Raw genomic sequence first — 72089 nt, 5'->3', positions numbered from 1 at the left:
AATCATAAACAATATCAAGGTTTGCGGTGGTTTACAAAAGTTACTAGTCCTAGATAATGCAATCATAAACCCAATTGTGTGAAAACCCTAACAATCATAGTCCTGTCATTGATAGTCATAGATCAATTTGTATTTGTCCTATACAAAAGCATAATAACATCACACAATTGAATTGAAATAAGTAACATAATAATAAGGAAATCATTTGTTCAAATTCATAACATACGATCAAATCAGGACCACCCCCCTAACATAGGGGGTTTAGCCTCTCATAGTGTTCAAAGAAATCATAATAGGAGAATTAAACATTACAAAGAACTAGGAGATTGTGATCTTCAATGGTCGAAACCCTTGAATCTCGCCGTCTTCGAATCCTCCACAGTATCTATCTTCTCAATGCAGTGTTTTTCTTCGTACGTCAAAAGGTGTCTTCTCCTTTCTCTCCCAAGCCTTCTCATAGTTTCAGATGGATTTTCCCAAAGCAAAAAGTCCAAACTACCCTTGATGAACAAAATAGATTCACAAGGCAAAAATTGAAGTTTTTAAGCCGCGCCAAACAACACAGGCCGTGTGTGTACACACGGGTGCTCCTGTGTGCTTTCCAACATGATTATTTTCATATTAAGTTATAGGGGCATCAACACGGGCCGTGTTCCTACACACGGGTGCCCGTGTTAACTCTCTATTTTTTTTCTCTCCAAGCTTGCTTTGCCTGACCAACAACACAGGCAGTGTTATGGCACACGGGTGCCCGTGTTGAACTGCTGTATTTTCATATTTTTGCCTTTCTGAGTATCCCCAACTCCACTATTAGTGCTTTTAAACCTGCGCAACAGCCTGTAACAATAACACTACCAAAACGAAGCGTAAAAGAGACCTTTTTGACATAAACATGTAATAAAATGAAATGTGATACCAAACTAACAAAACATGATAAATGACTCTGAAACAACTATAAACAAACACAAATCTTACCAAAGTGATGAAAAATACGTCGGATTAATGGTGGGAATTCAATGGAAATGGTGACCGATCACAACCCCAAACTTGTCTCATTGCTTGTCCTCAAGTGATGTATTGAGTCCAAACAAAGGTCACCCACGAATTCATTTCCCACAATGCAACCTTGTCCTTCACAATTTATGTTCTTCCTTTCCAATCAAGTTTCCGGTATCTCCGACTCAGACAATTCGCCACATTTCCACATCAGAAGCCTCGTCACCTGCAAGCTTTTTCACACACTCACAACATCTCTCATGGTTAGGGTGTGTACACTCACAGCACAGTATCCAATACCAAACTCTTAAATTTGAATACATTCTAATTTCACGACAACAACAGATTCCACACACTTTACGAGGTCTTTTAGGTTGTAACGGGGCTTGGGTACGGTGGGATAAACACAAAAATGGATAACAAAAGGTTTTGAACTCGGCATTCATGTTGTGTGATTTTTCTTTCTCTTTTTTTCTCGTGCATTACTTATACTCTGGGGGTTAATTTCAATCTTTTGACTCTTTTTTCTACTCAATTCTTTGCGAGCATTTTATAGGTGTTAGAGTCTTAAGTCTCGGCAAGTGCATTTTTCTCTTTTGTTTCTTTTTTTTTTCTTTTTGGACATACACAAATCTTTTCTTTTTGTATGATCTCTTATTATGCACTTGCCCTATCTTTCAAGATTACCACCCCAAACTTAGCTTTATGCACATCTTGCAACTCACAACAATCATGCCGAGTGATGGAAGAAATGAATGATTAGTGGTTAACATGGGGTTTATGATGAATAAAATGGCTAAGGCTCAACGGGGTTCACGAAGGGAAAACATACAACTAGGGATGGCAAGAAAGGCTCAGGGCTAAATAAACAACTTGCCTCAGTGTGTGTTGTCATGCTATGAAGTGTCACAAGAACATACAAAAAATCAGAGTGGTAGAGTCATACCTGGCTGAACTCTCATGCTGATGTTTAGTGTTTGGCTTTGTATTCTCACCATGTTGGTTAGCCTTGCAAGCTTTGAAGCCTTCTAGTGTCATGTGGTTTCTTTTCTGCTTCGGTTCTACCATACCGCTCTCTTGGTCCAGTGTCACCAAATTGTGTCTGACTTTTAGTTTCTCATGGTTGCATCAACTTTCGGGGTACCTTAACAGAACAAGTATGGGGAGTGTCTTTCATCCACTACAATCGATCCCGGATTCATCCACAATTTCTCATCACTCTGTACACACAGGTAAACAATAAAAACAAAATACTACGACAACAGAAGCAAAAGCGAAAGCCAAAAATGATGGAGGAAAACATGAACAAAATGAAAACGAAATAAAACATGAAAGGAAAACCCCCCACACCTGAACTAAACATTGACCTCAATGTTTAAATCCAGATACAAAGGGGACTCAGAGCGACTACTGTTGTTTTACTGCCCTTGTGTGGTTTCCTTCCATTTTGAGGTGTTTGTGACTTTGCCCTTCTAATTCTCCTCCTTCCCTACAACAAAATTTTAGCACACACAAAGAAAAAGAAAAACGACATAAAATAGAAATCAAATGCGTGGGTTGCCTCCCACGAAGTGCTTCGTTTAACGTCGCATGGCTCGACGGTTCATTTCCCTTATCATGGGGGATATTTCAGGGTCAAAACCTTGTTGCACCTCTTGTCTACAACTCGGACGTTGTCTCTTTTATCAGTGTGGACTCCTTTGTGCCACGATTCCTTTTTAACATTCCTTTCGGTGTTAGGAATCTTTCCGTTTAGGGTGGCTACTGGCAGTGGTGAGACTTTTGAAATTCTGGTACAGTCAGAGTTCAGATGTTCTACACGAAGTCATGACATCCGATCCAACATTGTTACTAATACAGCAAGACAATTATAACAATTAAAATCTAGTACTGATATGCACTCAGTCACAGATGTTTAGACATCTGATAATATACCAACATGAAAATAAGAACATCCAATTTTGTCCATCTAGTGCACACACACAGTAGAAATCAACCATAGCCCTTATGATTATTGATCCGGTCCAGTTCTAAGCAGGATGTCTCAACATTGTTTTGAACATCATATGTCACAACAATACAGATGGATAAATTGTAACAGACTAACCAGTCTATCAGTGACAGCAGTCAATAATGAATGTCATAACATTCTGTTTTGCAATTAGACTGTAGGCTATGTGTCAAGTCTGCTCTTCCCATCATAAACAGTCTAGAAACAGACTGAATTATAACAGATAAATTACAGAGTGCAGAAGGTAAAAACACCAGTAATTGTTAACCCAGTTCGGTACAACTTTACCTACTCTGGGGGCATACCAAGCCAGGAAGAAGATCCACTATTAGCAGTATTAATTCAGAGTTAAACTCCCCCGTTTACAACTCCTCACTTAATCCCTACCCAATGCAATCTATACCTAGGAAGTCCTAGATAGAAACCTCCAGTTTCCATTCCTATCACTACAATTACCATGTAATGTCAAAACATCTTGAACATGCTTCAAAGCTTTGTTCATGAACATAATCACTCTTGCCTACAGGCTTTGAGTTACAACTAATCTCATGCTTTCAAGCACTGAGAAGTACTTGGTAACCTTCCTACAGGTTGGGAGGTTTACCTCACAAATACCCCTAATTTCTACATTGTTTGAGGCTTACAAAACCTAGGTTACAAACTCCTATTTATAACCTAACCACCCAACTAGATATGGGCCTTCAAAAATCGCAGCAAATCTTCTTTTTTGCTGTTACAGAGCTGGCAGAAATCTTCTGCTCCAATCAAGGTCTTCAATCAATCTTTTATTTCCTAAAAGATCTCCCTATTTGGAAACTGTATAGTTATCAAATATCTTCACCAAATCTTCTGATTGAATCTTCAAGATCTTCACATAGGAGTTAGGATATTCACCAGATCTCCTAATTAATCACAAACCAAACCAGAATTAACTGATTCAGTTTGATACACATGCGAGATGTCACAGTCCCGATGTCGTGACATCTTACATGACATGTTGGTCCAGATGTTGAATTTCTTCAACCCAACATATTAAAACAACAGAGGTGATTACATATTATTTGTTTTACAAAATTAAAGCCAATCTTAAGGTACTAACAATCTCCCCCTTTGGCATATTTTAGCTAAAACAAATAACCCAATATGGGTCTGCACTTCCTCTTTGTCCTTGACAGCCCCAATGCCACCACCACTGTTGGTGTACATGAGGAAGAAGATGTACAAGGATCAGCTCCACTACAACCCTTCCCCTCAGCAGTAGGACTTCCTGAAGAATATGTAATGCTGAGTACATAGCTAATGTAACTCAGATCACAAGACACAACTGTCTTCTTAACTCAGATCACAAGACACAACTGATGAACCCAGTTTGTGATTTTTGTGTCTGAATCCATCTTCTCCTTGCTACCAGATGTTGCTTGCTTCTGGTGCATCTTCAGGATAATGTTTCTCTCCCCCTTTTTAGCTAAACATTTATATAAAACACCTTCACAAAACCAGATCCAGGAGCAGTAAGCCCAAATCTTTACAAACCCCATGGTTTAGAGGGAATGAAATGTTGCTCTTGTGAGAAGAGGAGTGCTGAAGCATCATTTAAATAGGCCAGACCATGCTTAGGAATTAACGGTAGGAGTAAATGCTTGGTCAAGATTCATTAATATTTGCTGAGAATCAGTCAGAGAATCACCACCAATATCCCAGACAATCTTTGATTACCTTTTACAGCTCTTGACTGTTTCCTGAAACAGCGGTTCCAAGACTATTCCATAAATGCAGTCAGACACGTTACAAGTTATGTCTTAACATTTGATACTGCTTTTGTCTGCATTTTTCATGTATTCTCCTTATCACCATTTCCTAAAACCACTTTTTCACCTCCAGTGGTAGCTTGACATCTGGCACCACACATCCACATGTCCTTATACAACTTCCAGCAAGTATAAAGGATATCTTCTGTTAAGACATCACATCTGACATCTTGTGAACACTCTGTCCTTTTTGTTCACAAGGTAAACTATCAGCAGTTAAACCACTTAACAATAGTTTAAACAGCAGAAGCAAAACAACAATTAACAGCTATGGCTACTAGTAATACACATGTGCACAAGGGTACTTCTCCTCCCCCTAAATCTGTGCAACAAACAACAGAATTACTAGTTATGGATGCAACTAGTAAGACACACAAATCTGCTCAATGCACAAGGGTGCTTCTTCTCCCCCTAAATCTGTGCATACATTAATTAACAGCTACTGTAGCTCCAACACTTGTACCAGCCAGAATTTCATACTGACATCTGCTTCCATATTCCCTTATGACTGTGGGTTTCAAAAGGAAATAACAATATTGTCCAAGGCAATGTCATGACATCCGGTCAGACATTCTTCTGCTTACTCAGCCTTGACTACTACCACAACATCTCACTAACTAGCAGGGTTCCATACCTTGTTAACTGAGAAAACATAGACCACAAGCTTAATGATTACTTGCAGTGCAAAGACAGAACTCCCCCTGTCATGAACAACCAATTCTCCTCTCGAAACATGGAGATCACATATGAACATATCCAACACTCCAAGGTTGGACCTTTACAGACTTCCTGATTCAAGAGAACTCAAACCACTTGATGAATGAAAAACATAAGACGCATCTTCATGTCTTCAAGAGCACACCCTCTGTTCAACCCTCTTGGCTGAACACATCCACACTCTGTGTCAATCCCTCTTCTAACCAGAACAAAAACCCAATTCCCAACAACACCATGTGAAAATTTTCAAAAATCACCGAGTCATTTGCTTGAACCCAGACAAAAATTGGGACATATACATTCTCATCCCATTACAAGAGATAATCTTCCATAGATAGCTCAAAACTCCTTCCACACGCTCCAGGAGATGAAAAGGAAACACCTCCTTATGTCTTCAACTTACTACTTTTATGCTCAAAGTAATTTGTCTCAGACCTTCCTCAAGAAAAATCAGCTGCCATAAGTTGATTGTCTTGAACCTTCGAACTCACTTCTGAGATATACCAAATGCCACTGGTTGATTTCCTCCTTCATGAATCCTCATATGAAAAAGTCAAATGCCATTCTTTGACCTCTCCACGTTTATCAGACTTCTCCCAAAGATATTCTGACCTTCCAAGTGAGACTATACCTTCAAGCTTCTTGAAGTATCCAATCTACAACCCAGTAGACCCTTCTATCTCAAGTTGATGTGCCACTTCACCAACTAAGATTCTGATGTTGAACCAAATGTCATAACCTTGTGTTTTGACATCTAGCTGTTGAATTCAACTCCTTCTTCTGCCACTTGAAAGAACTTCCTCCCTTCACAGAACAAGAGTTCAATGTTCTCATAGACTTGATTGTGGAACCAAGTTTGAGTAAACAACCTCCATCCTGCATGTTTGCAGTTAAGTCATCCAAGCTCACACCTTGATGAACCCCTGCTTCTTCTCCAAAGACCTCAGACACTCTTATGCATGAGTCTTCAGAAGGACCAGTTAGAAACTGTCCCTTCAGCTATACCAAGGATTCCACTTCCTAAGGAAAAGATGTTTCCATGATGTCAAGAATGCTGCCACTTATTCTTAACTCCACAGTGTGCATAAGCCAATGCACTTCCATACCTAGATCAGAAGTAAACTGATCCAAGTAACCACCATCAGGATTATGATGTTTTCTTCTTCTTGTACACGTCAAGGCTGAACATGTTTCTTGCTGTAAGACCCCAATTTTGTCCCTAAGATCCCTCATGGTATCATATCATATCATTGCATTGCCTCAAGGATCATTGGACACTTTGCTTACTTGCTTGTGGGTGGGATCCCCTTTTGAGAGTGGTTCTTGATCACCAAGCATTCCTTGCATTTATATGTCATTGCTTTTCTTTTAATCACTAACCAAAAGTACAAAAATATGTCATCTAACCTTTGTCTTGCAGATGAAGCAATAACAGGTCAAAGCAGTTAAAGGCATTCATTGAGCAATAGATGGTGGTCATCCTTGAGATTTGGATCCCACAATCATTCACAAGAGTTCATATGATTTATGATGACATTTTGAAGTAAAATCCCAAGTGGTAGAGGCTTGAATTTCATCAGAACATTCTCAAGTTATCTGAAGACCTAAAAAGTCAACTGCAAAGTCAACTGTGGATTTGGAGGTGGGAAGTGATTGGAAATACTTCATTCATGTTCAAACAAGTCTCATTTGACATTTCAAACACTCACATTGAAGACTTTGAGGTCCAGTCAAAAAATTCCCAAAATAGAAAGTGACCTATAATTTGAATTTTCCAAAAATGGAAAGATTTTGGACCAAGTTCAACTCAAGATTACATCATCAAAAAATGAAATTTTGTTGAACGTGAAAGTTGTAGATCTTTCTCTCCCATTTCCAAAATGTCCAAGATCATGAATTTCTAATGTGTGGTTGAGGAGATATGATCAAATCATGGCAAAGTGTGTTTGAAAATTCAAATGGGCATAACTTTTGAACCAAGGCTCCAATTTTGGTGGTTCTTTTGGCATTTTGTTCCTCATAACATGTAGTTTCCAAAACATCCATTACATGGCTTGAATTTCCCTTGCATGATCATGTGCTCGTTCATGAAGATTTTTGAAGGAAATTTCATAAAACCATTTTGGATGATTATATGCATAAAATACCAATCCATAAATGTGCATGGGCCTTGTTTAAGAGGTTTTGGGTCAGAGTTGAGCACTGTTCACGCATGCATGAAGTGCATGAGGTGAAAATACCATTTTGTACATACACCTCGTAAGTTGCTAATCTCAATTGCATTTGGCTTAAACAAGTTTTCAGCATCATTAGCAGGACCTATATATTGTTAATCATAACTGCATTCATTATTAACATCCATTTTCAGATCTAGATTCAAAAATCATCCAAATTTTTCTCTCAAAAATATTTTGCAATTCTTCACAAAAAAGCCATTTCTACTGATTGATTCATGATCATGAAGCATTTTTGAGCGGAATTGGACGTGAATTCGAAGCAGTTGGTGCCATATTGAACCATACACGAAGCTTGAAGCATCAATGGAGATTTCAAAATTAACTGGATTCGTGCTTGTTTGAGCTTCATTTTTTCCATCAATCCTCTCCATAAGCATTGCAGAAGAGTTTGGAACCATTACCAGCCTTGGAAAGCACGATTTCAACTTGCTGTACTTCAAGAGGTCATAACTCGAATCTTGTAATTTTGAAATCCATTGCTATATTGTTGTAGATCTTGTTGTTCTGATGAATCTGGTGAAAGAATCATGAAATTTGGTGCACTATTGACTGAGTTAGGATAGATTCAAGTTTCATGCATAAAATTTCCATTGCTCGATTCTCCTTGATCTTGTTGATTCATGCTTAACTCTTGTTTGATCTATCATCTACATGAAAAATGCAACATAATGATGTATGAGTTTTGAATTTCTGGAGAAATTTTCTGGAAACGCATGAAGCTTCGTTACTGTTCATCTTCTTCCTCATGAAGAAGATGAAGATTATGAGTTTTCCAGAACTGGCTATGAATTTGCTACAGTTTTGCTACGAAATTTCAAATTAGCTACGAATCTGAGCGCCTTAGGGTTTTCTTCAGTGAAACACTATCGTTTTGATTGGGCGCGCGTTTCAAATGTGGCAAAGGTTCGATACTGAGCGAGCGAGTTTTTTTCAAATTGCCATGCTATTTTTCACTTTCCCTCCCATTTTGCAATGCTATGTCCATTTTGACTTCAATTATTTTCATGAACTTAGAAAAATCACAATAAATTGAAAACTTATCCAATTTGATCCCAATTTTTTTGCAAAATGCTCGTTATTCTGTCTAGTTATTTATGAGCATGAATTTACAAGTTGTGCCTGGCTGGAAAAATATTTTGTTCTAGGATGATTGGATACATATGCATGTGTGACCTTGCCTTGCTTATCTCTTTGTGAAATGCTTGTTTCTTATCCAATGAACCTGAAATTTTGCATGCTAATCCTAGACAAATTGCTTGACATTTTGGTTTTGGTTTGGTATTTTTCCTATGCTCCATTGAGGTTTTATGCTTGTGCTAGCTTGGTGTGACAATTTGTGTCACACCTTTGATTGTCCAACTTGTGCAACTTGATTTCCATGCCAAATGATCTCTGATTCTTCTGATTTTTTGTATGTGGATCATGTTAGATGTCTTGAATGTGCATGATTTTTTCCAAATTTATTTGAATCATTTCTGTTTTGATTTGAATTTTTCATTCATGATGATCACATATGAGCTTTGAAATTGCCTTGAACTTCTTTTGATCATGAAATGCATTTGGTGATTGATTTTGATGTGAGGCTTTTTAGGATATGTCAACATGTGTTTGAAGTTACTTTGTGTTGAATTTCAGCCCCTGTTTTGAATTTTTTCTCCATCTTTGACCCTAGGCTTTGACCTAGTGGTTTGTTGCTTACATGTGAGTTTTGATTTCAGGTTAAAACATCCAAGTTCCATAGTTGATGATGCTTCATCATGTTGAATATTGATGTTTGCTTTTGATCACTAACATTGTGTGTTTTGTAGGTTGATGCTAACTCATTTGTGTTGGCGTTGTGGCTTACACATCTTGTACATTGGGATTGTCTGTTGCTTATTGACTGTTGTCTGTTTGTCTGAGCATTGTACTGATTTGTTAGTTGTTTCCACAGGTACCTAAGTTGCTTTAAGTTCATTTGAACTTTGCTTTGCTTGGTTGCTTAACCACTTAGGTATGATCCCTAATCTTCATGTAGTCTGGAAGACCTACTGTTATTGGTAGGCCCTTGTCTGAAGTCCTCCTTAAGAGGCAATGCTTGTGATTGTTTAATTTTGGGCCAAGCAGGTAAAGTCCTCTTAAGAGGCAATTAGCAGATAAAAGAGATGTGTAATCCATCTCCTGCTACTCAGTGTGTCATTCACTTTGCTCACACCATGTGTTGATGCATTGTGAATAAGAACCCAAGATCTTATAGAGTCAATCATTTGTGGAGAAGAGTTCCTACTTTCTGAACTCCCACACCTTCCATTGATCAAAGCTCTCCCTGACCAGGGATAAGAGCTATGAGGCACACCCCTCATCTCCATTTCATCTGCTTCACCCTAACTCTCAATGTTAGGGTTAAGAGCTCAAAATACCCCATCCCAGTTGGCTGTAAAGCTTCATTTTCACAATATTTCTTCTGAATTGAATTCTAATCATACTTTGATTTCATTTTTTGTGTGAACACTCCAAACCGATTAATTTCACTCACTCAATTGTTTTTGTGGCCCAAGTCCACTTCTTAATCAAGCTTTCATACATTAGCTGTAAATCTCAATTATCTTAGTGGTTGATGTTAATCTCACCTCTTGTCCTTAGTGATCGAACCGTAAGACTTCCATACTGAAAACAGGGTTAACCCCTCTAGTATGTCGAAGCTATTCTCACATGGTGGACCTGTGGTTTGTATAAGGTTGAGTTTTCTCCCGTGGATAATGAAAGACCTTACGGCTTTTATTTAAAATCAATCAATCCACCTTTTGAAATCTTTTAGCCGAACTACGGCGTTTTGATCCTTACCTTCCATGGAAAGGTACGTAGGCAACGGGTTCATCCGTTCAAACATAAAAACAATAAAAAAATTGCATATTCTTTCTCTCATCCCTTCAATCCATGTTTGCACAATAAATATTTCATAAACAAATAACATGTCATACAACAAGTTGTGAAAAGGGCTCCCTAGGAGTACCTAGGACTTTTTGGGTGCCTAACACCTTCCCATTGCGTAATTAACCCCTTACCCAGATCTCCGACCTTTTCATTAGTTTTCTATGTGTAAAACTTCTTAGGCTTTTGTTCGCTTTTTAGCCATTCCTTTGGATAAATAAAAGTGCGGTGGCGACTCTATCTTTGTATGCTTTGCTTTTGATTTAGTCAATAAATCATAAAGTGACGAATACACCGCTACACTTGCCAGGAAACCTTTTCAGAGATCATATGCTTTTGCTGCCACCAAAGTGATAGATCATAAAACAGTGTACTATCCTTCCTGTTATTCTGCACAGGATCTTGAAGATGAGATGTTCCTACATCTTTTAAAACATCAGTTATCTTGAGCTCCAGGGATAATCAATTAAGTACTTGTACTTGACACAAGTAGACATTGATCTTAAATCCTTTCCCAATATTCCTTTCAGATACTTCTACCATAAGAATACTTCAAAAATACTCTTCTAGTGTCAACATCTTCTGCTTGCAAGTACCTCAACATTTTTGACAATCTTCCCAGATTAAATTCACCCTTAGGAATGAGAGAGATGAATTCTTCCTTGCAAATGTGTCACACAACCACCAGAACCCTTGTGACACAGGTCAACAGCCAACCAGACCCTAGGTTGACCAATACGTGAGGAGGTTAACCAAAACTCCCCCTCAAATTAACAATCATGGAAACTCCACACCAATATCCATGCATTGTACCCAACTGTCTCAACATGACATACATCACCCTTATTGGTGGCAACTAACTCTCTGAGTTAAACCTCTACATACTCCAATCACACCAATCAGACTCCAGAGCATACTATATCAACCAATCTCTAAATCTTAATATTCTCACTCCTTGAAAGAACTGCCACTTCTGAGCGTGGTGTTTGAATTACAAGATTCATGGTCCTAATCCTCTTAAATGATATAGCAATCAGGTTGCCCCATCATTGACTTCTATCATCCAGGGGACATGTCTTCCAACACAACATGGTACTTCCAGGAGCAACTCTCCAAGACAGACATCATAAGGTTGCATAATGTCACATTTCAACCAGCTCCACTTCTAGAGATCTAACTTCTAAAAGTGACCTTCTTGAGCATCCTAATAGTTGACCCCACCCTTGTCAACTTAGCTCCCACAGATGTCTCCTCTTCCAGGTCAGGAGTAGGTTCCAAACACAAGTATCCCTTTGTTTGACACCTAAAAACATCTTCTCTTCAACCAGTAGCTGCATACTTGTTGAAAAACAAGTTCTAACATCGCATAGAACATTAGTTCCACCTCCTTGGAATAAATCCTCCTTGAAAGTCTTCAAGGTCTTCATATACACTACCCAAGAGAGTAAAAGAATCAGTGATCAGGTGATTCTTACAATCCTGAACTGAGAACGTCATCATGAGTGGACTTGAGGAAACTCAAGTGTCTTTGACATCTTCAGTAGATTATGATGAAATCTTGATACAACAGCCTTTCATCCACATGAGGGGAAATGATCGCTCGACTTTATGAGTCGAATTGGGGTACAAACTGCAAGTGCACAGTTCTATCGCGTAGTTTTAAAAGATATCGATCCCACAGGGACTTATGAATCGATATACCGTTATCTAAGGTTACTTCGTAAAGCTAAGGCAGATGATATTTTGATTGTTTGGGGGAAACGTTAAAACTAAAATAAGATCTACAATAAATATCTAATAAGCGGATATCGGTATGTAATTCGTCGTAATTAGGGAATCAATTCTTTATTGGTTTCTTGGTTTTAAAGTAAATCTTTTCAGTTGACTCTATTGGTTAAAAGTTTTATCTCAAACTCTCGCTCTGTTGAATAAACTATGATTTTATATTAACGTAGCTGTCACTTATAGTTAAGTCAAAAACCACTTTTTGAAAACAATAGAATCCGTAGAAACTCTTTTTAAGAAAACACTAATCGTTTAAACACCCTTATCTCAAACTCTCGCTCTGTTGACTTAGGTTATATGATTAAACTCAAATGCTTAACTCTCGCCCTCACATTCAATCTTTAAAAATACTTTTTGAAAAAGGTTAGAATTTAATTAACTCTAAAAATTGCTCTTGCCCTGATCTAGAATTAATGTCCAATTTACATTGTCCAGTCAAAACCTCAAACTCTCGCTCTATTGATTTTAACTTCTTTATGTCTTTTACTTTCGTACAAAAACTTTTTTATTAAACCTGTAAATTGAGACCGTAAAAAGAGTGATTTTAATTTTAAACTTAATTAAACCAACTTAGTTTTGATTCCTTCATTCCGCTTACTCTACATACCGATACCTAAATAAATCAGCCAGACATGCTAAACAGACTTAAATAAATAACATGCATAAACAGATTCATCAAAGGCAAACAGCAAAAATTAATAATAAAAACAAGCATATATAAATTCAACAAATAAATAAAGAACCTGAATAATTAAATAGCAGTCTTGAACACTCCACCACAGGCCGGTTGGATTTGTTCTTGAGTTCTTCAATCAGGCAGAAAAATAAAACGAAGGAATAAAAAACTAGATTCTAACGTAAGGTTAGATCCGGTAAAAGGTACACAATAGTTTCCGGTGTAGAAACTATTGTGCGAAAAATTAATTAAGAGCTGGAAAAGAAAATAGAATTGCAAAAGGAAAACAATATAAAAATTTGTCAAAGTAATACTGTAAAATATGCCTAAGCTGCGGGAAAAAGAAAGAATGCGAAAACGGCAAAAATCTGGAAAAAGCGTGGAACCCTGAGCTTTCCAAAAAGCTACTATTTATATGCCACCTCCTGCAACTGCTTCCGCGTCAAAAGTCTTCAACGTGCAGAATAGTTGGGCGTGGAAATAGGGCTCAACTCTCTCTCAACGTCTCTGAAGCGTTCCTTGTGCCTCAAATATAGGGGAATGGTGTGACGTCCGTCACACAAGTGCATATAGCGTGACACTCGTCACAACCTCTGTGATGCTCGTCACAGGCACAACGCATGTGCCTTCTTTGGGCTGGGCTTGGCTTTTGCTATTTGTTTCCAGAAACTTCTTTTTGCACCTCCTTTTCTTCCTTTTTTTACTTTTGCTTCAAATAGATACCTGAGATAAACAGAAAGGAAATACCGCGTAATATCTGATAAAATGAAATAAATTAAAGTAAATAATAATATAATTTAATTGAATTAAGTCCTAAAATGTGATATAATTTCATGTTATCAAACACCCCCATACTTAGATCTTTGCTTGTCCTCAAGCAAAATACGGTATAGAACTTAAAAATTTTAGCCAGATGAAATTTCAAAACACGCATCAATTCGTATTAGGTTGCATGTAAACTTTGTTTAGAAGTGACTTGAGTTTAATCTTGACATTGACAACCACCGCTACAACCTCAGATAACCTCACCTCATGCAAACCAGTTCAAGCAATGCCCTTATAGCTGTCCTAGTTCCTTTACTTTATTTCACCCGTTTTCATTCTAGCGAAATCACATTAAGCCCTTTATCTTTTCGCGCACATAGTGGAGTAACCGGTTAGTGATTCTGATCCCCTTTTAGCTAGAAGTTCTGGTACATAAGTCGGATAACTTCGTTATTCAGTCCATTGCAAATTGCGGGGGATCGGACCGTAGTCCTCCCTACCAAGTTCAGTACCAGATACCTACTGAACCAACTCATAATGGATCTCTCGTATTATGCTTTTGTATGATCTGCAACCTTTAGATTAAATGATCTGGTAAGGATCACCTAACTTAATTAGTGCATTTCCTGATATATATTTTTTTATGTTACTTTGGGAATCATTCACTTATATTCATCGGCTCTCCACGTAGTTTGCTATTAAGATGGTGCTGACTTCTCGTATAAACTACTTGGGGTTACTATAAGGTTAAAAGTCCATGGACTTGATATAATAGGTGCTTATCCTGATCTAGCGTGTTGAGGTTCTCAGAGCATTGTTATGGTAATAATTTTTGTTTTTGATTTCACTCAAGTTTTATAAAATAAGCAACCTTTATACTTATCGGGTGTGTTGAATTTATGTTATGGCTCATGAAAATTGAGGGGAATAGATAATAAGAATTTTTCACACTAGGGACTTGACTTAAAATAAATATATATTATAATAAATTTTACTATTATTATTTTATTTTATTTTTTTAAATAAATAAGAAAGGGAAATAACAATGAAAGGGAAAATAACATACTTGAAAAGGGAAGGTTGAAAGAACAAGGTTTTCCCCCCATACTTAAATTAAACATTGTCCCCAATGTTTTAAGGAAACGAAATGAAATATGAAAGAGAAGGGAAAAAGGAAAGTTAAGGTTGCCTTCCGCCTCTTGTTCTTGGGCCTGGTGATCGCTGACGTAAGTCTAAGTTGTCGAACCTGCTAAACAACTCAGTGAACCGCTGATTGGTTATGGTATTCCTCTCTTCCTGCTGTTGTTGCATTTGACGCATCATTTGCATCATCTCGACATTTTGTGCTTGCATACCATCAATAGCATCCATGATGTCGTCGTTGGTTGCAGGCCTTCTTCGTCGACGACGTCGGGAGGATGGGCCAGCTGCAGTATCGGAAGGGTTGAGCGGAACTGATTGTTGTGCAGGAGCGTTATCACCTTGCTCCATTTCTTCGAACTCGTCTGCAGACGGGTTTGTATGCGAAGGCTCGGTAGCTTCGGGAGCATTCAGATCATAGAGGTGGCGGTTGGGATTGGTGACATCGGTTAGGGAAATGTTGGGGAGAACAACGCTTGGGACGGCCTGGTTATTCACCATAAGGTAATATTTTCCGCCTATTCGGTTCTTTATTAGGCGGCTGGACTGACAACCCTATATCCATAAATAGGGGAGGTAAAGATTCTAAAGTGTGGAGGCGGTCCCCTAGGTTTAAGCCAAGTGCTATGGTGGTGATTAATCCACCAATTATAAAAGGTTGCCGGCCTCTAGCACATAAGGTGCGGATATGATGAAATAGAAAGGAGGCGGCGTTTACCTTAGTATCCGGTTCGAAGACGCAATGGAGGAAGAAAAACTCCTTTGAGTTGACCTCGCTTGAAAAGATCGAAAACGGCACCTGTGTTCCAGTTTGAGTTTGGAGGTATTCTGGGGTGTACCTGACCTTCTATGGGAAATGATAGCATGGTACTCAATTGGTTTTGGGTTAAGGAGTACTCGGTGTTGAACATACGGAAGGTTGCGGTACCGGTTAAAAATTCGTCTTCACCGGCGGGAGTGGTGTATTCGTATGAACTTAAGAATTCTAAGGTTAGGGAGGGGTAGGTGGGTTGATTATGAGTGCAAAGGAAGGTTAAGTCGGCAAGGCGGAGCATCCACTCGATACCTTGGAGTAATCCTAATTGTTGTAAACAAGTTAAATCGGGATACCTGGTGGAGACGACGCCTCGTTGTTGGAAACGCTCGAATTGCTCCCTTTGGTAATTTTCATCTTCGGATCGGAAGATGATATTTCCGAAATTCTGGTTTTCCACCATAGTGATGAATGAATTTGAAGGAGTAATTTGGAAAGAAAAGAAATGTATTTGATATTAGAGAATGCTTTGTGGTGAATGAAGGGAGGTTTGGTGGGTATTTATAGGAAAGAAATTTGGAAATTGGAAAGGAGGTGGTTGAAAAGTAAATAAATGTGGGTAAATGTGAATAAATGGGGAAGATAAAAAGTTGAAGGGTGTAACGTTCGTCTCCAACGGCACTGTAACGTTCACCTAGTCTGGAGGGTGTTACGCTCGTTACAGATGCATGACGGGCGTCACAAGTACTTGGCGTGCCGTTCGTCATAGATTGTGTGACGCTCGTCACACAGTCTTTTTGGCAAGGCTTCAGCTAGCATTCTTCATAGTTACTTTGGTAATATATTTATTTTTATTATTTTGTTTTGCTTTTGCTTTTGATTATTTTATTTTGCTATTTAATTTTCCTGCACGTCATTCTACTTTGCACAATGATGCATATATATATATTGTTCTTTTAATAAGTCATGTAGGCAGCAACAGTAGGGAGCAGAATAGATATTACATAATAAAATGAATAAATAGCTTCAATAAAATAATCATAATGTAACAAGGAGAAAAACAAAAAGTGCGAAAGAGAAACAAATACAAATATAATTTGAAATAACATTAACGAATTAATCTAGCTTTAGACTAAATAACTAAGAAAAACAAATAAATTCTATCCATCTGCACGATCTCTGGCCGGAGGAGCAAAGGAGTTAACACGGTATAGCAACTCGTGAAACTGGTTTGTCATACTGTTCATGTATCCCAGAAATTCGTGCCTCAAGCTAGTGAACTCTTCTCTGAGGGCATCTTGTTCTGACATCAAAGCTTCCATGGCAGTGCTATAATCAGTTCCGGGCATATGATGTCTAAGGTCGGGTATTGCCGATTCTTCGGTCTGAGCAGGTTGAGGAGGAGGATCAATATCATGATATCCAGATGGTGTCTGAGGATCTGATTCAGCATAAGGAATCTGGTCATCATAAGTCTCATAGTCATCATAAATCTCATAGTCCTGGATGGATTCAGTGGATCTAGCAGGAGAGGGGGTTTCGTTCAGATTGTAGAGCCAGTTGTTGCGGTTGTGAACACTAGTCCTAGGATCGGGCATGGTGAATAGGCAAAGAACTTGGTTATCAATAATAAGCTCAAACTCATCAGACCCTAGGTTTGATATAAACAAAGTGTTGAAGAGGAAGGGTATACTCATAGTAGTAATGCCACAAAAAGGGCTTAAGTCAAGTATAGGCTGACGTAATCCAATAGCATTACCTATCATAGTTATCAAACCGCCTATTCGGATTGGTGCTCGCTCATCTTGGATAAGTTGGTCCAAATTTGCTAACATAAAAGTGGCACCGTTTACTGGACGGTTCTGGGAAGCACAAAATATGATGAAGAGTTCATCACGTGAAACTGTGGTACTGTTTGGCTTCTTCCCAAATAAGATGTGGGTCAGGATCTTATGGAAATAGCGAAAGGCCGGGTTATGTATGTTTCCAGAGAGAAACTCATGTTCCTCGGGATCGTCATTTGCAGTCAAGTTACCCCAAAAGTGTTCAAGTTCTCTATATTCGAAAAGTTCCTCTTGGCTCACTGTGAATGTGTCAAAGGATGTAGGGAAGCCTAAAAGGTTGGTAAAATCTTGAATATTAAATTGGTACTCCATGTTAAACATTCTGAACTGTATAAAACCTCTGCTTATTCCTTTTCCATGGCTGGGTAGATAGATCAGAGAACTAAGGAATTCTAGAGTCAGTCTCCGGTAAGTGACAAACTGTCTACGGATAGGAGCGGTTTCCCACCCTATCTGATTCAGCAAATACATGACACTTTGTCTTAGTCCAAGGGCAGTCATTGCCCAGTCATCAGCATACAGGCTAGGTAGCATCTCTCTCGTGGCTAGTTCCTCAAACTTTTGTTTTTGAGCTGTTCCTCTAAATTTGATACCCATACGATCAATATGTCCCATCAGGTTAGTGTTAGCTAGAGAAAAGAAAAATAATAGTTTTAGTCAGGATTTGGCCAAATGCCGAGAGAAGAGAAAAGTTTTTAATAAATTAAAATAAATTAAGAATGAATACTAAACAGAAATTAAAAGAATAATTAAGGAAGAAACAAAAGAATAATAATAATAGAATAATAAAATAATTTGTGGGTTGTCTCCCACTAAGCGCTTTGTTTAATGTCGCAAGCTCGACATAAAAACAATCAATTATAATCTATGATTTCTGGAGGCATTTCGTCTAAGTGCAAGACTTGCGAATCTTCATTGTTTTCTGCATAGTGATAATGTTTTAGACGTTGCCCGCTTACGGTAAATGGTTCCATAGATTTACCTTTAATTTCTACTGCTCCACTGGGAAAAACATTAGTGATTTGAAAAGGACCTGACCATCTAGATCGTAGTTTTCCCGGAAATAACTTTAGTCTGGAGTTAAATAAAAGGACTGTATCGCCTTGTTTGAAGATTTTCCTTGATATGCGCTTGTCATGCCATTGTTTTGTTCTTTCTTTGTAGATTCTGGCATTTTCGTAAGCGTCTCTTCTGAGTTCCTCTAATTCGCTTATATCAAGGATTCTCTTTTCACCGGCGGCTTTATAGTTTAAATTTAGATTTTTAATAGCCCAATAGGCTTTATGTTCTAATTCTACCGGGAGGTGACAGGATTTTCCATAAATTAGCTTAAATGGGGTTGTCCCTATGGGTGTTTTGTAAGCAGTTCGGTATGCCCATAAAGCTTCTGGTAATTTCAATGACCAGTCTTTCCTTGAAGTGGCGACTGCTTTTTCTAGTATCTGTTTGATCTCTCGGTTAGATACTTCCACTTGCCCACTGGTTTGAGGGTGGTAAGGTGTCGCTACTCTATGTCTTACGCCATACTTAAGCAGTAGTTTTTCGAGTACTTTGGATATGAAATGCGATCCACCATCACTGACAACTATTCTTGGGACACCAAACCTTGGAAATATTATATTCTTAAAGAGTCTAGTTACTACTCGTGTGTCGTTTGTTGGAGAAGCTATAGCTTCAATCCATTTTGATACGTAGTCAACTGCCACAAGTATGTATTTTTGCCGAAAGAGGATGGAAAAGGTCCCATGAAGTCTATTCCCCACACGTCGAAAATCTCGACTTCCAAAACGCCCTTTTGTGGCATCTCGTCACGTCTAGATATGTTTCCTGTGCGTTGACATCTGTCACATTTCTTAATAGTTGCATGTACATCCTTCCATATACTTGGCCAATAAAAACCGGCTTGTAGGATTTTAGAGCAGGTCTTGGATGTACTTGCGTGTCCACCATAAGGAGCGGAGTGACAGTGTTGGATTATACTTTCTACCTCTTCTTCGGGTATACACCGACGGAAAATACCATCGGGACCTCTTTTAAAAAGTAAGGGGTCATCCCAGTAATATTGTTTTATATCATAGAAGAATCGTTTCTTCTGTTGGTACGATAAGGTAGATGGAACTATTCCGGCAGCTAAATAATTGACGAGGTCAGCGTACCACGGTGTAACAGATATTGCTAAGGTAGTTTCTACCTATTTATCAGCGTTATTTTCTTCTAAAGTAGCTATAAGCTTATCGTACGAGAAATCATCGTTAATTGCTGTTCTTTCCGGTTCAAGGTTCTCAAGTCTAGAGAGGTGATCTGCTACTACGTTTTCAGTTCCTTTCTTGTCCTTGATTTCCAAATTGAACTCTTGTAGTAACAGGATCCACCTTAGGAGTCTAGGTTTTGCATCCTTTTTAGTTAAGAGGTATTTGATAGCAGCGTGGTCAGTGTAGATAATTATTTTGGCTCCGACTAAGTAAGAACGAAATTTATCTAGCGCAAACACTACTGCTAGAAGTTCTTTCTCGGTTGTGGCGTAATTCATTTGTGCTTCATCTAGAGTTCTACTTGCGTAATATATAACATGAAGCTTTTTATCTTTTCGTTGTCCTAAAACAGCACCTACAGCGTAATCGCTGGCATCACACATTATTTCGAATGGTTCATTCCAATCTGGTGTCTGCATTATGGGTGCGGAGATCAGTGCTTGTTTAAGCGTTTGAAATGCTTCTAAACATTTATTGTCGAATATGAATTCAGCATCTTTCATCAATAATCCGGTCAACGGTTTAGTTATTTTAGAGAAGTCTTTAATGAATCGTCGGTAAAAACCGGCATGTCCTAAGAAGCTTCGTACTTCTCTCACAGTCTTCGGAGGTTGAAGGTTTTCGATTACCTCTATTTTGGCCTTGTCTACTTCAATTCCTCTATTTGAGATGATGTGTCCTAAAACAATTCCTTCTTGTACCATAAAGTGACATTTTTCCCAATTAAGTACTAGGTTTACTGTTACACATCGCTCTAGAACTTTCTCTAGGTTTTCAAGACATTCTTCAAAGCTTTGTCCGCATACGGAAAAGTCATCCATAAATACTTCCATGATGTTTTCTAGAAAATCGGCGAATATTGCCATCATGCATCTTTGGAATGTTACAGGAGCATTACACAAGCCAAACGGCATTCGTCTATAAGCGAAGGTACCAAAAGGGCACGTGAATGTTGTCTTTTCTTGGTCATCAGGGTGAATTGGTATTTGAAAAAAACCTGAGTAACCGTCTAGATAGCAGAAATGTGAATGTTTTGCTAATCGTTCTAACATCTGGTCAATGAATGGTAAAGGGAAATGATCTTTTCGGGTTGCTTTGTTTAGTTTCCCATAGTCAATGCACATTCTCCATCCCGATTCGATTCGTTTGGTTATAGTCTCTCCTTTTTCATTTTCAATGACTGTTATACCTCCTTTCTTTGGTACTACGTGTACAGGACTAACCCATTTGCTATCAGATATAGGATATATGATACATGCCTCTAATAACTTGGTTATTTCCTTCTTCACTACCTCACTTAGGATCGGGTTTAGTCTTCTCTGGTGTTCCCTAGAATTTTTACAGTCTTCTTCTAACATGATGCGGTGCATACAAATTGAAGGACTTATTCCTTTAAGATCGGTGATGTTGTAACCTAGTGTGGTTGGATATTTTCTTAAGATATGCAGGAGTTTTTCTGTTTCGAGTGTTCCTAGGTCAGCATTAACTATCATTGGTCGTTCAAGCTCTAAGTCTAGGAATTCATATCTCAGATTCTTGGGAAGTGTTTTCAGGTCTAAGGTTGGTTTCTTGAGGCATTGCATAGGGTCCGGTGTTATTGCTAAACATTGGTTAAGTTTGTATTCTACAAGGTAGTCAGATGATTTGTCTTTTTCTAACTCCGTTTCTTTTATGCATTCATCGATGATATCCATGAAGTAACATGTATCTTCTATTGCAGGTGCTTTCAAAAATTGGGAAAGGATGAACTCAATTTTCTCTTCCCCTACTTTGAAAGTGAGTCGTCCTCGTTTTACGTCTATGATTGCACCGGCGGTTGCTAAGAACGGTCTTCCCAGTATAATGGGTGTAACTTCATCTTCTCTAATATCCATAATTATAAAATCAGTTGGAATGTAGAATTGACCTATGCGCACTGGAACGTTTTCAAGAATTCCTACAGGATATTTTACGGAACGATCTGCTAGTTGCACAGACATTTTAGTTGGTCTTAATTCTCCCATTTCAAGTCTCTTGCATATGGATAAAGGCATAACACTAATACCGGCTCCTAAATCGCATAAGGCTTTGTCAATGAAAATTTTTCCTATGTGACAGGGTATAGAGAAACTACCTGGGTCTTTAAGTTTAGGAGGCATATTCTGTATTATAGCGCTACATTCAGCAGTAAGTGTAACGATTTCGCTATCTTCAAGTTTCCTTTTATTAGAAAGAATTTCTTTTAAAAACTTGGCATATGAGGGCATCTGCGTAATAGCTTCTGTAAACGGAATAGTGACGTTTAATTATTTTAGTAGGTCGACAAATTTTTTAAATTGGCCCGCATCTTTGGTTTTAACAAGCCTTTGAGGGTAATGGATAGGTGGTTTATAAGGTGGTGGAGGTACATAAGGTTCCTTCTTTTCTACGACTTCCTTATTACTCTCTGCCTTTTCCTTAGGTTCACTTTCCTCAGTTGACCTTTCAGAGTTTTGGTTTTCTATCCTTGGGTCAGACGGTCCTTCCACTTCCGTTCCACTTCTCAGTATAATTGCATGAGCGTGGCTTCTTGGGTTAGGTTGGGGTTGGCCAGGAGATGTACCAGTTGGGGCAGCAGTAGGCGCTTGTTGTTGAGCTACTTGTGATATTTGCGTTTCCAGCATTTTGTTATGGGTAGCCAGGGCATCTACTTTACTTGCTAGTTGTTTAATTTGTTCGCCAGTGTGTACATTCTGGTTTAAGAATTCTTTATTGGTTTGCTGTTGAGAAGCTATAAAGTTCTCCATCATGATTTCCAAGTTGGATTTCCTAGGGGCGTTATTGTTAGATGTAGATGGGGTCGGCTTCTGATATCCCGGAGGTATAGCTAGGGCTTGATTTGGAGATTGTCCAGATGCGTATAGAGCATTATTACTCTTATATGAAAAATTTGGATGGTTCTTCCAATTTGAGTTATAGGTATGCGAATAGGGGCTTCCTTGAGCATAGTTTACTTGCTCCGCTTGGATTCCTGTTAGGAGTTGACAATCTGCAGGAGTGTGACCTTGGATTCCACAGACTTCGCAATTCTGAGTTATGGCAACTACTGTGGCTGGAGGTGATACATTTAAACTTTCAATTTTCTGGACCAAAGCATCCACCTTTGCATTAACATGATCAAGGTTACTTATCTCGTACATGCCAGTTTTCGTTTGAGGTTTTTCCACCATTGTTCGTTCGGTTCCCCACTGATAGTGGTTTTGAGCCATGCTTTCGATAAGTTGGTAAGCGTCTGCGTAAGGTTTGTTCATTAGCGCACCACCTGCGGCGGAATCTATTGTTAACCTCGTGTTGTACAGGAGACCATTATAGAATGTATGAATTACTAACCAGTCTTCTAAACCATGGTGTGGACAAATTCTCATCATGTCTTTGTATCTTTCCCATGCTTCGAAAAGAGACTCGTTATCTTTCTGTTTAAATCCATTTATTTGGGCTCTTAACATAGCTGTTTTGCTTGGCGGAAAATATCGAGCAAGAAAAACTTTCTTCAACTCGTTCCATGTGGTGACTGAGTTGGAAGGAAGAGATTGAAGCCATCTTCTAGCGCTATCTCTTAGTGAGAAAGGAAAAAGACGAAGTCGAATTGCCTCTGAAGTGACACCATTAGTTTTAACAGTATCAGCGTATTGGACAAATACGGATAAATGAAGGTTAGGATCCTCGGTAGGATTCCCAGAGAATTGGTTTTATTGCACTGCCTGCAACAGTGAAGGTTTGAGTTCAAAGTTGTTTGCTTCGATTGCAGGTGGAGCAATCTTGAATGCGGTTCATCTTGCGATGGAGCGGCGTAATCTCTAAGAGCACGAGCTGGTTCTGCCATCTCGGGTATCGAAGGGAAAATATTTTTGAAATCAGGAAGTTCTACAGGAGGGAGATTGTTGCAGCACGATATTCCCGAATTCGTCGTAAGACTCGGAGATATAGTTCGATATCGTTGATTCGTAAGTAGAGCGGTTCGCCTTGAGAGCGAGTGCGTGGCATACAAATCAACGAAAGAAAGAAAAGAAAAAGAAAAGCCTTAGTCCCTACAGCATAACAGGAGAGTTACGATATCAACTAAATAAAAGTCCCTGGCAACGGCGCCAAAAACTTGATCGCTCGACTTTATGAGTCGAATTGGGGTACAAACTGCAAGTGCACAGTTCTATCGCGAAGTTTTAAAAGATATCGATCCCACAGGGACTTATGAATCGATATACCGTTATCTAAGGTTACTTCGTAAAGCTAAGGCAGATGATATTTTGATTGTTTGAGGGAAACGTTAAAACTAAAATAAGATCTAAAATAAATATCTAATAAGCGGATATCGGTATGTAATTCGTCGTAATTAGGGAATCAATTCTTTATTGGTTTCTTGGTTTTAAAGTAAATCTTTTCAGTTGACTCTATTGGTTAAAAGTTTTATCTCAAACTCTCGCTCTGTTGAATAAACTATGATTTTATATTAACGTAGCTGTCACTTATATTTAAGTCAAAAATCACTTTTTGAAAACAGTAGAATCCGTAGAAACTCTTTTTAAGAAAACACTAATCGTTTAAACACCCTTATCTCAAACTCTCGCTCTGTTGACTTAGGTTATATGATTAAACTCAAATGCTTAACTCTCGCCCTCACATTCAATCTTTAAAAATACTTTTTGAAAAAGGTTAGAATTTAATAAACTCTAAAAATTGCTCTCGCCATGATCTAGAATTAATGTCCAATTTACATTGTCCAGTCAAAACCACAAACTCTCGCTCTATTGATTTTAACTTCTTTATGTCTTTTACTTTCGTACAAAAACTTTGTTATTAAACCTGTAAATTGAGACCGTAAAAAGAGTGGTTTTAATTTTAAACTTAATTAAACCAACTTAGTTTTGATTCCTTCATTCCGCTTACTTTACATACCGATACCTAAATAAATCAGCCAGACATGCTAAACAGACTTAAATAAATAACATGCATAAACAGATTCATCACAGGCAAGCAACAAAAATTAATAGAAAAAACAAGCATATATAAATTCAACAAATAAATAAAAAACCTGAATAATTAAATAGCAGTCTTGAACACTCCACCATAGACCGGTTGGATTTGTTGTTGAGTTCTTCAATCAGGCAGAAAAATAAAACGAAGGAATAAAAAACTAGATTCTAACGTAAGGTTAGATCCGGTAAAAGGTACACAATAGTTTCCGGTGTAGAAACTATTGTGCGAAAAATTAATTAAGAGCTGGAAAAGAAAATAGAATTGCAAAAGGAAAACAATATAAAAATTTGTCAAAGTAATACTGTAAAAATATGCCTAAGCTGCTGGAAAAAGAAAGAATGCGAAAACGGCAAAAATCTGGAAAAAGCATGGAACCCTGAGCTTTCCAAAAAGCTACTATTTATATGCCACCTCCTGCAACTGCTTCCGCGTCAAAAGTCTTCAACGTGCAGAATATTTGGGCGTGGAAATAGGGCTCAACTCTCTCTCAACGTCTCTGAAGCGTTCCTTGTGCCTGAAATATAGGGGAATGGTGTGACGTCCGTCACACCATGTGTGATGCTCGTCACACAAGTGCATATAGCGTGACGCTCGTCACAACCTCTGTGACGCTCGTCACAGGCACAACGCTTGTGCCTTCTTTGGGCTGGGCTTTGCTTTTGCTATTTGTTTCCAGAAACTTCTTTTTGCACCTCCTTTTCTTCCTTTTTTTACTTTTGCTTCAAATAGATACCTGAGATAAATAGAAAGGAAATATCGCGTAGTATCTGATAAAATGAAATAAATTAAAGTAAAGAATAATATAATTTAATTGAATTAAGTCCTAAAATGTGATATAATTTCATGTTATCAGGAAACTACATCAGAGTTTGAGTTTTGCCAGGTATTATGCAGCGGAAACCATAATACAACTCAACCTATGACCACACACTTCACTAGATCAGCCTCCAAGAACATACCAAGTTTGAATATGTTTTAATACTAGCACAGCTGTTCCACATAAAGGCCAATTGCCAACCTCCAGAGACAGGTACACATAGTTCTTGTCATGAATAGTCCAACCACCTACTTCAAGGGACCATTCATGGGAATCACAGAACCTTCCACAGGTTCCAACAACAGTCATGACATAACTCCTTGCAAGATACCAGAAAGTATCACCCATGGATCTCATCCAGGAACAGAACAAGATGCCTGCTCTGATACCAATTGAAATTCTAGTACAGTCAGAGTTCAAATGTTCTACACGAAGTCATGACATCTGATCCAACATTGTTACTAATAGAGCAAGACAGTTATAACAATTAAAATCCAGTACTGATATGCACTCAGTCACAGATGTTTAGACATCTGATAATATACCAACATGGAAATAAGAACATCCAGTTTTGTCCATCTAGTGCACACACATAGTAGAAATCAACCATAGCCCTTATGATTATTGATCCTGTCCAGTTCTAAGCAGAATGTCTCAACATTGTCTTGAACATCATCTGTCACAACAATACAGATGGATAAACTATAACAGACTAACCAGTCTATCAGTAACAGCAGTCAATAATGAATGTCATAACATTCTGTTTTGCAATCAGACTGCAGGCTATGTGTCAAGTCTGTTCTTCCCTTCATAAACAGACTAGAAACATATTGAATTATAACAGATAAATTACAGAGTGCAGAAGGTAAAAACACCAGTAATTATTAACCCAGTTCGGTACAACTTTACCTACTCTGGGGGCATACCAAGCCAGGAAGAAGATCCACTATTAGCAGTATTAATTCAGAGTTAAACTCCCCCGTTTACAACTCCTCACTTAATCCCTACCCAATGCAATCTATACCTAGGAACTCCTAGATAGAAACCTCCAGTTTCCATTCCTATCACTACAATTACCATGTAATGTCAAAACATCTTGAACATGCTTCACAGCTTCGTTCAAGAACATAATCACTCCTGCCTACAGGCTTTGAGTTACAACTAATCTCATGCTTTCAAGCACTGAGAAACACTTGGTAACCTTCCCACAGGTTGGGAGGTTTACCTCACAAATACCCCTAATTTCTACATTGTTTGAGGCTTACAAAACCTAGGTCACAAACTCCTACTTATAACCTAACCACCCAACTGGATTTGGGCCTTCAAAAATCGCAGCAAATCTTCTTCTTTGCTGTTACAGAGCTGGCAGAAATCTTCTGCTCCAATCAAGGTCTTCAATCAATCTTTTATTTCCTAAAAGATCTCCCTATTTGGAAACTGTATATTTATCAAATATCTTCAGCAAATCTTCTGATTGAATCTTCACATAGGAGTTAGGATATTCACCAGATCTCCTAATTAATCACAAACCAAACCAGAATTAACTGATTCAGTTTGATACACATGTGAGATGTCACAGTCCCGATGTCGTGACATCTTACATGACATGTTGGTCCAGATGTTGAACTTCTTCAACCCAACATATTAAAACAACAGAGGTGATTACATATTATTTGTTTTACAAAATTAATGCCAATCTTAAGGTACTAACAACTTTGATTGTATTAAATGTCCTGATTAAGCCTACTTGATACTGAGATTTTGTATCTTCCTCAACCTCCTGGTCTTCAATAGCATTCAATGTTATTTCCTTATTGTGAACTTTCAAGGTTAACGTGCACTCATCCATGTCGAGCTTGCATCGGCTCGTCTTCATGAAAGGTCGACCTAGAATGATGGGTGCCTCATTGTCTTCAGGTATGTCTAGGATTACAAAATCGACTGGGAAAGTCAAGTCCGCTATTGTTACCAGCACATCTTCAGCTATACCATATGCATCTTTTCTTGAGTGATCCGCAAACTTCAGATTGGTCTTTATATCACTGATATTTTTAATACCCAGCCTGTGATAGATCGATAATGGCATCAGATTCACACTAGCTCCAGAATCTGTTAGTACCTTTTTGAAGGTTCTTTCTTTGATTGTGCATGGTACTGTGACGGTTCCTGGATCCTGTTGTTTGTTAGGAATGTTCTGCTCTAGGGAGTTTGCATTATATTGTTCCTTACCGGATACCTGTTCTTCAGTGGTTGGTTTCTTTTCAGCCATTACCTCTTCCACGAATTTCTTGTACATGGGCATCCTTTCAAGTGCTTCAAACAAGGCCATATGACCCTCAATCCTTTTAAACATTGTCATGAATTTCTCCAAGTCTGACTCACTAGGTTCCTTCTTTGTCATTCTCTGAGGGTAGGGAAACTTAATCACCGGTTTAGTTCCTTTTGTAGTTTCTTCTTTAGTCGGCTCGCTCGGTGATATAATTTTTTTCTTTTTAGCAGCCTTTTTCTCTGTCGTCGTGACAGTATTAACATTCTCCTGCCCTCTCGGATTTTGAACTGTTTCACTTGGTAGGGAACCTGGTGTTCGAGAACTTGCCAGTTGCTGTGCTATTTGCCCCAGCTGAACTTCGAAATTCTTTAGGGAGGCGGTGGTGTTTTTCTGATTGTTTCTAGTCTCTTCTTCAAATTGCATATTTTGAGCTGCCATCTTTTCAATTGCAATCTCCCACTTTGCCTTCTTTGGGAGTTGTTGTTGCTGTTGCTGATATTGGTTCTGATATTGGCCTTGTACTTGCTGTTGCACATTCCCCTTCTGATCTTTCCACGCAAAGTTGGGATGATTCTTCCACCCCAGATTGTATGTGTTAGAGTAGGGATTGTTTTGCTTTAAAAACTTGATATCTTCTATCTGCTGCGGTGTTGCAAAGCAATGAACAGTATTGTGTGGTCCATTACAAATGCTACACACATCGTTTGGTGCCTGTTGTACTTGAGCCACTTTCTAAGCACCTATTTTTAGTGCGTTCAACCTTTTCTCCACCTCTGCAGCAACTGCTTCTTCAATTTTTACCTGTTTGTTTCAAGCTTCAAATCAATTACTGCAGATTTGCTTGACACCCTATCATACAACTCCAAATGCTCATTTGAGGCAATTGCTTCAATTATCTTCTTCATACCGGTGGTTGTTGCAAAGTTAGCTGAGCCACCAGCTGTTGAATCAAGGATTTGCCTCGTTTGAATTCGAAGACCATTAACAAACATTTGCATCTGCTCAGTTTCATCCATGTTGTGAGTAGGAAAAGCCACTAGAACTCTCTTGAATCTTTTATAGACATCTCCTAGTGACTCACCCTCCTTCTGCTTGAAGTTTAGGATCTCGTATCGTTTTCTCAGTGACACTGATGCAGGAAAATATTCATGCAAGAATGTTGTTTCCATCTCCTCCCATGTAGTGATACTACCAGCAGGTAAGGAATAGAACCACTCTTCGGCTTCATCTGCTAAAGTGAATGGGAACGTACGAAGCCTTATTGCTTCTTCGTTATGTCCAGGCATTTTCAGCGTTGTGCTCAAAGTTAAAAACCTTTGGAGATGCTTGTTGGCATCTTCATTCACTCTTCCAGAAAAGGACCGCCTTTCGAGTTGATTAATTATGCTGGGATGCAGCTGAAATTGGTCGACATTAACCGGTTGGTTTACAATTGTCATACGACCACTCAGAGTGTTGGTTCCATCATAGTCGAGAAGTCTCCCTGGTGGTGGTGGGTTTGCAGCCATGATTTCAGGAACTGTTTCCGCGTCTGAATCTGAATTCTCTGAGTGCACTGAAACAACTTCCTCCTCTGCTTTCTCTGCTAATTCCAGTTTTTCTCTCTTAGCTTGTCTCAGCCTAGCGCGAGAAGTTCTTTCTGGATCTGCGTCAAAAGAAAAATCCGCTGAGGCCTTACCTCGCATAAACAAGTTAGACAAAGATTAGAGTTGAATAACAAAATTGTCACAGATAAAAATTTGGTTGACGAGCAACAAAATTTCGATAGAATAAAAATTAAAATAGGTATTTTGGCAATCCCCGACAACGGCGCCAAAAACATGATCGGAAAAATAGCAAGTGTACTATTTTTACCGATGTAGTAATAAGGAGTTTTATTTCCAAGTATCAATCTCAGGGATTGCGTAGGAAATACTTACTTTACTTTGATTCTATCAGAACAAAAAGATAATGGTTTGGTTGTTTTGGAATTTTAACAAATAACACAACAGATAGTAAAATATAATAGATGAAGATAAAATATGCTAGGGGGAATGGTTGATTTAACCAGTTATGAATTCAGTCAAGATTTCCTTAATACATATGAAATATTCAGTTACCTAACCTTAGAATGTTCTTCCATAAGTCCTTAAGGAAGAAACTATTAAAATACAAATTCTTACTGAAATGTCCATTCAATTAATCATTGGTTTTAATCATAAACAATATCAAGGTTTGCGGTGCTTTACAAAAGTTACTAGTCCTAGATAATGCAATCATAAACCCAATTGTGTGAAAACCCTAACAATCACAGTCCTGTCATTGATAGTCATAGATCAATTTGTATTTGTCCGATACAAAAGCATAATAACATCACACAATTAAATTGAAATAAGTAACATAGTAATAAGGAAATCATTTGTTCAAATTCATAACATACGATCCAATCAGGACCACACCCCTAACATAGGGGGTTTAGCCTCTCATAGTGTTCAAAGAAATCATAATAGGAGAATTAAACATTACAAAGAACTAGGAGATTGTGATCTTCAATGGTCAAAACCCTTGAATCTCGCAGTCTTCGAATCCTCCGCAGTAGCTATCTTCTCAATGCAGTGTTTTTCTTCGTACGTCAAAAGGTGTCTTCTCCTTTCTCTCCCAAGCCTTCTAATAGTTTCAGATGGATTTTCCCAAAGCAAAAAGTCCAAACTACCCTTAATGAGAAGAATAGATTCACAAGGCAAAAATTGAAGTTTCTAAGCCGCGCCTAACAACACGGGCCGTGTGTGTACACACTGGTGCCCGTGTGTGCTTTCCAACATGATTATTTTCATATTAAGTTACAGGAGCATCAACACGGGCCGTGTTCCTACACACGGGTGCCCGTGTTAACTCTCTGTTTTTGCTCTCTCCAAGCTTGCTTTGCCTGACCAACAACACGGGCAATGTTGTGGCACACGGGTGCCCGTGTTGAACTGCTGTATTTTCATATTTTTGCCTTTCTGAGTATCCCCAACTCCACTATTAGTGCTTTTAAACCTGTGCAACAGCCTGTAACAATAACACTACCAAAACGAAGCGTAAAAGAGACCTTTTTGACATAAACATGTAATAAAATGAAATGTGATACCAAACTAACAAAACATGATAAATGACTCTGAAACAACTATAAACAAACACAAATCTTACCAAAGTGATGAAAAATACGTCGGATTAATGGTGGGAATTCAATGGAAATGGTGACCGATCACCAACCAACAAATAGGCTTATTATTTTTTTATTTTTCTAAGCATGGGGCTCTGGTACATAAGTTGGTGTAACCCCTTTATTTAACCCAAGTTGCAGTTGTGGGGATTGGATCGTAATCCACCCTACCAAGTTCAGCACCAGATACCTCCGAACCAACCAACAATAGGCATATGACTTTATTTTGCTGAGTTAAATGACCGTGTGAGAGTCACCTAGCCCGGATTTTCATACGACTTGAGAACAAAGCATGAATTTTTGTTATCATTCACTTATTTTCATCGAACCCCTACGTAGAGCATGCTTAAGCCGGAGCTGACTGCTAGGATAAACTACTTAAGGACTTATTTCGAACAAAAATTAGGGCCACAACATATGGGATATCGAGATTGACTCTTATAATCATGAAGCCTACGGTGTTATGACAATACCGATTTTTAGAAAAAGTTTTCCCAAGTCTTTTACATCCTGTTATAAACCTGTCTTATAGCCTGAATATTCAAGATGCAATGTTTTCTTTGTTCAAATTTTTTTTGGTAAGGTTAAAGAAATGGGAGAAATACAGATACACTACACAGATGACTCGTCAGACACATGTTATTTTATTGAAAGGAAAAGCAAACAACTAAAACACACAAAACATAATAAAAATAAAGGAAAGCGATAAAAAGCGATAAAAATAAAGGAAAGCTAAAAAGCGATAAAAATAAAGGAAAGTGATAAAAATTGATAAAAAACTCCTCCCACACTTAAACCGAACATTGTCCTCAATGTTTCGATATGAGATAGGGTAGGAGTAACCTGGAAGAGAAAGTGAGAGGACTATGGGTGATCACCGGTACCGTCACCGCCCTGGTCAGGATGCCTGGGTCGACGACGTCTGATATGAGTACTATGTCCTACCTGCAGTTGCTGAGAGTGACCTAAGAGAGACCCTTGGGTGGCCTCGATAAGTGCGAAGTGACGCTCATTAGCCTGTCGCTGGCGATGCTGCTCCTTAATGGTCGCAAGTAAGCACTCAGTGATAGTCTGATGTGCTTGCTCACTACGCTACTGGGAAGCTACCATAAAACTCATGTTATTTGTCAAATGTTGGTTTATGGTATTCAGAAGGGTGTCACGCCTTTCCTCACGAGCCAGGTGCTCGCGCCATATCTTTTTGGTGATGTAGAAACCGGGAGTGGTACCTGAAAAATGGTGAGAAGAAGAAGGTGCAGTTTGTGCAGGTGATGTAGTAGGAATATCATGAGCAGGTGATTGGTCAAGCCGGTCATACTCATCATCGGTCCCTTGCTCATCGTCCATAGGAATGTTAGGTGGAAAAGGACCGGTAAAAGGTGGAGCATCAAGATGATACGTCCTGTTTCTTGCATGTCGCACATCTGTACGCTGAGAGCAAGGTAAAACAACACTCGGTACAGCTACACCATGTATCATGAGGTGAAAATCACCTGCTCGCCGCACCTTGCATACTTTCATATCTTTCAAAAACGTTAAGTTAATGGTGCGGTGAGGGAGTGGTTCCAAGGTGGCTAAGTCAGCGTTGAGATTTAACGCTCTGGCAATGGAAGTAATTAAACCACCGAAAGAGATGGTTTCTCCCTTTTTAAGAATGGCATACATATGGGCCAACATAAAAGGAATAGGATTGATCCTGCGATTCGTGAGGAAACCTTGTAAAAATAGCAACTCTCGGGCATTTACTGTTAGAATTCTCCCGATCAAATATAGTACATGCCAAAAGGTATCGAAAAATACGTATGACCCGGTTATGAATATTAAAAGCTAAAATTCCTTCAAATGAAGTCACAGCCATATTTGATAATCTATTCCAAAAAGTAAATGCTTCGAGTGCCCACTCAGCATCTAAGGGTGTCTCATAGATGGCACCCTCATCGTAAGGCATACCTAACATACCCTCTAAAGCATCGGTAGTGTACTTGTATTCCATATTAAACATTCTAAAACAAACGGTACCTACCGTTCTAGCAGTGCCAGGGTAACCAGTGTAAATTAGGGAACTCAAAAGTTCCCTAGTTAGCCTATCATAGGTGGGTGCTTTACTAGCAAAAATATCGTGTAATCCTAAAGTATCAAGCATGTGGAAAACAGTATGGTATGTTCCAAAAGTGTACAAACAATCTTCGTCGACATACCTGGTAGCGAGGATCTCCCGAGATTGCAATTTCTGCAAAATCTTATTTTGTCGCTCTCCGGGTTTTCCTCCACGAAGAATGATGTTGTTGAACTCCATTCCGGCCATTAATGGTGATTGAAGAGAAATATTGGTATTTATGGAAAGGAAAAAAATGGAGTTTTAGTGGGTTTTTGGTGGAGAGATGGACGAGTGAAGTTTGGAAATGGTAATGGCTTGAAGTTAAAATGAGAAAGTTGGAATTTTTAGTGAACTTTGGTGGAGTTGGGAGGAGGAGAAAATGGGTTTGGAGAGTTTGAAGAAGGTGAAAATGCTGAAATCAAGGATTCTGTCCCGTTAAAGTTCCAGACATCATGGCGCCCGCCATGAAGCTTATGGCGCCCGCCATGTCTTCGGATTTGGTTGGGCCGAATTTGGTCATTGCTACTTGGGCCTCATCTTTTGTCTTCATTCTTGCAAGAAGGGGGTGCATATAGGTTTCTATGAATGCTGTTTTTTTTTATTTAAGCTTGACAAAACAAAATAAAATAAAACAAAACAAAATAGTAAAATGAAGTAAAATAAAATAAAATGGACATAAAAACATAATAATATATATATATATATATATATATATATATATATATATATATATATATATATAATATATATATATATATATATATATATATATATATATATATATATATATATATATATATATATATATATATATATATATATATATATATATATATATATATGAAGAGTTAATAATAAGTCATGGGTCGAGAGATTTAGGAAAGATAAAGCAAGCATAATGTCAAAGGAAACAATAAAAATAAGCATAAATAATAAATAACGGGAAAAATAGGAAAATCAAACGGTATTTCTCGGTTGGTGATGGCATCAATGCTCATGGTATAGTGGAGTCTCCTCGACTTCGTATCCTCGAAGCTCTGCGATCTGGCGTTGGAGGTCGGCGATCTCATCATTTAGTATATCAATTTCAGTGTCATGTGAGGCGATTGATACTTCGACCTGCAAAGCAACGTCAGCAAGCTCCTGGCGAAGCTGGGCTATCTCCATATGAAGCTTAACCAGTTCAGACTGCATGTTTGGACTCTAGAGATTTGGATTGTTAGTGCGGACTTTGATTCTGATAGGTGCAATTTTCGGCTCGTCTATTGTCTCCCCCTTCCCTTCTATGGCGTAGGCCCAGTTGGCCTGATCAATAACACAAGTTACCTGATGGTCCAGTAAAGTGAAGTAGTGAATAGTATCACCCTCGATTAAGAGCCTATATTGATCCGGTTGGAAACAAGATCTCCTCGTGAGGCCACGGTCCAGACAGAAGTCAATATCCATCAAGGTGTAGCTGCAGTAAGACGTCAGGTGCGATAGTCTTCTATCAAGTCCCAGGGCTGAGGCTATATGAGTCATTGTGCTTCCAACGTGTATAGGGCTCACAATGGAGCGAGCATTAAGATATAGACTCTCGATCATGAAAGCTCCGCAATCTACTGGGCGTGACTGAATGGTACAGTACATGAAGAAGATCTCTTCAGCACTCACATGCGTATCAGGGTCACTCTTCCCCAGGAAGGTGTGGGAAATGATCATCTGAAAGCACCTGAAAGCAGGATTGTGAATCTTGTTGGAGATTTGGGTGGAAGGGCCAGGGCTACTTCCATATGTAATGTCACTCCAAAACTTCTCAACGTCTCGGCTTAGGAAATAGCACATGGGGAGGTCAGATGAAGGATCATAAGTAGTCTGAAATCCAAGCAAGTCACTGAAACACTTGTGGTTGAAGGTTTATTCTGCCCCAAACAACCTGAAATTAATGTATCCACCATCACTAGCGTGACCAACATAGGGCTCGTAGGTCAGCGAGCTTAAGAACTCTAAAGTCAGGTTCCTGTAAGTCACATGCATCACATCAGTATATTCATCCCATTACAACTGATTGCACAAATTCCTGACACTAGGCTCAATGCCTAATGCCTCCATGCTACTCGAGTCAGGATATCTGGTGGGCAACATTGGGCACTGGGAAAGCATGGCGTAGCGCTGCTCTTGAACTGGGTCACAAAAGATTACTGGCATAGTGTCGATATTCTCCATCCTGAAAAGTTAGGTTAAAACAGAGGACACCTGAAATCGCAAATATTATAACTGTTAGTCTACATATAGATATACATATATATATAAAACAACTAAAAATATAAATTGAAATAGTAAAAGTAAAGGAAAATAAATCATGGGTTGCCTCCCATGCAGCGCTTGTTTAACGTCGTTAGCTTGACGATTCTAACTTTATATGTAAGAGGTAGGAACTGGAGGGTCGATCAGAGTTTGGTCATGGCATTATGTGGGGATGTCACCTCCTTGGTATTGCTTCAGTCTTTGTCCATTTACCACAAACGGATTACAGGAATTGTTCCGGATTTCCACTGCTCCAGATTTTAGGATTTTGAAAACCTCAAAGGGGCCTGTCCATCTCGAACGCATCTTACCTGGAAAAAGTCGTAATCTCGAATTGAAGAGGAGAATAGAGTCTCATATATTTAATTGCTTTTTCACAATCCTTTTGTCATGCCAAGCTTTGGTTCTTTCTTTGTATATAACGACATTCTCGTAAGCGTTCTGGCGGAGTTCCTCCAATTTATGGATATCAAGGATTTGGTTCTTATCAGATGCTAGGTAATCCAAATTCAGGGTCTTGATGGCCCAATATGCCTTGTGCTTGAGTTCAAAAGGTAAGTGGCATGACTTCCCGTATACCAACTGGTATGGTGTAGTTCCAATAGGAGTTTTGTAAGCAGTTCTGTAAGCCCACAGTGTTTCTGCTAGCTTTTTAGACCAATCTTTTCTGGATATTAATACAGTTTCCTCCAAGATCTGCTTAATCTCTCTGTTAGATACATCCACTTGACCATTAGTCTGGGGATGATATGGTGTTGCTACTCTGTGTTTTAATCCATATTTCCTTAAGAGTTTATCAAATATCCTTGATATAAAATGTGATCCACCATTACTTATGACAAGTCGTGGTACTCCAAATCTGGGAAAAATATTATTCTTGAACATCTTGATGACTACTCTTGTGTCGTTGGTGGGTGTGGCTATAACTTCTATCCATTTAGACACATAGTCAATGGCTACCATAATGTACTTGTTTCCCATTGAAAATGGAAAAGGTCCCATGAAATCAATAACCCAAACGTCAAATAGTTTTACTTCTTGGATGTTCTTTAAAGGCATTCGTCACGTCTTAAGATGTTTCCAGCGTGCTGGCACCGGTCACATTGGAAAATATAAGCATGGACATCACGCCATAATGTTGGCCAATAAAGACCAGCTTGAAGGATCTTAGCGTATGTCTTGGATGTGCTTGAATGTCCACCATAGGGCAAAGAGTGACAATGCTCTATGATATTTCTGACTTCTTCTTCCGGGACACAACGTCAAAATATGTTATTTGTTCCTCTTTTGAAAAGGAGTGGTTCATCCTAATAGAAATGTCTTATATCTTTAAAGAACTTCTTCTTCCGTTGTTGTATAATTTAATTGAGCGGCATCTAGGGTTCTACTAGCGTAATATATTACATGTAGTTTCTTATCTTTTCTTTGCCCTAAAACAGCTTCTATAGCGAAATTGCTAGCATCACACATTATTTCAAAGGGTTTAGTCCAATCCGGAGTTTGTAGAATGGGTGTTGAAATTAGTGCTTGTTTTAAACGGTTAAAGGCTTCGATACAATTTTCATCAAAAATGAATTCAATGTCTTTCATCAGAAGGACGGTCAGGGGTTTGGTTATTTTAGAGAAATCTTTGATGAAGCGTCGGTAGAAACCGGCGTGTCCTAGAAAACTACGGACTTCTCTAACTGTCTTAAGAGGGTTAAGGTTTTCTATAACTTCTATCTTTGCTTGGTCGACCTCAATGCCTCTTTCAGATATTATATGTCCTAACACTATGCCTTCTTTAACCATAAAGTGGCATTTCTCCCAGTTTAACACAAGGTTAACTTCTACGCATCTCTCTAGGATTTTCTCAAGGTTAATGAGGCAATTCTCAAAGTCGAACCCACACACCGAGAAATCATCCATAAATACTTCCATAATTCCGTCAAGATAATCTGCGAAGATTGACAACATACAACGTTGGAAAGTAGCTGGCGCATTACAGAGTCCAAACGGCATCCGTCTGTAAGCGAAAGTTCCGTAAGGACAGGTAAAGTTTGTTTTCTCTTGATCCTCGGGGTGTATGGGTATTTGGAAAAATCTAGAATATCGATCCAGATGAAAAAAGTAAGAGTGGCTAGCAAGACGCTCAAGCATTTTATCTATGAATGGAAGGGGAAATGGTCTTTCCTAGTTGCCTTATTTAGCTTCCTATAATCTATGCACATACGCCATCCGCCTTCTATGCCTTTAGCTACATGCTCGCCCTTCTCATTTTGCACGACTGTGATGCCTCCCTTTTTGCGTACCACATGTACAAGACTTACCCATTTTCTATCAGAGATCTGATAGAGCATACCAGCCTCTAGCAGTTTAAGGACTTCCTTCTTTACTATCTCGCTCATTACAGGGTTAATTCTTCTCTGATGCTCTCTGGAAGGTTTTGAATCCTCCGCTAGCGAGATCCTGTGCATACACACGGATGGGATTATACCTTTTAAATCAAAGATGTTGTACCCTAAGGCAGAGGGGTATCTTCTTAAATCATTTAAGAGTCGGTTTGTCTCGTCTTGGTTTAAGGTGGCACTAACTATTACTGGGCGGTTCATTTCTTCATCCAAAAACTCATATTTTAGGTTCTTGGGTAGATACTTAAGTTCTTGAGCTGGTTTTTGAGAATTTGGTGAAAGGTCTGGCGTAAGATCCAAACATTCGTTAGTGTGAGGTTCCGTTTCCTCTAGCTAGTCATCCTTTTCATTCGTGTTTTAAAATGGTTCGATCACGGGTTCTCCTCGATCAAATTCTCTTATGCACTCATCTATGATATCGATCGCATAACATGCGTCTCCTAGGATTGGTGCCATCAGGAATTTTGAAAGAATGAACTCGATCTTTTCATCCCCTACTATGAAAGTTAACTTTCCTCTTTTAACATCTATTATAGCTCTGACTGTTGATAAGAATGGTTTACCCAAAAGTATAGGGATATCGTCGTCTTCCTTGATATCCATGACTACAAAGTCTATTGGGATATAAAGTTGACTGATCCTAACTTGGATGTCTTCTAAAATGCCTACAGGATACTTAACAGACCTATCGGCTAATTGGAGGGACATCTTAGTTGGTTGTAATTCTCCTAAGTTTAACCTTTTACATACAGCTAAGAGCATTAAACTCACACTAGCGCCTAAGTCTAGGAAAGCCATGTCGATCACGTGACTCCTTAAAATGCAAGGTATAGAAAAACTACCAGGGTCTTTCTCTTTCTTAGCAAGTTTATCCTCGGAAATAAAGTTGCCTTCCAAGGGTTTTGGATCGTCAAGCCTACGCTTGTTTGTTAAGATGTCTTTGAGAAATTTGGCATAAGACGGAATTTGGGTGATAGCTTCGGTGAAAGGAATCTCTACATGAAGCTTCTCTATCACTTTTATCCTTGGCTTCTCCTTCTTAATCGGTTTATTTCTCGGGTTCCACCAGTTCCTCTTCTTGGTTGGTAGGTAAACTTTCTTTAGAAGTTTTGGATTCGCTCATTGCTGGGTTATGAGGCCCTTCGTAAGCGGTCCCACTTCGTAACGAGATATCGTTAGCTTGCCCTCGAGGGTTTGGTTGAGGTTTTCCAGGGAATTGGCCTCTAGGTGTAGTTTGTGGGGCTTGGTTTTGTGCTACCTGTGAGATCTGGGTTTCAAGCATCTTGTTGTGAGTGATTATCTGATCAACCTTGGTCCCTAATTACGTTATAAGTTCATTTACGTGAATGTTTTGGTTTAGGAATTTTTTGTTTTGGTGAGTCTAGCCTGATATAAAGCTCTCCATGATCTTCTTAAGGTTAGACTTCTGAAGCACAACTTGCATAGGTTGATTTGGTTTTTGGGCTTGATAACCTTGCGGTCCTTGAGGTGCATAATTTTGGATAGGGTTCTGGTTTTTATAGGAGAAATTCGGATGATTCTTCCATCCAGGGTTGTAAGTGTTTGAAAATGGGTTACCTTGGGCATAATTCACTTGGTCGGTGTTCAGGTCGTTTAAAAGGTTACACTCTACCGATTTGTGTCCTTTAAATCCACAAATTTCGCACTGTGTGTGGACTACCGCAGCGGTGTTAGTGTTTGTAGACATATGTTCGATCTTAAGGGCTAAAGCGTCCATTTTCGCTTGCATCATGTCCATGGAGCTTATCTCATGTATTCCACCTTGGGTCTCCTTTTTCTCTATTGATGCTCGTTCAGTTCCCCATTGGTAACGGTTTTGGGCCATATCCTCAATTAGGTCACAAGCTTCAGGGTAAGGTTTGTTCATCAGCGCGCCACCAGAGGCAGCCTCGATGCTCATCTTGGTGTTATAATGGAGTCCATTGTAGAAGGTATGAACAATCAACCATTGTTCTAGGCCATGGTGTGGGCAGACTCTTAATAGCTCTTTATATCTCTCCCAAGCATCAAAGAGCGATTCTCCATGGTTTTGAGTAAATCTAGTTATTTGGTTTCGAAGAACAACAGTCTTACTAGGGGGAAACTATCTAGCAAGGAACACTCTCCTAAGGTCTTCCCAGGTAGTTATTGAATTAGCTTGAAGTGAATCTAACCATGAACATGCTCTATCCCTAAGGGAGAAAGGAAATAATCTCAAACGGATCGCATCAGGCGAAGCACAATTGGATTTAAAAGTGTCGGTCAGTTGGATAAAAACTTTTAAATGTTGATTTGGTTTCTCGGTACGAGACCCGCGAATTAGTTCTGTTGCACTAATTGCAACAAATACGGTTTTAGTTCGAAATTACTGGCAGGAATAATGGGGTTTACTATACTCGAACTAGGTTCCTCGTCAGAGGGTTGGGCAAATTCTTTAAGAGGTCTCCGATCGCGATTCTCGGTCATAGCTTTCTTAATTCGGATGAGTAAGAGGCGTGTACGGGTGTAACGTTCGGGTTCCGCTAAAGGATCTACTAAATTTCCGGTACTACGGGTTCTTCGCATTTACCGGCTAATAATGCCTTAGTCTAGACGGTGTAACAATAGGGTACGAAATTTGACGAAGTTGGTCCCCGGCAACGGCACCAAAAACTTGATCGGTGAATTCGCAAGTGCACGAATCGCGTCAAAGTAATATAAAAGAATATCGATCCCACAAAGACCAAATCGTCAATCTATCGATTACTATCGTTATGATGTTTATCTAAGGCGGTATATCAAGAGATATTGATGTTGCAAAATAACGGTAAATAATAAATGCAGTGCAGATAAAGACAGGTTTGAATGTATATCATGTCAGTTAAGTGATGTTTCGATTGTCTAAATAGAACTACTTATGAGGCAATATTTTCTACTCTTGAAAAGAATCCATTTAACAGGAACTGTCGCTTTCGCATATTCAAAACCGAGTTTACCCTTAAATTAAGGCCTTTTATTGTCACTTATAAAAGGTGCACAAAATGCTAAAGTAGTGAACTTATTTTTAAGAAATAAGACTCGTAAACTTAGTTGAAAAGTGATTTTGCTTTGGAAAGTTTTACCCAAGGAGTTTCCTGATTTTAAATCTATCAACGTGTCCAAAAACAGTTTCAAAAATAGTTTTTCCTTAAAGTGATAAAATTCCTAGTTAACTAAGCCCGGGTGCTTTCACACTCCTTGAATAGTTAAAACTAACCAAGTTTGTTTCAGAAAACTTAAGTGAAAAATCAAAACAGCCTTTAAAGTATTTCTACATATTCAATATGTGAAACATATCTTTAACCGCGATCCTTACATTCTAACCTTTAAAAGATTTAGCCAGACATGGTAATACCAACAAACACAACGATATTGATCATGATGAAAAGTTGTTTTTAGAATGTAAGGCGTAAATAACGAGTAAAGCGTGTAAAAATAAAGCGTGGACAGAAAGTAAATAATGTAAAGTAAGACAGAAAGTAAATAAAGTAAAGCGTAGACAGAAAGTAAATAAAGTAAAGCGTAGACAGAAAGTAAATAAAATAAAGCGAGGCAAGTAATTAAATAAAAGCGATAAAATAAGAACCTGGTCCAAATGGAGGCTTTAAATCTGGTACAAGGAAAATAAACCTCTGACTCTGAAGATAAAGAAGACAGCAACTCGAAGTGAGCCAACTCAATCTCACTAAGGTGTGATAACCCCCCGATGTGACGGATTACCGCTTTTACAAATGTTAAATATAGTCTTAGTGTTATAGACTAAGTTGGATGGTTTGAAAATGAAATGGAACGTACTATTTATAGAGGATTTCAACAGCTTGGAAAGACCATGGTGCCCTCCAACTTCTCCTTAGTGGGAACGTGATTTGCGAAGGTGGCGCTCGCCATCCCTTCATCGTGCCCGCCATGTATGGAAATGGGAAAGATCATGGGAACGTGGCGGTTACCTCCTGGTTGAGCGCTGATGAGTCATGGCTTCTCCTATAGCGACCGCCGTGTGCAACGCCATGTGTACAATATTCGCCAAAAAACCCTAATTTTAGGTCTTTTTGCTTCGTTTCTTCTAAAAGGGCCCCAAAAGAGGTAAATATCTGAAAACAACATAAAAGAGAGCATAATACAAACAAAATGATAATAAAGTCCTAATAAACATGTGAAATCCGAGTCAAAAACACGGTGTGAATCAATGTGATCATTTACAACTACCAATTACTGGGTAGAAGACCAAAGAGAACAAAAGCAGGATTTACAACTACCAGTTATTGGGTAGAAGACAAAAGAGAACAAAAGCAGGATTTACAACTATCAATTATTGGGTAGAAGACCAAATGGAGAATATCTATTACCAGTTATTGGGTAACATATCAAGGATAAACTGTCGGGGAAAAATTAAATGAGAAGTTTTGTAATATACCAGTTACTGGGTAGATAACAGAAAAATGACAAGCTGGAAAAAAGGATAAACAATTACCAGTTATTGGGTAATTGAGCAATGATAATTTGCTGGCGAAAAGAAAAGATAACCCGTTGGGGAAACGAAAGTAAATTCGCTGGGGAAATCAAAGAAGTAAATTACCTTCTACCGGTTACTGGGTAGATTAACACATGTAAAGTACTTAACATCAAGAAGGATATTACTAGTTACTGGGTAATAAACTCTCAAAATACTAAAAGATCTATCTGGGTAAAAATCAAAAAGAAAAGGTCAAACAAGACTCAACCTAATGAGGATATAACTCAATGGGAGTGGTTCCATCCAGATAATGAACTGGGGAGGAAACGGAAATAATAATCATCCACGAGGAAATAACTTAGTGGGGAAGAAGAAAGGATAAACTCTTTCTGCTTAAGGGGTTGACACTCTACATTGAAGAAGGACAGACACAACACATCTGCATGGGGAAATGATATCGCCAAAGCAGGGGATCATAAAAATATGGTATATACATAGACATGCACAATGAAATATCTGATGATATGCTTATGCATGTGTATGCATGAGTATGTATATGATTATGCTGACAAAGGATACAAACATGAAGATCCAATCATCACAACTAGATACTCGGCTAATCTCAACAATATGGGAACACCAACTAGAGAACCTGCTAGGGATCAAAATAAATCAATGAAGATATAAATCCTATCTTCAAATATTCAACTCCCTGGGGATAGTACACAACCATGTACTCAAGGAAGGCCGGGGATATCACAATCCAAAATAAATTCTAAACTTTGGTTGGGGAAAGACATGGAGAACATGCATCCAACCAAAAACTGCTGAAGACTCAGCGCTCAGAGGAAATGAGGAATACATATATATCAGTAGAAGTCGCGGGGATTAAAACAAGTCCAACTTCAATACTCGACTCTCATGAGAGGAGGAATGACTGATAGGGGATAAGCAATGATTGACAAAGATCTTGCTTAAAGCTCAAACTCTCTAGGAAAGGAGAAAATACAACTTGGCCACTTTGTAAGAGACGAAAGCACTACTGAGGGTTTTAATCGGGCTGAGGATCCACATCTCAAGGTGCGGACGAATGTATGGTACCCATGCAAATCAAATGGGAGCATCTCATGCCAATATTTGTATGTCACAACCATCTTCTGGATAATCTTCTTGATGTTCTTATTCGCAGCTTCAACAACCCCATTCATCTTGGATCTGTAGGGAGAAGAATTATGATGTGCTATTATGAAGTCTTTGCAGAGATCTTCCATCATATTGTTATTCAAGTTCGATCCATTATCAGTAATGATCTTACTTGGCACACCATATCGACATATGATGTGATTAATGATAAACCTCACAACAACTTGCTTGGGTACATTAGCATACGATGCCACTTCAACCTACTTCATGAAGTAGTCAATAGCCATTAAAATGAACCGATGTCCATTTGAAGCTTTGGGATCAATCATGCCAATCATATCAATTCCCCACATGGAGAAGTGCCATGGATAGGAAATAAAATTCAAAAGTGTCGGAGGAACATGAATCTTATCCGAATAGATTTGACACTTGTTGCATTCCTTCACATACTTACAACAGTCAGATTCCATTATCATCCAATAGTAACTTGCCATCAACATCTTCTTTGCCATAGCATGTCCATTGGAATGAGTACCAAAGGAACCTTCATAGACTCTAGTCATCAATAGGTATGCTTCATGTCTATCCACGCATCTGAGCAAAACCATATCGAAATTTATCTTGTAAAGCACATCTCCATTCAGGTAGAAGTTGCTAGCCAATCTTCTCAAAATCTTCTTGTCTTTCAAAGATGCCCTAAGCGGGTAAATATGACTTTGGATGAAACACTTAATATCATGGTGCCATGGCTTATCATCTTTGATCTCTTCAATAGCAAATACATGAGCTGGACTATCAAGGTGCATTACAGTCAGCTTAGGAACTTCATTCCAACAATTCACCATAATTATGGAAGCTAACGTTGCAAGACCATATTCCATTCAATTTTCATCTCGAGGGATATGATGAAACTCAACCTTTTCAAAGAAAGTTGATATCCTCCTCAAATAATCTTTATATGGTATCAAACTGGATTGATTCGTATCCCATTCTCATTTAATCTGGTTAACAACCAAAGTTGAATCTCCATAGACGTCGAGATATTTGATTCTAAGATCAATGGCTTTTTCGAGCCCCATAATGTAGGCTTCGTGCTCAGCCATAATATTCATACATTTGAAGGTTAATCTAGCTGTAAACGGAAAATGAGTGCCTTGAGGAGTAATAATCATTACCCCAATGCCATTACCATATGAATTAACAGCTCCATCAAATACCATGCCCCAACGGGAACCAGGTTATGGCCCTTCTTAAAGCAATGGTTCATCACAGTCTTTCATCTTCAAATACAATATCTCTTCATCATGGAAATCAAACTGTACTTGTAGCAGTAAATTCATGACCATCAAGCTATGGATAAGCTTAATGTCAATAAAACCGCACTTTTATTGTTTCCAAAGGAAAAGGGAAAAGTACGAACAAAACCCAAAGATAAGAAGTTTTCAAATCAAAACTAATAAAATGTCAGAGATTACAAGTAAGGGGGTTGGTTACACAGAGGGAAGGTGTTAGCACCCAAAGTGTCCTAGGTACTCCTAGGGGGCCTTTTTTATGTGTGCATATTTGTTTGGTATAAAAGATGTTTGAGAAAAATAGAGTATGGGATGATAAAATAATTCATTGATTATATTTTTTGTGTTTGACAAGACCTTCGATCTTGTACCTGCGTACCAACATTAATATGAGGGATCAAAACCTCGTAGTTCGTGGTAAAAATTTCAGATAAGTTGGTGAATTTCTTTTAACAAAAGTTTAATAAGAAAAGGCACAAAGGGCCAAAAGTTTGAACGAAGTTGTTAGTTCTTTTTCTCTTTTGAAATTTAAGTCAATATGATTAAGTTTATTTATAAATTTGATTTAATAAAGAGTATGAAAATTCGATGGCATAAGGCCAAAGTTTCTAGTCATTAAACAATGTCTAAGTTTGAAATCGCAAGAAAAGAAAGGTTTTTGAAAAGAGGGAGAGATTTTGAAATTTAAGATGTGGGAGAAGATACTACCCTAAGAAAAACTTTAAAATTTAAGAGTTGAAAAGATCTTACCAATGGGATGCAATCCAACAGACAAGTATGTCATATAGAAACCCATTTTTCTTTGGACTTTTAATCAAGCAATAACCAATAAGTAATGAGCACTATCCAGACATCATGAAGATCAAGGCATCAAATAAAGGTATCCACATCCAAGTAAGCAATTCCAATAGCTAGCAATCTTCATTTGTCTTCCAATGTATCATATGAAATATTCCTTGATCAGCTCAGGACAAAACATCAGACACAAGATCAAAAAAATAATTAAGCACAAAGATAGGGTAGCAGATGAACCCAAGAGATTCTCGAGGCTTACATCAGATGAAGCCTCATTTCACGGTAGCTCAGTCTCAAAATGTTGGCAATTGCCAAGTCCTTTTTACACATGGAATGTTGCCTAATCGTAAGTTCAAAAGTTCATATCAAGTTCAACAGTCCACCAAGTGTTGTTTAGGGTTTTTTGTTGTTATTAAGTATTTAAAGGTCCTAAAACCACAAACAAAATCAAAACACACAAACAAATATAAAGAAACATAAGATATGTCTCAAATGAGCAAAGTGAAAATGACATAAACATAAACATGTTATATGAAATGTAAATGGCAATGAATGATAAATGACTGAAATTTAAATTACATAATAGTAAATAACTTGAACATAAAGTAATATTAACAAAAGTTAGTCAAATGTTAGTCAAAAGTTAGTCAAGTGTTAATGGTGATTTTTATTGATTAAGTCACTCTTTGGAGAATACTCAACCATTCATTCACAAGTATGAATCCTTAAACCAAGACATCTTCCATGAGAAAGGTTCCAACTTGGATAATTCAACAAGTATGCCACTAGCTCCCATGAAAGGAAAAAAGGTCAAGTCTCCACACAATTCCATGAAGAATGGGAAACTTACAATGTCACTTACTAGAATGTTATGCCTTGAGGGTCAAATTTAGCTTTATGTTAAGCAATCGTAATTGGACTTATGTAGAAGTCACGACTATTTGAGTCCAGGCAATAAAGTGTAGGTGTTAATGCATGTTAGAGATTTGGTATGAAGAACCAAACTCTTAAAACATACCACACACTAAAATAAAAGATCAAGAGGGAGGGACCTATCTTAGTCATACTTGTATTGATTCATTGACACAAGGTCATTGATGAATCAACTAGTCTTTAGACATTGGAGATTTCATTGGTCAAATGAGGGAATGGGGAAGAATAGGGATGAATGTGAAGAGGGAGGGGAAGATAGAAACACAAATTGACCATGGGGGGAATTTCATCAAATCAAAACCATCCATTCATTTTGGGTGATGAAATATACATTTCATCAATCCCTTAAATTCAATGATTTTGATCCAACAAAAGTCAAATCAACCTTGACCAAGGCCCAAACAGAAAGTTAATCATCACAAGACATAAAAGTGGCTCTACAATATTTTTAAACATTTAATCAAGTCAAAATCAATTTAAAAAAGAATTAAAATGCATTTTAATTTGGTCAAAACCTAAAATCCTTCAAAACACCAAATAAATGGCAAGGGATTTATCCTAGGTCAAACAAGGTCAAAGGACCTTAGACAAAAAAATTCACAATTTTTAAAAAGTCAGAAGTACTTTTAAACAATTAAAAATATGCATAAAAACATTTAATTTATGAAAAATACCAAAGTTAATCCAAAAAAAATTTTAATTCAGAATATGGAAGATAAAAATATTTAAAGATTTTTGGTGAAAGTCCCATATTTTTTGGATTAAAAATGAAATTTCTATGAATTAAATAAAATACGTGGATTAAATGGAAATTCAGAAAATATAAAAAAACAAGGCCCATCAGATCTCCCTCATTAATTGAGGTGGTAGATCTGATGGCCAAGCGCGTGCGTTCCATGATGCACTGCAGTCAACGTGTTGCAAACCTTGTATTTAAAAGCAAAGCATCAGATTAAAACGTGGGATGAAGATCAAAGGGTTATGGACATGCTAACACACCACCAGAGCTAGGGCTCTGGTCATCTTCTCCGGTGGACCTCACCGGACTGGTCCACCATAAACCAAATGGAAAATGAAAAATGAGTACATGTTTTTAAAGAAAAAATGCTCAAGAGAACGAATCTGACCTCCATTTCTTCCAATTCCAAGTATATTGAAAGATACATCGATTTAAAATTTGAGGTTCATGATCTGAGTTGCTTAGATTTGACCTCAAAGCAACTCAATCTTGTTGCCTACATTGGTAGGACTTCAGCCAACCAAAAATCAAAGAGAATGGTGAAGAATTGAGAGAGAATCGAAGATACAAAGTTTATGAAAAATCACCTTCGAGTAGCTTGAATATGGCTTGATCTTGCTTCCAATTGGCCTTGGCTCGACTCCAGAAGCTTGCTAGAAGTGAATTGGATCAAAGATGGCCTTTGATTCTTGGAGTTTCAATCTCAAAACAAAAGGAGATTTGAAACTCGATTTCAAGTGAAATATTCAAGTTTATCCTTTAATGCAGGTTAGGGAGGAAATGGTTCAAAGCTTGGGCAAGTAGGGATCCCCTTTCTGATCACAATAGCCTTGTATTTATAGTGTATCAAGTTGCTTTTGACACACTATGAAAATTTGCCAATTTTAGAAACATTGGTGCATGGATGCATAGGCAATGATTTGGGCCTAAGGAATGATGCAATCCAACTCCAATTCGTGCACACTGAGTACTGAAATCATAACATGTCAGCATGCAATAGGAAATGGTTATTTGAATTCAAATTTTACCAAAACGAACCAAAGAAAGGAACCATGCGCAAGTCCCCCAATCTTGGTCCAAATGAAGTGTTCTTGCATTTTTTGTAAAGGTGAGATCAAGGGGAACAACTTTCATGTTAAAAAGTTTTCCATTTGAAGCTTTTATCATTATGAATTTTGAGGTAGAAGTTTGGAAAATCAAACATAATGCGAATTTTTCTAAGTACCAAGTCAAATGTTCACTTCTTCCACCTTGAATAACGTTTGCTATGGGCTTCAAATCGAAACATTTCCTTCATAAAAGTTGTATCTATTTCAAACGTATTCAATTTGGTCACACATTTGACCTTATTTGGATTTGGCATGAAGCATTTAGGGTTCAAACAAAATAGCTCTCAACTTCAACATGAAAATTGTTTGTAATGTCATAAGGAGTAACATTTCTCTTGAAGTCATTTTCATATGACAAAAATTTTAGGAGATAGGGTCTAGGGAATCCCAGTTTTGACCAGTTGACTTTCTCTGATCAACCACCTTGAACCTACTTGCAAACTTCAAGTTATCTTGATCTTTGGGACTCATGGAGGATCATATATATATATATATATATATATATATATATATATATATATATATATATAAGATTATGTAATATGGAGTATCCCTTTATATATTTGATCAAATGATGAAGAAACTTGTTGAGGAAGTCACACAAGATACCTAGATGAATTAGGGCTTCCAAGGCAAACAAGCTTCAAACTCTTGATGAATTCTTGATAAAAATGATAAATGAAGATCATGAGGACCCATATATGATGTCTAGAACCAATATGAACCATCTCTTTATTGATCTCCTTGTATTGAGGGTCTCAAACCCTAGTTGTGAGCTTGATGAGGCATTGGTGGATGCACACACTACCTTTAAAAGAAACAAAGTTATACATAAACATATTTTTGGTATTTTGGTTATTATATAATTAAAAACAAAGTATGATATAGTTAAATGTGCTTGGTGATCTCTCCCAATGCAAACCCAATGAATTAGAGGTAAGGAAGATGCCAAGGTGTGATCCCAAAGCTAATGCAAATGATGAGATAATACGATGGATCTTAGGGTCAAAATTGGGGTCTTAAAGTACTGACTAATAATCATCAATAGGTTAGTGAGCCAAATGGTTAGCCAAGAGACTACCTTTAATCACTTTCTGAGCTCGGTATTCAATATCATACTCAGATAACAACATCTGCCAACGGGAAATCCTCCTAGTTAAAGTAGGCTTTTCAAATATGTACTTGATTGGATCCATCTTGGATATCAACCAGGTAGTATGATTTAACATATACTGGCGCAAGCGCTTAACAGCCCAAGCCAAAGCACAACATATCTTCTGAAGCATAGAATACCGAGACTCACAATCGGTGAACTTCTTACTGAGGTAGTAAATAACATATTCTTTCTTACCAGATTCATCTTGCTAACCAAGAACACATCCCATACTCTTTTCAAGCACAACCAAATACATTAGCAATGGTCTTCCTTCAATAGGCGGAGACAGAATCAGAGGCTCAAGCAGACATTCTTTAATATTGTCAAAAGCTTTATGGAAATCCTCTGTCCAATCACAAGACAGATCTTTTTGAAGGAGCTTGAATATAGGCGCACATGTGGCAGTCATTTGTGAGATGAATCTTGAAATATAGTTCAAGTGGTAGAGAAAACCTCTGACTTTCTTCTTAGTTTTGGTCGCAAACATTTCTTGTATTGCTTTGACCTTGGCAGGATCAACTTCAACATCCTTCTCACTGACAATAAAGCCCAACAACTTACCATACCGGACACCAAATGTACACTTATTGGGGTTCAAATGGAGTTTGTATTTCCTCAAACGCTAGAATAATTTCAATATGTTTTTAACATGCTCATCTTCAGACCTTGATTTGGAAATCATATCATCAAGATAGACCTCAATCTCTTTATGCATCATATCATGGAAAAGAGTGGTCATGGCTCTTTAGTATGTTGCAACAACATTCTTCAAACCGAAAGGAATCACTTGGTAACAAAATGTTCCCCAAGGCATAATGAATGTAGTTTTCTCCATATCCTTGGTCGCCATTTTTATCTGAATATAATAGGAAAATCCGTCCATATAACAGGAAAATCATCTTTAGGACTAGCTTTGCTCAAGTCTCTATAGTCGACGCACCTGCAGACGTTTCCATCCTTTTTCAAAACAGGCACAATATTGGCACCCCACTGAGGATATTCGGAGGTAACAAGGAAACTGACATCAATATGCTTTTGGACTTCTTCCTTGATCTTCATTGCCATGCCAGGATGAGTTTTTCTTGACTTTTGCTTGACTGGCGTACATTCTGGCTTCAATGGCAATCTATGCTCCACAATATCGGTATCGAGACCTGGCATGTCTTGATAAGACCAAGCAAACATATCAGAGTACTCTCGGAGAAGCTCAATCAACCCTTTCTTAACCTTTAGATGAAGTTGTGACCCAATCTTGACCTCCTTGATATATCATCTTCGGAACCCAAGTTGACCAACTCAATTTGTTCTTTAAACGGCTAAATAATTCTTTCCTCGTGCTCACGCAAACAGGATAACTCATCAGAAATGTATTCATTATCACTCTCTTCCTCATCTTCAAACACAGGGAAATCAAAGTTCGGAGAGGGAGTAGGGTCATTATTTTCAATGCATTTGAGAAACAACTTGCATAATGATTTGATATTTTGATTTTAGAAATATGAAGTGCAAACAAATAATATGCAGATATAGTAAAAATTAGTGTCTATTTATGTTTTTTGTGATTACCATTTTAATAAAAAAGCAAAAAGTAAAATAACATAAATGTGGATGAATAAAATCCCAGTTTATTGATGATAATTGAAAATGTCTAACAATGTTTTCACTTCTCCCTTATGCATAGGAGAAGGATTTTTACTTAAACAATAAGTTATATTACTTTGAACAATTAATTATAACAGGAACATCAACATCAACCCAATTGGTGCAAATTTGTCCATGCGTTATAAAGTCGGCACCGTCTTCTTCTTCATCTTCATCTTCACGAAGGATCGCAGCTGAGTGTTGTTCTTCCTTGTGGATGAACCCTCTGCTATGGAAAATATGTTACATAACCTTGACTTCCTTCTTGAGAGACCCTTTCTCGAATCCCAAATCGGCCCGATTCTTCTTCTCAACCACTTCCACAACATGACCCCAATTGTCTGTGTCACCAACCTGAACAATCTCTCGCAACTCTTTCAAATAAAACATGAACGCCCCAGTATTTTGGATCACGTTAGCCATAAACAAATCTTGGAACGGAGTTCCATCAACTTTCTCGGCTTCAACATGCGTGAAAGATGATAAGTGGCTCACCAATAGTGCCTTCTCACCTCCAACAATAATAAGCTTCCCATTCTTTACAAATTTGAGCTTTTGGTGTAGAGTTGACGTGACAACACCTGCTTCATGAATCCATGGCCTACTTAATACGCAGCTATAGGCCGAGTGAATATCCATTACCTAGAAAGTAATTTGGATATCGTTCAGACCAATCTTAATTGGGAGGTTAACTTCTCCAATGACGCTTTTGCAAGAACCGTCAAACGCCTTCACAATCACACCGCTATATCACATGGGTGCTCCTTGATAAGATAGCTTAGCTAAGGTAAACTTAGGTAGAACGTTCAAAGATGAACTAGTGTCTACCAAGACGTTGAACAAGGCATCCTCCTTACAGTTCATAGATATGTGGAGGGCCAGATTATGATTCCTACCTTCTTCTAGAGGCTCCTCATCATAAAAACTCAGATTGTTGTACGCAGTAACGGTAGCAATGATGTGATCAAACTGATCAACCGTAACATCATGTTCAACATAGGCTTGCTCAAGTACTTTTTCAAAGCCTCAGGATGTGCTTCAAAATTCATTAATAGAGATAAAACAGAAATCTTGGAGGGCGTCTGGAGTAGCTGCTCCACGACGTTAAACTCGCTCTTCTTTATCAGACGGAGTACTTCATCATTATCATCCTTAATCTTCAAACTGCTGGACTCACTAGACTGATAGATTGGAGTGTTAACAGGATCAATCAAAGGAACAACCACCTCGGCCTTCATTCCAACTACAACATTATCAATAGCCTTTGGGAATACTAGACTGAACACTTGACCACTTCGGGTCATCTTGACAACGTCAGCAATGCTTATTACTGATGTATTACTTCTCTTACTGTTATCATACTGAATCACCACTCATTTATAAGTTTTGAAAACTGGAACAATCACATTCACGTCATCATTCGAATTTCTAACTTGGTGGATGTGAATCATACCTTTATCCATTAACCTTTGAATATCCCTCTTCAAAATCACGCACCCACGTGGATTGACACTATAAATGATACAACCGTCATGATCATGCTCGCATTTACTAGTATAACACAAAGTCTTGTGAAGCTCTGCCAAGGATCTTCGGATATGTCGGACATCATAAATTATGTACTCAGTAGGACAACCGTCCACCATATTTACAGAGGAGTTACCATGAGTGGGTAACAGATTCGCTTTAACATTTGGCACACTGTCCTCAAAGGACACCATCCCATTTCATACCAACCATTGAACCTCGTATTTTAACGAATAACAGTTCTCAATATCATGGCATGGTTCCCCTTGATGACAGGCACAATGTTGATCAGGCTTATACCACCACGACAGAGGTTCAAGCATAGGTGGAGGACTTCTTGGCTGAACCAAATTTTTGACAATAAGAGATAGATATAATTCAACATAGGACATCGGAATAGGGTCAAACATAACCTTCTTCCTCTCATAGTTGTTGTGCTGATTATTATTGTGATTATTGTTATGAGTACACTGTTGTTGTTGTTGTTGTTGAGGTTGGACTGATGCTGATTGAACGGCAGAATTATTGGCAAACACTGGAATAACAGAAGACACTTGATGATGTTCTTGATGAGATCTGGAACTCTTCTTCACATAAGGCTTCCTTTGCCTCTCCACAATCACTGAATTAGTTTCTCCATCCTTATTTTTCGAGAAATCACCCCCATTCTTCTTACTTATTGACGCTTCTTCTCTAGACAACCTTCCCTCATGGACGCCTTCCTCTAGACGCATACTCATGTTCACCATCTCGGTGAAATCATTGGGAGCACTAGCAATCATACTCTCATAGTAAAATGAACTCAAAGTCTTGAGAAATATTTTTGTCATTTCTTTTTCTTCTAAAGGAGGACTGATATGAGCTGCTAGCTCTCTCCATCTTTACGCATAATCTTTAGATGTCTCTTTGTCTCTCTGAGACATAGATCAAAGCTGGTCACGATCAGGCGCCATATCCATATTATACTTATACTTCTTGACAAAGGCCTCGCCTAATTCATTGAAAGTAAGAATACTACTGTAGCACCTCAAATTTGCACCTATCATCATGCATACATTTTCACATTAGGTCATGGCATATCATGATCCATTGCATAGCATTTGCATTGTCCCTCAGTTGCCTCAAGAGCAAGCAATCAAGAATTAGGTCAAACTAATCTCCTGATCAGTCAACCAAGCAAGCAAAGGAATTTCTCATTGAATCAAGGCCTTGGGGTTTGTCCAACAAGTTCACATGGCTTGGAGGTCTATTTGAAGTATTTTGGTCAAGGGTTGAAGGCTCAGAGGTCATCAGTTCATACACAGACAGTCAAAAACCCTAGAAAGTCAACTGTCAGTCAAAGCAGTGGATGGTGGCCATTATTGTGGAATTTGGGCACCATGGTCAATGATCAAGAGTTCATACAACTTGGGACATCATTTGAAGTCATGTCCTCAAGGAATTAGGGTTTGGAAGTCATCAGTCAATGAGCAGACAGTCAGAAACCCTAAAAGTCAACTGTTGGTCAACTGTCCATTTAATCAGTGATTGGATGATTGGAATTGGTTTGTGAGAGTTCATTCATGTCCAAATAGTCATCATACATCATGCCAAACACCATCATGGAAGAATTTGAAGCCAGATCAAAAATTTCCCAAAATGGAAACTGGGCCTGTAACTGAAACTTACCAAAAATGGAAAGTTTTGATCCTCAAACCTACATCATGATACAAGCCTCAAATGAATTTTTGCCCAACATGAAAGTTGAAGATCTTGTTCTCCCATTTCCAAAAAGTCCTAGAACTCTCAATTCCCATGTGTGGTTGGCAAGTTATGATCGAATCGATTTCAGAAAATCTTGAACTTCAAAGGGCCATATCTCCCAAACCGTCTGGCCAATTTTGGTGGGGTTTTTTCCTACAAGTCACATTTGATCCCCTCTTTCCAAAAATATAAATTTCATGAGCCAAAACTTCACCAATCAAAATGGCATATTTTGACTTTTCTCATTTAAATGTAAGTTTGACCAAGAGTTGACTTTTTGATTTAAACATTTTTCCAACATTTGGCCAATTGGGACAGCTCATAAATATCATTTTAAGTGTGTTTGCAAGCTCAATTATGCAGTACATGAAGCCATTCTTCAACTTGCTTGAAATTTGGATAAAAGTACAATTACACCATGCCATCCATACTTGCATTTTAGCCATGCCTTGTACTCATCAAAACAGAGTTTTTAGAGGCCATTCTCTGTCATTTAGAGCCTCATTTTGCAGCCAAAAATCAGCAAAAAACCAAGGCCATGCTTGTTTGCTTGGAATTAGGAAGAAAAAGGACAAAATGTAACCAACACATCCCATAAGCCATGCTGTTGCCACAAGACAGCAGGAACTTGATCTTTTTCTGTCAAAAAACAATTCTAAAGGCAGCCATCACAAAAAACCAAATTGACTCATGCTCAAAAAACCACTTTGGCCATTGCAAACAATACAAAGAAACAGTAAATGATACAATCATTTTTCTGTCATGAAAAAGCCAATAGCAACAACTAACCACCTCCAACTGCAGCAAAAAGACCAACTTCCCACTCTCAAAAACACTTGATTTCTTGGCCAAGGTCATTGTTTGCTGTCAAAACACAAGAAGAACAAAACCTGCCTGGCAAAAACTCAAAAATCCAAGAGCTGCATTCAGTTTGTTTTTGCATTTTCTGTCCAAGCATAATGAACCAAAACCTGAGCCATTTTCAGTCATACATTAAAACCTCAGTATAGCAGACCAAACATTTACTCCCTCATTTTTCTCTCAAACCTCACCCTGCTGTGCATTTCAAGGGAACTGTCAAGATAACTTCCAAGAGGAGAGAACCTGGCCATGCCCTGTACCACAGCATAAGCAGCTTCTAAAAAAAAACTGCATACTGCACTCCTCTCAAAACCTGACCCTGCTATTGGCATTGTAGGGGTTCTGTCCAAAAACACAAAAGCATCAAGCATTACAATACAGAAAAAGGTGACTGACCCTAAAACTGCATGAACTCTTGCTTTGGCATTTCAGAACTTTCCTTTTGTCCAAAGCTCCCAAATAACAAAAACATTGCCTTGCCACCAAGACAATACATCAGGTCATAATTTCCTGCCACAGAATGTAACAGGCCAACCATGGAATGTTCATTCACTCCAAAAGAACCTTGCACTTGACCTTTGGCTATTGGCATTTTAGTATGCCCTGTCCAAACTTCCAATAAACCTAAACCTAGCCATTGCACTTTTCACAACTCTTCTGTCATGTTAAAAATCAACAGCAGCCTGGTTCACTCAACTTAGCATCACTGCCTTGCCAACCTACACAACCAATCTCACACTCTCACAAGACTTCACTCATTCATTCTTAGCACTTCCAAACTTTCAGTCCAAATTCACAAAATGAACTAACCCTGGCCCTGCTTCAAAGAAGAACATCAAAAAAACTGCATTGTTCCTGTCATAAAACCAACAGCAGCACTTCATTTTTTGATGTTGATTCTCAAACCTGCACACACCTTGCTACTTGCATTGCATCTCTAACTCCCAATAGATCCATCCTGCCCTGCTCAACCCAACATTTCCTCACCATTTTCCTGTCCAACTCCAAACATTGCCTTGCCAACCATGGCAGTTTTGATCATCTCTATTTTTCATCACTTCCAAACTTTGCCAACCTAACCTACAAACCACAAACCATTTGGCCAAACAGTAAAAAGGAGCCACACACAAATCCTGCCACACCATGAAGCCACCACCTAGCAACCTTCATTTTCCACACTGTCAAACCCTGCAGCATCACAAAACCAACAAAAACATCCTGAAGGCCATACCCTGCACTGTCACATGAAGCAGTCATACAAGCCAAGCCATGGAAACCAATAGAAAATTGATTCATGCTCACTCATCCAAAAGAACTGCAGTGACCTTGCTTGCTTGGTATTCATCAATTTGCTGTCAAACACCAAAACCTAGCCTGGCCCTGCGTTGACACAACTTCCACCCTCATTTTCCTGTCATAAACAGCAGACTAAACATTTGTCCTATCCTTTCTCTCAAGCCTCATTCCTTGCCTTTTTCAAGAAACAGTCAGCACACCTCTAAAAAGGATGAAACCTGGCCTGGCTTGACAACATTCACATCATCTTGAATGAACATTACATAGGCCACTTGACAGCAAGAAAACAACCTCCTTCATTCATTTGTCCAAAACTCACCTTTGGCCATTTCCAACAAACAGTCAAACTTCCAAAACTTACAATGAACCACACTTGAGCTTGGCATTGTATTGTCACCCTCCATTTACCACTTTGGAACCACATTTCTCCACCTGCAAGCACATTTCCAGCACTGTCTTCCACCTTGCATCATCCATGGCAAGATTATGTAAACTCACTCCAAGCCATTGCAAGCAAAGCTAACTACACCATTCATCATCAGGAGGGCTCTAGGGCAAAAGTTTCACTTCAAAACATCAAACAACATCAAGAACACAACTGCCCTTCAAAAATAGGTATGAATTCGACCTCTCTCTTTTGGCAAATTGACATATACTTTGGAAAGGTCTTTCAAGGCTGAGTATCATGATGCTTTCCTTTTTGAAAATGATTGCTTATCCATGAAGATATATGGTTTTGAAGTTTGATTTTAGAATATGTTTTTGCTCGATTTTTGACTTTTGTGTGGTTTTAATGAAAATCAATGGTAGATTCTTGTTTGCCATGGCTTGCTGATCATTTCCATGTATTCAATTCTGATTTTTGGGCAAGATTGTGAAATCATGATTTTTGTACAGTAAACCCTAATCCCAATTTGCCCAGATTTTCCCCATTTTCGTGCTGCCTTGTTTAAACTCCCTCATCCAATCAAAACATTTCGTTTTGTGCCCAAAACGACTGTGTTTGGTTAAGTGAATCATGATATTACAACTTTGCCATTCTTGCTCCATTTATTTCATTTTTATTTCACATTTTATAGCTAATCTTCCAAAATTCATAACTTGCTCATTTTTGATCCAAATTCAATGGGATTTTTTGTGTTGTGTTCATCATGATCTCTACTTTTTTATCATTATTTTTCCAGAATTTTTGGATGAGTGGTTTTTAAATGGTGCTAGGGTTTGTGACATGTGACCAAATTTTGTACACTTTGCCAAATCAATTGTGAAATGATGAGAATGTATCCAATGGCTCCCAAATTTTTTGTGCTTAAACTAGACACATTCATGGTGATTTTGGTGTAGAGTTTGTGAATTTATCATTTGTGGTTTGAGAGTTATGATTTTCTGAATTAGGGTGTGACAATTTGTGTCACACCATTGATGTCCAACTTCATGATTTTCATTGCTATGCTTCTTGACCTCCAAATGGATTGAAATTTTGCATGAGCCTACTCTTGTATGTCTAGTTGACTTGTGAATTTTCTTGGATTTAATTGAACTATTTTCCATTTGTTTGAGATTTTTCTTCCCTGCCTAGACAAATGTTGACTTTGTGTGACACATGTTCCCATTTCATTTGTGAAATTCTCATACTCTATTGGATGGACATGAAATTTTGCATGAGATAACTAGACATCCTCATCTTTGCCATGGTTTTGATCCCACTCATTTATCATACACCATTCTTGACTTATGATTTTTCTAAGTTGATGCATGTTTGGTTGACTTCCTTAAGCATGTTCAAAATTGCCTTGACTTTCTGATTTTCATTGACTGCCTTCCACTTGTCCAAATGAGATGAAATTTGACATGCTTACCATGCTATGTGTTAGGTTTGATCATGATTTATTTGGTGATTTTTGGAAAATGTTTGGATTGCTTTTGAGTTAAGTATTGCTGTTGACTTCTATGAGCTTCTGTTTGCCATGTTTTGACCTAAATGGTTCATGAAATGATGATGATGATTGATATGAGTGTGAATCCAATTGGTTGTGTTTCTTGAATGTTTAAACTTGATTTTGATTGGATATCCTTTGCTGTTTTGGTTTTCTCATTCACTTTTGACCCTAGGCTTGCCCTAGTGGTCCTGCTACTCACCTTTGAGTTTGTGATTTCAGGTTGACCATCAAATGGCCATTAAGACCAATTCTTTTGATTGAGCTTACTCGAGTATCATTGTCTAACCTATTTGTTTTGTAGGTGGCTTGGCTCACATGCCCTAAGCCTTGTGCCTTGCACATCCATGTGCCTCTAATGGACTGTGGTTGTCTGTTTCTGTTTGTTTTGTTTGAAGTTGCATACTAACATCTGCTTGACTGTTTCAGGTGCTTTAGTTGCTTAGTCTTTGTGAACTTTTTGCTTTGCTTTGCTTGTATAAGCAATTTGCATTGAGGTACGTCTCTTTTACTTCATGTAGTCTGGAAGACCTGGCCTGTTACCTGGCCAGGCAACTGTCTGAAGTCCTCCTTAAGAGGCAATGTTTGTGGATGTTTAATTTTGTCCTTGCATGGAGTCAAAGTCCTCCTAAGTGAAGAGGCAATTGGTGGAAGGTAGGGATATGCAATCTATCCCCCACTATTCAGTGTGTCATCTGCTTTGCTCACACCACTGTGTTGATGCATTTCAGATACAAACCCAAGATCTTGTACAATTGTACAGTTGAGTCAGTTTTAAATGTGTAGAGGGGTTCCCACTTCCTGAACCCACACATTCTTGTCTTAAGCTCTCCCAGGCCAGGGATAAGAGCTGTGAGGTCTCATCCTCACTCCATCCTTTCATCTGCTTCACCTTAGCCCCTCAATGGCAAGGTTAAGAGCACACTCACCCAGTTCCAGAGGTTTGTTTGTCGAGGTTGATATGACCCCTTGACTAAAACCTAACCCTTGTTTGAGCCACTTGTTTGTGTATAGTGTGTGCTATCTGTGCTTGTAGGATTGTTTGACTTACTTCCTGTGCAAGTTAGGATTGTTTGACTTGCTTCCTGTGCAAGTTAGGATTGTTTGACTTGCTTCCTGTGCAAGTTAGGATTAGTTTATACTTGCTTCCTGTGCAAGTTAGGTTTTGCTTGGCTTGCTTCCTGTGCAAGTTAAGTGTGTGTGTGGCTTGCTTCCTGTGTGAGCCATGCTTAGGATAGGTTGGCCCTTGTGCCATTTAGCTAGAAACCTTAACTTAGGGTTGATTTTGCATGACAACATCTAGGCTCGAGTCGTAGTCTCCCTAGAGTTGTGTCTCCCTCTGTTATCTGGTTAGGCTAGAACCTTTATCCCTCTGTAGGGGAACTACATCGCCCTGATCTTCATACCAGATGAAGTATGTAGGCAGGAGATTGAGCTGATCTCTCCGGGCGCCCTTTTTTCTTTTTGTGTGCGTTGTTTGACAGTTGCTAGGCTCGAGTGCCTGACTCCTTAGCAATTTGTTGTCTGTCTGTTTGAGTGTGTGCTTGACAGTTATAGGCTCGAGTCCCCGACTCCCTATTAACTTGTTGTGTTGTTGTGTGCTTGGAAGCCGATGTAAGTCCATCGAGTGGCATTTGGGTTCCAGTGTGCGTGTGTTTTGGTTCGGATGCTGATGTAAGTCCAGTGATTGGCAGTCGGGCTCCACGTTTGCCTTTGCCTGTGTTTGTTTGTGCGCGTGTCAGCCGAGCTACGAATGCTCTGATTCTTCTCTCGTCCGAGAAGATACGTATGCATAGGATGCGATATCCTAGCGAGCATGTGTCTTTCCCCAGTCCGAACTACTTCGACTCTGATGTCTATGCCTGATAGACTAAGTAGGCCCAGGATGCGATATCCTGCCGAGTCAGTTTCAGTCAGTTTCTCTTGTCTCTTTCAGCCAGTGTGTGTGAGTTTGAGCAGTGTTTAGCAACCAATTTTCCTTCCTTTTGTGTGTGGATCCCGTAGAGTACTACGGATGCGTAGGGGTGCTAATACCTTCCCTTCGCATAACCGACTCCCGAACCCATTCTCTTTGGTCGCGAGACCATGTTCTTTCCTAGGTTTACTTCGAGCGTTTCCTTTCCCTCTTTTGGGATAAATAACGCACGGTGGCGGCTCTGTTGTTTCATTCTTTTCCCGCCGGTTTTTCGCGTGATGCGACAGCTGGCGACTCTGCTGGGGATGTAGAGAAGTTGACCTCTTGCTGGTCCATCTTCCCTGAGCGAGTCTCTCCTAGCGCTCTCTAGGATTAGGGTTTGGTTGCTTTGTGCTGTGTTTATTTATTGCATTTATTATTTACTGTTTGCATTCATTGTCTATTATTTGCATTTATGTTTGCATTAATGTTTGCATTTATTCATCTGTTCACCTGGCTGGTTGTTTGTTTCTCTCTGTGTGGGGGGGGGAAGAGTCAGTTGAGGTAAAAGGTCCAATACCCAGACCATGAGTGTAATCTAGGATACCTAGGAATAGAGTGATTCATGGGAAGCGGGTGGTATGGCGCCACTTAGCGGAACATTGATATCACGAGCAGTTCAGACCCTGGTGGGATACTGTCGTTACATACTTCGGGTGTGTATATGATAGTATTTCTGCGAAAGGTTATTTATGCTGCGTTTCTCTCAGCTTTACCCTGGCCTAGATAACACCCGTGAGTGGGGAGGGTTTGATCATTACAGGTACAGTTGCTGATTGGTTGGTGATGTGTTGGTGACTCTTGGTACTGATGGTGACTGTGAATTATGGGGCATTTATTTCTGGGACGCCAGAGTTCTGTCCATGGTTTATCAGCGTGTTCCGTTTATTTCGGATCCCCGGGCTGATTTGAGAGTACTTGTTCAGAGGATCCGTTTGTCACCCGTCCAGTGTTTGTTCCTGTGAAGATAGTGATATAATCTCCGGTTCCGTTTATTTCGGAACCCCCCCCCCAAGTTGGATTTATGGTGACTTGATCCCACAGATTGACTGATTCAGAAAAGCAGAGGGTCTACAGTTGACTTGGTGGCACAAAGGCCTGCATTCATGCATTTGCATCATATCATCTCGCATTCATCTGCATTCAACTCATGTCTGTCCGTACTCAGGGTCCATTATTTTTAAATTAAAAACCCTGGTTGAGAGACATCCAGATGTCAAAATGTTGTTGATGAAATTTTATCTGTCTCGATGAAACCAGAAAAAAAGAGGACTGAATATTCCTGGTACGGACAGACATTGCATGTGTGAGTCATACTAACCCATTTGCTGTTTTGTAGGTTTCAGTACTCAACCAGTACGCATAGCTCGTCTGTTCAGATAACCTGCTGAGGGTCAACAAATCCAAGCTGATGGATCTTCTCAACGCCGACGTCCTTGAGCTGAAAGGGATGATGAGGGAGTTGTTCAGTGTTGTGCAAGGGCTTGCCTCGGGGCAGAAAGCCATGTCTGAAAGACTGGAAAGGATTGAGAAACGGTTGATAATGGAAAAGGTTCAGGGGAAGGCTCCGTCCTCCGAAGTGAACAAACCTTCTGGTACTATAGCAGAGAAACCCTCCGACAGTGGTCCATTCAAGAAGAAAGTTGAGCCAGTTGGTGTGCCTGCAAAGAAAGAACGTAGCAAAGATCGTTATCATCCTTATGCTGCCACTGTAACCACTCCTGTCAGCAATCCACCTGCTCAACAGCAACAACTGCCACCTCAACAGAAGACACCGGGAGCTAAGAGCCAGGTGAAGAAGAAGAACGAGGATCGTCAGTTTGAGGAACCACCGGTGACTTATGCCTTTCTTTTCCAAAGGTTGAGAGATCTGGGATTGGTTCGGCCGAGGATCCTGATTCCTATAGAACAGCAGCGAAGGCCTGCAAACTATGATAAGAGTGCCAAGTGCGAGTTCCACTCTGGGGCACCCGGACACAACATTGAAGGTTGCAGAGCTTTTAAGCATATTGTCCAAGACCTGGTGGACTCCAAGGCTATCAGTTTGGCCCAGATAATGAATGAGGTTGTCAACCCTGTACTGAGGCAGGGTCCAGTAAAAGTAAAAATGGTGAAGAAAGCTAGGAAAGGAGTGGAAGTGTCTGAAGAGGGTCAGCTGAAAGGTCCAATGGCCATGATTCCAAAACTGCTGCTACGGGATGGAGTCTCCTCTGCTGTTGATAATGCTTGTGCGACTGTCACTACAGAAGAGTGTGTGTTGGTGAAGGACACAACCCAGAGGATGAAGAAGGTAGAAGTGGATAATGTAAGATGCAAAGCACCCAGTCTGGCAGTTGAAACCGTCCAGGTGGAGAATACCTTTGTCGCTGAGAAAAAGAAGAAGCTGTCCATTTCCTCTTATAAGCAAGCTCTGGAAGTGGTGAAAAACAAAGAGGCCCAAGGCTGGGGAAGGATCATTGACATCGTGGCAAAAGCAGACATGTTTGGAGTCGGTTATCATCCGGATTTAGAGTCGTCTAGACCAGACAGAGGATGTCGTCCACTGTACGCCTTCGTCAGTGCAGGAATGTTGGATCCTGGTCGTGCCCGTTCAGTGGGTGAAGATGTTGACAACGACCGCGAGCTTGAGGCGTGGATAAAGTCATGCGTACCAGGCAACTGGAAGGCCTCCAAAAGCATCACTGTCACTCATTCTGAAGAGTAGTATTTCTGTTTTTCAATTTTTGTTTGCATGCAAGCCATACGTTTTGCCCGAAACGTAATGGTCCATTGTAAGGGCCATCTCATGTGTTTCATTATGCAACATTTTGCATCAGTAATGAATGAATGTTTTTGTAGTTAAAAGCGGTGTTCCCTGTTTTTCATTTAATTTTGCAATTTTAAAAAGAAAAAAAAAACAAATAAAAATGGCAACGTTTTTTCATTCTCTTTCCTTTTGATTTTGTCTCGTTCCAAAGTGATCACCCTCCTGATCTCACCGATAACGATTTGGTTACACCTCTATATGACTTCGACAATTCGACCTATCATGCCAGAGAAAAAAAGGCGAAGAAGATTGTGATTTGTTGGAAGTAGCCAGGTCATTGAAACAAGAGGAGAAGGTGATTCAACCGCACGAGGAGCGATTCAAGATTGTCACTCCAAGCTCCGCCGAGGTTAGAAAGCAAAAGCTGAGGCCGACAAAGGATGAAAGAGAGAAGGTGTGAATAGACTATCAAGATGCGAGCAGAGCTAATCAGAAAGATGGATTCCCGGTACATCACAATGAGGTATTGGTTGATCATATGGCTCGGGTCTCAGTGTTTATCTTCATGGATGGCTTCTTGGCCAAGACCAGATTGAATTATTTCCAGATAATATGAAGTAAACCAGGTCCATCACACAAGGGGCACCTTCTTGTTCTAAGTTGATGTCGTTCCGTCACGTGAGGCCGGTGCCACGTATCAGAGGTCTACGGTGACTTTGTTTCATGAGATGATTCATCGTGAAAGCAAATGCCATGTTGATGACATGATGGCAAAGTCCCAAGCAGAACAGGGGCATCCGGTAGATTTGAGGCAAGTTGTTTGACCGTTTGAGATAACTCATACTGTTGAGTCTGAAGCAGTGCACTTATGGAGTGTTGCCCATCAAGCTACCGAGGCTTGTTGAGAGCGAATCAGAGGAATCGAGGTCGATCCTGCTAAAAAAAAAAAAAAAAAAAAAAAAAAAAGGGTAAGTTGTAGGAACCTCTGATTCCGATACCTCAGTGAAAGAAATAACTGTTAATCCGGTACTTGATAACCCTCGAGGGGTCTACGAGGTGCGTATTGGGTCAGCATGACTAGTTTGGTCGAAAAGAGTATGCAATTTACCTAAGCAAAAAGTTTATCGACTGTGAAACAATACACTCACTGTTCGAAAAAACTTGATGTACTTCGGCATAGGCTGCTCGCCGACTGAGACGGTGTATGCTGATTCATACCACCTTGTGGATGTCCAAATGGATCTGGTCAGATATGTGATTGAGAAGCTAGTAACAACCCATGGAAAGGTTATCAACCAAGGAAGTGTGAGGTCCCTGATGAGGACGTCTCGAGGTACTCCAATCGAAAGATTGAGAGTGACTGATCCCGGAGGAGGGGTCTGACCCCGAATCCGAACGGATTCCGATGTCTGAGGGGGAAAGAGACGAGGCGAATAAGGTAGTGCTTCCCGGATAACAGTTGGTCGCACCAACAATGGTGGCTGAACATAAAGTCTGTATCCTGGATATTGAACCTTGGGATGTGCATCTACTTGGGGCAGTGACTTTCTCACAGAAATATGGGAAATCAGAGAAGACTGAATGGATAAAGACTCGGAATGACACGTTGAGCCCAGCTGAAGGAAAGGGCTGACAGTTACCTGGCATGGGGCAGTTGTACCCAGTGAACGAAACATGTTGTTAACCAAGAAGTATGACCTCGCGCGTACCACGTGGAAGAATTGATTGAAAAGGATCCTTCCTCCTCAAGACGATTGTGGGGCAAATGGACAAACAGTTATGAGTGTCTCATTCGTGGTCAAGACGGTTTTCCTCTGACAGAACCTTGTTGTTTATGACCACGGACGACGACGATTTTCCATTCCCTGTGAATGCGGACGCAGTTAGAAAATACTTCGTGAAAGAAACCCGCTGGACAAAAAAAAAGAAGAGAATAAAGAGTCCAGGCAAAAAATGGGCATCCCGGCGAACCAAGAAAAAGAGAAAGGTTCGGGCAAAAATTAGGGATATAAAAGAGAAAAAAAAACTGTACACCCGGCAAGTTGAAAACCCAAGGGCGACTTGGGCAAAAAAGGGTATCCCGGTGGACTGAAACCCGAAAGGGCGGTCCAGGCAAAAGAGGGAATGAAACGAACAACTGCGTCCAGCATGATCATTTGTGCTCATGATGACTTGGATAATCTCCGACAGAGACCGATCAGAAGCGTTTTGTTCAGAAGACAGAAGGTGCGGAAAGTCTTGAGGACATATGAGGTGTAACTGAGTTGGAACCCGATGAGATCACAGTTTCACGTTGCCATTAGGATAGATTTTTTTCTTTTATGTGCAATCACCTCTTTCCAGGGTTTGCTTCCCGTGTGTTGCTCAATTGTGAGTCATCTTTTATTCCAATCAGATAAAGCGTGTGTTCGGTCAAATAAGTTTTGTTTTTGTGTCATTACTGTTTTGATTACGAAAACATCTGTTCATTTTGATAAGAATATTTGCCTTTTGAAACATAGAGGTCCCTTCTGATGCATGCTTGTGAGATTGAAATCTGGAAATCTTACTTGGAAGTCTGAGTGACCTAAGTGTTGAAATATCAGAACACCTAGGGCATACCTGGGGCACGTTTTTATCTGACGATCTCTTGTGCAGGTGCTGTTAGACATCTTCATTCACTTGCCAGTTGTAATATGAACCTTTTTGACAAGAGATCCCCTCAGAGTCCAACCAGGGGCAAGGGATAGTTGAACGGTGAAAAGACAGTGAAGGATTACGACGACGGTCCTGGAAAGTTAATCAAGAAGACTCTTCAAAGTCTGATGATTGGAAAGTTTGTATGAATACCAGGAGTTCGATCCCCGTGGAGTACGGACGAGATTGGGAATACAAGATGATGGAGCAGAAAAGTCCAAAAGAGTCTGGGAGTTCTTAAAAGTGGAAAGTCAACACTATGGGTGGATGATGGATACTAGTGTTCGACGAGTCGACCGACATCCCTGTCAAACAAGCTGTATCTCCCCAGAGGATTGAGAGTGTGATCTCCCTGGCAGATTCGAGATCGTTGTCTCCTCAGCAAGCCTGAAGGTTATCACGTCCCCAGCCCAAGCCAGTATTGAAGCCATCAGAGTTATTTCCCCTGCAGAGATACCTATGGACAGTACCTCCTTTCCCCAACAGATCTAAGGATTGCTTCTCCCCAGCAGTCCTGTGATTGCAGATTTCCCCAGTTGAGAATCCCCGTTGAGCGCCTGCCAGTTATTTACCCCGGGAGCACCCCAGTGGAGTTTATCAGTAGACTGTTGGTGTGTTCCCCAACAATTGGTTTTGTGATGCTATCATCTCCAGTGTGGCCGTGAGTGCTTATCCCAAGCAGGTTTGTGGGAATTCATATCCAGTATGATATGACGTGCTATCATCTTCGACAGAGTTGTTACTCTCGCCACTATGGTTGTTCTCTCCACTAGGATTGTTCTCCTCAGCAGAATGGTGTGGTTTTCCTCAGCAAGTTCCCCGAGTGGAGCGGGTCTCATGAAATACATCTCCAGCAGTGATTCTCCTACATATGGATTGGTTGGGTCGTCCCTAGTGAAGTAGCATTTATTTCTCCAGCAGAGTTCATCCTACCAGTGGATTGGACGGGTTTCTGTAATAGACTGATATCTGTATCCCCGGCGGAGTTGTGACTGTTTTCCAAGTCTGAAGTTGTCTTCACAGCGGAGGTTGTGTTGATGGTTTTTCCCCAGCAAGGTTTGTCTTTCCCCATGCAGAATGGAAGTTGACTTGGTTATAGGATCCCCAGCACAGTTCCTGGAGTTCCCCGGTATTGTCTCTGAAGGAGACGTGTGTATCCCCAGCACATTTAGATAAGCATAGCATATTGCATCATTAGTGCATAGCATTTCCATAATCATGGGGCATTGTGTAAAACAAGAAAAAACTCATGCATCAACATAGCAAGCATATTCATTAGCCCTAGGCCGTGGTGACCAGCCGAGATTGGATTGTTGGAAAGAGTTTAGCATCGCGCCATTGGATCGGCTTCAGAATTGGGTTCATCAGCATGGTCGAGAGGTTGGTGTTTTCCGAAAAAGTGACTCCTCAGTCGAGTGGGTATCCCCAGCAGTGTTACTCCCCAATTGTTAGCGTCTTGCCAGCTTGGGTCTTTTTCCTTAAGCAGATATGGGTGTGTCCGATCTCTCCATGTAGAGTCTACCCCTTAAGCAGAAAGTGTCAATCTTTTCCTGCCATTTCCCCACTGAGATACGTCCTCGTGGATGACGGTTGCTTCCGTTCCCTCCCAACACACATTGGGAGGGGTTTTCCCTATTGAGTTCTTTCCTCATTAGGATGAGTCTTGTTTCAGTCTGCCTTTTTGGATCGATCCTAAATTGGCTTCCTGTTGGCTGTCTCCTGTACTTCCCGGGGGCATAAATGAATAGTCGCTCACTAACCGACACTCATTCATCTTATCCTCAGCGGAATTTGTCTGGCCTCTACCACCAAACCGGTAGTTGTAAGTCCTATCTTTGTGGCTTTCTACCTACTAATCGGTAGTTGTAAAATCCCACTTTCACCCCTTGTTGAAGTTAACCGTTTGTGCTCATCCTATCGATGACTGGTTACCTTTCTGTGGTTTTCTGCCTACAAACCGGTAGATGTAATCCCCTCTTTGTGGTATTAATGGTCTTGTCCCCTTTGGATACTTGCTTTGATCAAGCAGTATTGTCCCCAGTGGGTTTTCCCTTCTTTTTGGATACTTGCTCCAAGTTAGCAACTTTATCCTCTTTTGATTGGTCATCTTTTGCATACCTAGTCTGGTACCCGGATGCCTTTATTTTCGGTCGATTATTCATTTAGCAACCTACAACCCGGTTATGGATAATCTTCCATGCGAGTGTATTATCTACGTTTTGACGGCTTTAGATAATATGTCTCACGTTTTTCCGGTATTCAGACCGAAGGAGTTTCCGACGATCAGGTCGATGTACTCATGGCACAAGGCCAATTTTCCGGTATTCAGACCGAAGGAGTTTCCGACGATCAGGTCGATGTACTCATGGCACAAGGCCAATTTTCCGGTATTCAGACCGAAGGAGTTTCCGACGATCAGGTCGATGTACTCATGGCACAAGGCCAATTTTCCGGTATTCAGACCGAAGAAGTATTCTCCTCTCCGTTGGTGTCGATAAACGTCGAGTTTTTCCCGATCATCCGTTGATGATTTGGTTGTGTTCACTCTCCCCAGTAGAGTTTTCTCCTCTCCGTTGGTGTCGATAAACGTCGAGTTTTTCCCGATCATCCGTTGATGATTTGGTTGTGTCCTCCTTCCTAAGTGAAGTATCCTCCTCTCCGTTGGTGTCGATAAACGTCGAGTTTTTCCCGATCATCCGTTGATGATTTGGTTGTGTTCACTCTCCCCAGTAGAGTTTCTTCCTCTCCGTTGGTGTCGATAAACGTCGAGTTTTTCCCGATCATCCGTTGATGATTTGGTTGTGTCCTTCTTCCCTAGTGAAGTATTCCTCCTCTCCGTTGGTGTCGATAAACGTCGAGTTTTTCCTATTTGTCCTATGACGTCTAGTTGTACCCTCCCCATGTGGACTTACCTCTCCGTTGGTTTCGATAAACGTTGAGTTTTTCCCATTCGTCCGTGACGTCTGTTTGTATTTCTCTTTCTCTCCAGTCATCAGTAAATGTCTGGTCATCATTTTTGGTGTCGGTAAACACCATTGTTTCGGTGTCTGTAAACATCGAATTCTTCCCCAGTCATCGGTAAATGTCTGGTCATTTTTTTTGATGTCGGTAAACATCATCTCTCGATGTCGGTAAACATCGAGTCTCTATCCAGCCATCGGTAAATGTCTGGTCATTTTTGATGTCGGTAAACATCATCTTTCGATGTCTGTAAACGTCGAGTATTCCCAGTCATCTGTAAATGTCTGGTCATCATTTTTGGTGTCGGTAAACACCATTGTTTCGGTGTCTGTAAACATCAGATATTTTATCCAGTCATCAGTAAATGTCTGGTCATCATTGTTTGGTGTCGGTAAACACCATTGTTTCGGTGTCTGTAAACATCGAGTATTCACCCCAGTCATCAGTAAATGTCTGGTCATTTTTGGTGTCGGTAAACACCATTGTTTCGGTGTCTGTAAACATCGAGTATTCACCCCAGTCATCAGTAAATGTCTGGTCATTGTTGGTGTCTGTAAACACCATTGCTTCGGTGTCTGTAAACATCGAGTCTCACCCCAGTCATCGGTAAATGTCTGGTCATTTTTTGATGTCGGTAAACATCATCTTTCGATGTCGGTAAACATCGAGTCTTTTCCTCAGTCATCGGTAAATGTCTGATAACCCCCAGCTAGAAATCCCCAGTAGAGTCATCTGTAAATGTCCTATCTGGTCTCCAGTTGCAAATATTTGTATCTCCCCAATAAATTTCTCATCTCCAGTCATCGGTAAATGTCTGGTCATTCTTTTGATGTCGGTAAACATCATCTTTCGATGTCGGTAAACATCGAGTCTCATCCCAGTCATCGGTAAATGTCTGGTCGTTGCTTTGTTTCCTTGATGATGAAATCCAAATCCCCAGAAGTCGTCGGTAAACGTCTTGTCTGGTATCACCACAAAGAGTTTGTTCCTCCCCGAGTGGAGACGCCATCGGTAAATGGCCCAGTTTTCTTCGATATCGGTAAATATCGAATTCCCAGTTGCAGCATGCCATCGGTAAATGGTCTTGCTAGGGTTGACATCGGTAAATGTCGAGTTTCTTTAAAGCCACCATCGGTAAATGGTCTGGCTTCCTTTCTACATCAAATCTGTTTCCCAGCAGCCATCGGTAAATGGTCTGGCTGAAGTTGATATCGGTAAATATCAAGTTCTAACCATCGGTAAATGGTTTCGCTTTTCAAAATCTGTTTCCCAGCAGCCATCGGTAAATGGTCTGGCTGAAGTTGATATCGGTAAATATCAAGTTCTAACCATCGGTAAATGGTTTTGCTTTTCAGAAATCTGTTTCCCAGCAGCCATCGGTAAATGGTCTGGCTGAAGTTGATATCGGTAAATATCAAGTTCTAACCATCGGTAAATGGTTTTGCTTTTCAGAAGTTTGTTTCCCAGCCGCCATCGGTAAATGGTCGTGCCGAAGTTGATATCGGTAAATATCAAGATTCCAGTTTCTAACCATCGGTAAATGGTTTCGCTTTTCTGAAGTTGTCAATTGCAGGCGTCATCGGTAAATGACGTGGTTCTTTTGTATCATATCCAGTACTGTGCAAATTCTACGGTTCTTTGGTATTCAATCCCTGTTTACCCTGAAAGTCTGACAGCCGTTGCTCTCATCCATTCGGGTTCCCAGCTGATTGAATAGGGGCAGCTGTAGCACCTCAAATTTGCACCTATCATCATGCATACATTTTCACATTAGGTCATGGCATATCATGATCCATTGCATAGCATTTGCATTGTCCCTCAGTTGCCTCAAGAGCAAGCAATCAAGAATTAGGTCAAACTAATCTCCTGATCAGTCAACCAAGCAAGCAAAGGAATTTCTCATTGAATCAAGGCCTTGGGGTTTGTCCAACAAGTTCACATGGCTTGGAGGTCTATTTGAAGTATTTTGGTCAAGGGTTGAAGGCTCAGAGGTCATCAGTTCATACACAGACAGTCAAAAACCCTAGAAAGTCAACTGTCAGTCAAAGCAGTGGATGGTGGCCATTATTGTGGAATTTGGGCACCATGGTCAATGATCAAGAGTTCATACAACTTGGGACATCATTTGAAGTCAAGTCCTCAAGGAATTAGGGTTTGGAAGTCATCAGTCAATGAGCAGACAGTCAGAAACCCTAAAAGTCAACTGTTGGTCAACTGTCCATTTAATCAGTGATTGGATGATTGGAATTGGTTTGTGAGAGTTCATTCATGTCCAAATAGTCATCATACATCATGCCAAACACCATCATGGAAGAATTTGAAGCCAGATCAAAAATTTCCCAAAATGGAAACTGGGCCTGTAACTGAAACTTACCAAAAATGGAAAGTTTTGATCCTCAAACCTACATCATGATACAAGCCTCAAATGAATTTTTGCCCAACATGAAAGTTGAAGATCTTGTTCTCCCATTTCCAAAAAGTCCTAGAACTCTCAATTCCCATGTGTGGTTGGCAAGTTATGATCGAATCGATTTCAGAAAATCTTGAACTTCAAAGGGCCATATCTCCCAAACCGTCTGGCCAATTTTGGTGGGGTTTTTTCCTACAAGTCACATTTGATCCCCTCTTTCCAAAAATATAAATTTCATGAGCCAAAACTTCACCAATCAAAATGGCATATTTTGACTTTTCTCATTTAAATGTAAGTTTGACCAAGAGTTGACTTTTTGATTTAAACATTTTTCCAACATTTGGCCAATTGGGACAGCTCATAAATATCATTTTAAGTGTGTTTGCAAGCTCAATTATGCAGTACATGAAGCCATTCTTCAACTTGCTTGAAATTTGGATAAAAGTACAATTACACCATGCCATCCATACTTGCATTTTAGCCATGCCTTGTACTCATCAAAACAGAGTTTTTAGAGGCCATTCTCTGTCATTTAGAGCCTCATTTTGCAGCCAAAAATCAGCAAAAAACCAAGGCCATGCTTGTTTGCTTGGAATTAGGAAGAAAAAGGACAAAATGTAACCAACACATCCCATAAGCCATGCTGTTGCCACAAGACAGCAGGAACTTGATCTTTTTCTGTCAAAAAACAATTCTAAAGGCAGCCATCACAAAAAACCAAATTGACTCATGCTCAAAAAACCACTTTGGCCATTGCAAACAATACAA

General features: G+C 39.4%; 2 non-coding genes across 2 annotated transcripts; both read left to right on the top strand.

The window, feature by feature from the left end:
* The first annotated feature begins 23252 nt into the window (after window positions 1-23252).
* On the top strand, window positions 23253-23359 carry LOC127108979 (small nucleolar RNA R71). Its single transcript, XR_007796470.1, has one exon. It is a non-coding gene; the product is annotated as a small nucleolar RNA R71 (small nucleolar RNA).
* A 16548-nt stretch (window positions 23360-39907) lies between these two features.
* On the top strand, window positions 39908-40014 carry LOC127109808 (small nucleolar RNA R71). The gene has a single exon (XR_007797059.1). It is a non-coding gene; the product is annotated as a small nucleolar RNA R71 (small nucleolar RNA).
* Window positions 40015-72089: the final 32075 nt, after the last annotated feature.

The sequence above is a fragment of the Lathyrus oleraceus genome, chromosome 7, assembly GCF_024323335.1.
Source record: "Lathyrus oleraceus cultivar Zhongwan6 chromosome 7, CAAS_Psat_ZW6_1.0, whole genome shotgun sequence".
NCBI classification, from domain to species: domain Eukaryota; kingdom Viridiplantae; phylum Streptophyta; class Magnoliopsida; order Fabales; family Fabaceae; genus Lathyrus; species Lathyrus oleraceus.
The sequence above is the reverse complement of the archived record's forward strand: the minus strand, read 5'-3'. Positions and strand labels throughout refer to the sequence as shown.